Source organism: Myxocyprinus asiaticus, chromosome 22, assembly GCF_019703515.2.
Source record: "Myxocyprinus asiaticus isolate MX2 ecotype Aquarium Trade chromosome 22, UBuf_Myxa_2, whole genome shotgun sequence".
NCBI classification, from domain to species: domain Eukaryota; kingdom Metazoa; phylum Chordata; class Actinopteri; order Cypriniformes; family Catostomidae; genus Myxocyprinus; species Myxocyprinus asiaticus.
In genome coordinates this window covers 11,366,103-11,438,191 of record NC_059365.1, presented here as the reverse complement: position 1 = coordinate 11,438,191, position 72,089 = coordinate 11,366,103, and the positions used below count along the sequence as shown (strand labels likewise).

The following is a 72,089-nucleotide window of genomic DNA, read 5'->3' as shown; positions in this document are numbered from 1 at the left end:
TCTGCTGGCCTAACATGACAAATAAATAAATATTTTTCATCTTTTCATTCTCAAACACGTTTTTGCCTATTTATTTTTAATCGCTTTCCACTCTTAATTAATCTACAAACAAATAGAGAAAAATGAAATGTTTATCATGCGAAGAGCACGAGATCTTGCTGACGTGTCGGCTGTCATCACTGCCGCTATCGCCATTGAGAAAGAGATGCTTGTGGATTTAAAAACCTGAGATGTTCTGCATGACCGTGTGATTGCTTAATTTGTTAATCAGTAAAGGAGGACTGATTTTCACTTCAAATAAATTGTTAAGTGCTTTTTGCATTGTTATAGCAACATCAGGAGTTTTCTAAGTGTAAATTGGGCTGCTTGAGAATTCAGTGTCGGATCAAGTTTCGAAAAGTAGTGCTGCATTCCATTCAACTCAGAAAGTCAGATTTTACAACTTCCTACTAGGAAAAGTGCAATGGAATGCATCTTGAAGTGAGAATTACAACTTGTAGGCTTGTGCAGAAATTCTCTCAACTCCGATTTCGCCGAGATGCAGGAGCATGATGTCTCACACACACATGTCAACACTCAGGGGGATATACAAAGTAAGTGATTAACATTCACTTTATTAAGTAATATCGATAAATGAGTTCATTCATGATATTAAAGCTTGTTTAACAAATGCCTGCAGAAACAGGTGTATTAAACATTATAATCTCTTTTGATAATCGTACACCTGAAGGACAAATATTAGCTGCAGAATTGTTTAACAGTTGGGTTGCTAGGAGACATCCCTAATGATAGTCAAACCCCTGCTAAGCTAACAGGAGCATTGGAGTTCCAAATATCGGGGAATGAAATGCATTTATGGTCGGAGATATCAAGTAGGAATATCCCACATCCAACTTGAATGGAATGCAGCATAACCATGTACCCTGATGAAATGAAATTTATTTGCAAGCAACATTTAAATTGCAAGTATCATTAGATAGATTTTTCCAAGTATTATAGACCTCCTTGGTAGATTCATATGAAAAATTATGATTTTTGAATGTCTGTTCGGGAGACATTCGGAAGAAATAAAAATGTCTGTTTATTTCACAAAACAGTCATGCTGCAGTTAAAATTAGGCTTGCTTGAGCATTAATTGTCATTTCAAGTTTTGGCTTTCGTGCGTGGATGTGTTTTTAAAATGTCAATTGATATTATTAGTTAGCTGCGGCATAATGTATGATGCCCAAAGTCATAGGGTGTCTTATTCATTGTGAAACTGTGTTTTCTTAATGGTATGAATCACATTGAAGGCCTAGACTTTTAATGCACGGTCCACCACTGATTAATACCATGGTATTTTGATATGTTCCATGGTACTGAAATTCATATACTGCTATGGTATGTGTCCAAATAAAACATAGTAGCTCCATAGTGTAACGGTAGCCAGCTAGTATGTGCTGTGCAGTGTGTAAACCTCACTTCCCTGGCCTCAAGAGGCACACTAGCAAGGCTTTAGCCTCCTCGTTAGCGCGCCCACCTCCCATGCCAGAGACCCTGGTTTGAATCCTGCTCAGAGTGGGTCGAGTAGGACCAGTTACAGTGGTGCTGTGATCCAGATGGGAGTGAGGTTTGGGGGGGGGTGAGTGTAACAGTAGCCAGCTGGTATGTGCTGTGAAGTATGTGTAAACCTCACTCCCCTGGCCTCAAGAGGTGCACTAGTGATTGATGCTATAGACTTTAGCCTTCTCATCTGCACGCCTGGTCTGAATTGCTAACTAATTCAGAACTGACCAAGCCTTTCTAAAAGTCCACAACTGTAGCCTTGGTGAATCCTAATGTCAAGGAACTTTCAGACTGAGAATATATCATAAAAATCATACTTGCTAATCCTTTTCTGAAATTCTTGTCAGCTGAAGTGAAAAGTCTTTTGGAAGCTGATGCCTCATTTAAAGATAAAGTATGCAGCTATCTACAAAGAAATAGCAGCGCAGTGATACATTATATGTTATTATTGATGAGAGAAGAGCGATTTGTGCAGCTGAAAATAAATAAACAGTTTCACAAATTTCAGAGACAGTTCCAGAAGGCATCTGTTTTTTGTTATAGACAATGCAACACATACAGCAATAGCACCGTTCCGGATGGCCTTAAAAGTTCAACTGAAGCCTTCATTATTATAAAAATGCATGCAGTCAGTGTTGTTTTTCCAAAGTCAATCTTGTTAAAGAAAGCCAGCATGTTGTTCTGCAGTTGGCTGCAAAGACACCCAACCTTCAAATGGGGTGTATGCTAGGGTAGCAGGGTTATCCACCTCTTATTAGCCCCTTCATGCATTCAACTGACAAGATTCAGGACTAACTGTGACAGTCAAACTATTAGCAGTAATGAGAATCAATAGTGGTTTGAAGTGCATTGGCAGTTCATCCAAGAAGAGCCTCTCAAGGATTCCATTTTTAGCCTTTAAGCACAGTGTGTCCCTGTAGCTTGCAACTGCCAAATGGGCTGCACTGACCAATGGATCTGACTGAGGTCTGTTGCACAAATTGAATGTGGCATTTTATTTTCCCATCCCTACAACCGTCAAATGTTGTGAGTAAATTCTGACTCATAAGGCTAAAAGTAATCCTAAATCTAAAATGCATCTATAACTTATCAAATAGGTGGTAACACTTTACTTTAAAAGGGATAGTTCACCCAAAAATGAAAATTCTTTCATCACTTTCTTACCCTCATGCAATCCTAGATGAACACAAACAAAGATTTTTAGAAGAATATCTCAGCTTTGTAGGTCAATACAATGCAAGTGAATGGTGATCAGGCATTTGAAGCTCAAAAAATTAGATAAAGTCAGCATTAAAGTAATCCATACAACTCCAGTGGTTTAATCAATGTCTGAGGCGATCCATTTGGTTTTGGGTGAGAACAGACTAAAACATAACTATATTTGGGATATAATGATGAACCCAATGATGATGTGTGTAGGAAACAGTATGTGTAAGCTAGGAATTAATTTAAACTGTCCTTATTCTACATCATTATTATGTAAGGCAATTTATAACACAATTAGTTGCCTTCGACAACCATTATAAGCAAGATAAATGACAAATAACTAGATTATTTGTCTGAATAAAATTCTCCACCATTAAAATCATAATACAATGTCTCGTTGTATCCGCTCACAATTTCTATTGTAAGGGAATTATGATTAATTCACTTATTGGAGTAATACTATTCTCATGGCTTATTGAAAATAATATCACACAAATTTAGGTATAGTTTGAAGCGAAATCTTTTAAAAACAGGGATGAGATTATTTATCAAAATATACCATAGTCAAATTATCCTTGAATACAGACAAACTTTATTGCTATTCTAAACATAAAACTAATCTAACACATAAAACATGAAACAGGTTGGTAAGTAAAGTGACAGAATGTGAAATAAATGATCAATACTGAGAAAATGGACTTTATGGAGTCTGTTGACACTGCCTAAAGAACGATTTATCCTTCTTTGAGTCTAAATCGATTTGCAATCGGATTACACAAAGTATTTATCTAATACACCAGCACTTTGAGCAAAAGTCTGGAAATGTACTTGCGTGTCGTTGCATTTCCTTGCTTTGCATTTCCTTGCATTGCTTGGTTCTTTGGCTCTTTGTAGAAAGTTCATTCCGTCGATGTCTTGGACTGTAATGATTGTTGATAGTTGTTTTCTGGATGGATGATGAGGTGGTTTTGTAGCGAGGCCTTCCCCAAGGAGGACTCATGACTCCCGTTGGGTGTGTGAACTGTAGAGCAAAGAGTGAGAGGCTTCCTTGGGACTTCGAGTCCTGAGTTTTCCTTGGACTCTACATGGCACGGAGGATGCAGAGCTGAAAAGCAAGAGAGCCGAAGAAGAGAGGAGACCAAGAGACAGGACCAAGAGACGAGTTCCAAGAGGGAGTTCATGAGACAGTTCTTCCTTGGTAGGAGAGTTTTGAAATGAAATTGGCCGCACCCCAAAGGTGTCCTGAGCCAATCAGAAGTGGCTTTTCAGAGTCACATGTTCGACTGGTCTGTCCTTTTCAAAGTTGATTTACAATCCTTTGTGTGGAGAATTCTTACCACTTCCTGCTCAAAATAGTGCATGTTTAATCATGAACTTTTATATCTTGAAAATGGTGCACGAGTCATGACATTTGTTGTCATCAGCATTCTCTACGTAAACAAGCAAGCATTTACATACTAAATGTGACATACTTTCATGACTATTATACGTGTAAGTAAGAAAACATGAAAATCCCTGATTACAAATCATACTGGTTAATTCATTGGTTTTACAACATGGATAAAACATTACACGTTATGAGAAACCTGATTTTCAGGGTATATTATCAGGTTAAGCCTTGAATAGTTATCATTCTTAGTAGAATGAGATGAATAATACAAGATTATTGATTATACTTTTTGATTTGTTAGTTAGAAGTGATTACAAATCACTACACATATTTTAAAAGGTACATCAGGCTATAATCAGTAATTTATCAGTTATAAAAGTAATCACAGGTTATATAAAATATACATGATACATAAGATACAGTATATCTAAGGCAACTACTGGTGATTAATACAGCTTATTGGCAGCAATTTTGAGACCGTTGCCTATTAAAACCATGAGAGTGTGATCCATGCAGTCTCTGCTGAGCTAAGAGAGAATGTCTTTGGAATGTGCAAACGGGGAGAGGAGGTGTCCCGGGGGAGAAACTAAATGTCACTGTTTTAGGTCTGTGTTGATTTTGGACCTTGGGACTGACTTCACGAGTCTCTGTTTCCTCATATGGCCGCAGATTTATGCATTAAGGTCACAAGGTTTTACTTGGCCATTTGGTCTTACAGAGGGTTTAAGTTTGTGGAACAAAGAATGGTCGTCTTTATTGGTCAGATCTGTCATTACAAATCCTAGTTTGAGATTAAGCAGGCATGGGAGAGACGGTCTCCTTCAGTAATTTAGGTGCCATGGATTCGTTTTTATGACTCTCTAATGGTTCGGTGGGGGATCTCTCTGATCTGTGGAATGAGGTGTTCTGTTAATTTGATGGCTTCATTCATGGATAATCCTACATGTGAGTAATACACGACATGTCCATTAGCATTTAGGCAAGATTTAATAGACAAAATCCTTCTCATTTGCCTGAACTTCTCCTACTTCCATGTTGTTATGTAGAAGATGGTTTGAAACTCCTAAAAAAAAACTACCTAATGACCAACTAATGTAGGATTTCCCATCTAAAAAGTTCACCCAAAAATGAAAATTCTTTCATCACTTACTTACCCTCATGCAATTCCAGTTGTCTATGATTTTTAGAAGAATATCTCAATTTTGTAGGTCAATACAATGCAAGTGAATGGTGATCAGGCATTTGAAGCTCCAAGAAGAAGATAATGTCAGTATTAAAGTAATCCATACAACTCCAATAGCTTAATCAATGTCTTCTGAAGCGATCCAGTTGGTTTTGGGTGAGAACAGACCAAAATATAACTCCTGTTTCACTGTAAATCTTGCCATTGCAGTCTCTAGGCACCATCATTATCTCAAACTCGATTACACTTTTTAGTGCTCGACGCATGCACAGAGCGCTATAGGAAATGTAATTGAGCTTGAAATCATGATTGCCAAGTAGACTGCTGTTAAGATGTACTGTGAAAATGAGTTACATTTTGGCCTGTTCTCACCCCAAACCAACTGGATCGCTTCAGAATGAAACCACTGGAGTCTAATGGATATGTTTATGCTGACTTTATCATCTTTTTGGTGCTTCAAATGCCTGATCACCATTCACTTACAATGTATGGACCTACAGAGCAGAGATATTCTTCTAAAAATATTTAGATCCTGTTTATCATTAGTCCATGTTAGCTACTGCATTAATGAAATACAACCTTATTGTAAAGTGTTACCATATAGGCTAATGCAAGTGATTGCAATTGTCATCCAACAACTTAATTTAACAAAATTAAAACCTCTATGATTAAATATGTATATATTGATAATTTTGCTTCAAGTAATGGAGCAAACCATTCTATTATATTCACATGATAAATTTAATAAATGGATAGTTTGATCATACAAAAGAATATTTAAAATGTTTTAAACAAAGTAATAAGTTAATATAAATGATAGCAAATGTGCAAAAAAAAAAAACAACAACAACAACAACAACAAAAAAACAACAACAGAAAACAGAATGAGAAATAGAACCCAGCTCCCACTGAACCTATTTAGAAACTAGTGCTTAGCATGGTTTCTTTGAAGAACTGTCCGACAATTCCTCCTAAAGCCGTTTCTCTTTTCTTTTCCCTTGGATTTTTTCCCTTTGAGGCACATTGTGTGCAATGAACAGCCTATGTGATGTGTTCACTTGAGTGTCATTTTAGCTACTGTGGTCCACTCATGCATAGACAGAATGACTTAAGACTTCCTGTTAAAAATGGGAAAACATGACACTGAATTCAAATTCAAAGGACAGGGCTACTAAGCGTAATAGATACTTGTCTCCAAGTTCTTTTGAAGTATATTTAAGTACATTTTAATGTATTAATGTTATTAATAATTTTTATTTATTTATTTTTAACCCTTACATGCATACCTGTATATGTACCTGTGAACTCGTAAATAAATTTCACAGGATATCTTTTTTTAATTTTTTTTTTTTAATTTATTATTATTATTACAAGAGGAATGATTACTATATTCATACAAATAAATACTATATCACGTTGAATTTCTGTGTAACAGTAAATTAACACTAATGGTGATTTATCAGTATTCCATATGTGTGTACACATACTGTGCATATTATGCATGTTATTTCTTACTCAAGGCAGCTCTGATGTTTCAGTGATTGACTTGATTTACATTTGACATTGCTATTTGATGAAGAAACAACATGGAAGTAAACTAAAGCAAGTACAACTCATGAACAATATGATATGTCTATTGTCATTTGGGTGTACAACTGAAAATATGTAAGTTGTGCATCTGTTTAGACTCAATAAGTGCCTGAGAAAATACTTATGTGTGAATTATGTGTATCTTATGTGTTATGTCTAGCTCAATATATGCTTGTAAGCCAGTTAAGTCTCATAAAATTTCAGTATGAAATTAATTAATCCTGTTCTAGATATGTCCTAATTTGTTGCATTTTCTCTTTGATATATGAAAAATAAAACATCAACATATATCAAAATATATTTTATTCTATTATTTTCTAATTGTCTTGAAAATAGTTTGATAATTTAGGCATTTTGTAGATCCATTTGTGATAAATATAAGTGCAGATATTTAAGAATGTTTGGTGAAATTCCCATGCATTTAAGGGTTAAATGTTATTTTGGTTTGCATTATGATAAATTCCTTCTAGATAAATTCCCTCTTGATATCTAGAATGAATCTGATGGTTAATATGTGATTCTCAATATTTTTCAACCTATTAGTGATATGCGATATGTATCACAATATGCCCCCCACTACTCTTCTCCTTGTACACAAACGACTGTACTGCCAAGGACCCCTCTGTTAATCTCTTGACATTTGCAGATGACATTACTGTCATCAGTCTCATCTAAGACGACGATCTGGTGCAGTCAAAACAACCTGGAGCTGAACACGCTCAAAACAGTGGAGATGATAGTGGACTCTAGGAGGAACATCACAGCATTAACCCTGCTCACTATTATGAACAGCACTGTGGCTGAAGTGGAGTCATTCAGGTTCCTGGGCACTACCATCTCACAGGACCTGAAGTGGGAGACCCATAAGGACTCAGTTTTTAAAAAGGCCCTGCAGAGGTTGTACTTCCTTCGCCAGCTGAGGAAGTTCAACCTGCCACAGGTGCTGCTGATACAGTTCTACTCAGCAGTCACTGAGTCTGTCCTCTGCACTTCTATAACTGTCTGGTTTGGTTCAGCTACCAAGTCAGACATCAAAAGACTGCAAAGGATAGTTCAGACTGCTGAGAGGATTATTGGTGCTCCCCTACCCACCCTGCTAGAACTGTACACATCCAGAGTAACGAAAAGGGCTGGTAAAATCACTCTTGACCCCATTCACCCAGCACACTTCCTTTTCGAACTGTTGCCCACTGGCCAGCGCTACAGAGCACCAGAACAGCCAGGCACAGGAACAGTTTTTTCCCTCAGGCCATCCACCTCATGAACAGTTAAAACTGCCCCCAAATACTTTCCTTTTTGTCAACACAACCATATGCAATATTTAATCCATCCATTCCTACTTATATCAATATTTCATTTATAATTTTTAACATATTCTACCTCTTCTTCGATATTTTACATCACCTGCACATAACTTTATATCTGTATATAAAATATTCGAACAACATTATTGCTCTATTGTATATTTATCTTTTTATTTATCTGTTATATCTTATTTTTTAATTTTTATGTCACTAAATGAGTATATGTTTAAATGTATATGTTTGTATCTATGTATATATGGTGGAATTCTCTTTGCACTGGAAGCTTCTGTCACCTTGTGTGTGAAAGCATACTTGGCAATAAAGCTCATTCTGATTCTGAAAATGGCTTAAAAGTGTGTTTATCAATCAGAGGAACCATAACTTCAACCAAATAGCCATTGTTGCCACTTGACAAATAGAAAAACGAACACAAGAATTATTTCAAATAATATTCATTTATATGGCCTAACATAACAACATTTTTACTAAAACTTTTTTACTTTAACTTTTTTGATGTATGTGTATTGATACTAAAGGGATCATCTAATGTTCCCTATCTGTCACTCACTCGACGTAGTGTCGATGTAGTGACACTAGGGGTCACTCTTGGGAGCCCGAAACACCTCTGATCTTTTGAAAAAAGGCCAATGAGAATTGGCGATTGGAATTTGCATGCCACTCCCCAAGACATACGGGTATAAAAGGAGCTGGTATGCAACCACTCATTCAGATTTTCTCTTCGGAGCCAAGCGGTTGCATTCAGTGCATTGAATACAGTGCCTGTGCAGTGCAGAGAACACCCCTGGGTGCTTCGGCAGATCAAAAAAGAGTATATTCTGAAAAGAGTATATTTTCCATTCATAAAAGAGAGGCACACACGGAACGTCTTTTTAAAGATGCCTTTCCGTTTGTGTGTTATTCCTGGTTGTGGTCGCTATCTCTCTGCTTTCGATGGCCACGATCGCTGTCTTACGTGTCTGGGCACTGCCCACGTGGAGACATCATACATGGATGGATTATGTCCTCATTGCAAGAACATGACCATGGCAACGTTGCGGTCACGGCTTGCATTCGTAAGAAAGCAAGCCATCCCAGCGGCTCTCCGCCTCGGTCCTTCTACCTATGGGTATGAGGCCGTGCCGGTTAGTGCTGGGGGCGATTTGGAGACCTCAATGGGACCACCTCCGCTGGGTATCCCCCCACGAACCTCCCATTCCCCAGCACGCTCGCTTGCCCCGATCGCGTTCTTGGACGAGATCGGTGGCTCGTCTCAGGGCGGGTTAGACATCTTGTCCGGCGCCCCGGAAGATGATGAGTTATCGAGCGCAGCATCGAAGAACGGGCTCATCCGATCTAACGCTGAGGCTTCGGCTGGGCTTCCTCCTTCGGGAACGGTCGCCAAGTCTCAGGCCGACACGGAAATGATGGACATGCTTTCCCGGGCGGCCCCGAGCGTCGGGCTAGAGTGGAACCCTCCGCTTTCCCCTGAACCCTCGCGGCTCCGCTCTCCCCTGAACCCTCGACCCTCGTGGTTCCTGGGCTCGGGGTGCCGCTCACAGCCACGCCCCGCCCCCGTTCCTTTCTTCCCGGAAGTGCATGAGGAGCTGACAAGATCGTGGGAGGCACCTTTTACTGCCCGGTCCCAATATTTCAGCTCCCCCACTCTCGCTACCCCCGATGGTGGAGCGGCCAGGGGGTATTCGGTGATCCCCCAGGTGGACAAGGCACGCGGTGCACTTGTGTCCGCAGAGCACCACCACCTGGCGTGGGCGCCCGAAGCTCCCGTCCAAGGCCTGTAGGTTTATGTCGTCCCTGATGGCTAGACTTGTGCCGCTGGACAAGCCGCCTCCGCCCTGCACGCCATGGCTCTCCTGCAAGTACACCAAGCCAAGCCGCTAAAAGAACTGCACGAGGGTAGTTCTGACCCAGGATTGATGCAGGAACTGCGCTCGGCGACCAATCTCGCTCTCCGGGTGATGAAGGTCACAGCGTGGTCTCTCGGGCAGGCGATGTCCAATCTCGTGGTCCAGGAGTGCCACCTCTGGCTCAACTTGGTAGAAATGCGAGAGGCTGACAAGGCACGGTTCCTTGATGCTCCCATCTCCCAGGTTGGCCTGTTTGGCGACACCATCGAGAACTTTGCCCAGCAGTTCTCGACGGTGAAGAAGCAGATGGAGGCTATAAAGCACATCCTGCCCCGGCGTGGCTCCAGATCCCGCACCCCGTCTGCTCATCACCAAGGGCGTCTCCCTGCAGCAAAATCTCCGGCTCCGCCCATCGCACGGCCAGCTGCCAAGAACCCGAGGAAGGCATCGAAGCGCCCCTGGGATGGGCGACCAAGGGGCAAGGAGACCCATCTCTCTGGAGCTGGTTCACAGACCACTTCATCCCCCGGTGGAGGGCCAGGAGGAGAATCTTTTGTTTCCTTTTTCGCCGCATGCCCCAGAGGCTGTGGTACCCAAAGTTTCAGCAAAAGAGCAGTTTACTTGTTTCCTGGGTCACATGTCTGGTATGCATTGCTGTCATCACGACCGCCGTCCACCATTCCTTTTTGGCAGGGTTGGTGCTCCAGCGAATACCCCCATATGGGGTTAGTGCCAATGGACCTCGGGGACAAAACTCCTCCTCCCCCATCCTCGGCCAATCTCATGGTGGGCGGCAGGAGCCAGGTAAGTGCTTCGATGTCCCTCGACTCAGCATGGCCACAGGGCTCGAGTCCCCTCGACATGGTAACTCGAGCTTCACCCCGCCGCAAGGCCCCACCTGCCGGTACGTCCAACATGATTATCCCCTTGGTCCCCCTCGCCCGGAGTTTGGACGCGTGGCTCGCGCTTTCCAACCCGTCGCAATGGCTGACCCGGACTGTCCGACTCGGCTATGCGATTCAGTTCGCCAGGCGCCCGCCCAGGTTCACCTCGGTGAAGGCCGAGAATACCGCTACCTTGCGTGCAGCAATCGTGACCCTCCTGAGCAAGGGCGCGATAGAGCCTGTCCCTCCAGCCGAGATGAGGAAAGGGTTCTACAGCCCATTGTACCAAAGAAAGGCGGTGGGTTGCGACCAATCTTGGACCTGCGGGCCTTGCACAGGTTCCCGTTCCAGGTTCCCGAAACGCATTCTAGCGAGCGTCCAACATCTAGATTGGTTCGTGGCGGTAGACCTGAAGGACATGTACTTCCACGTCTTGGTCCTACCTCGACACAGACCCTTCCTGTGGTTTGCCTTCGAGGGCCAGGCGTACCATTACAAGGTCCTCCCCTTCGGCCTGTCCTTGTCCCCTTGCATCTTCACGAAGGTCGCGGAGGCAGACCTTGTCCCGCTAAGGGATGTGGGCATCCACATTCTCAACTATCTCGACGACTGGCTGATCTTAGCTAACTCTCGAGAGTTGCTATGCGCACACAGGGACCTCATGCTTCGACACCTCAGCTGACTGGGGCTTCGGGTCAACTGGGAAAAGAGCAAGCTCTCCCCGGTTCAGAGCATCCCTTCTCTCGGTCTGGAGTTGGACTCGGTCTCGATGACAGCGTGTCTCACGAACGAACATGCTCAGTCGGTGCTGAACTGTCTGAAGGCGTTCAGACGGAGGACAGCGGTTCCACTGAAACATTTTCAGAGGCTCCTGGGGCATATGGCATCCTCAGCGACGACCACACCGCTCGGGTTTATGCATATGAGACCACTTCAGCACTGGCTTCGGACTCAAGTCCCGAGATGGGCATGGTGCCGCGGGACACATCGCGTGGTCATCACACCAATTTGTCGCCGCCTCTTCAGCCCTTGGACCGACCTCGCATTTCTATGGGCAGGGGTTCCCCTAGAGCAGGTCTCCAGATGCATCGTGGTTACAACAGACGCCTCCAAGACGGGCTGGGGCGCTGGTTCTTGGACTGGCCCGCGGCTGCATTGGCACACTGATGCGCTGTCACGTCAGGTTACCCTCAGGGGAGAGTGGAGACTCCACCCTCAGGTGGTCCAGCTGATTTGGAGTTGATTCGGTCAAGCACAAGTAGACCTGTTTGCTTCATGGGAATCCTCCCACTGCCCGCTTTGGTACGCCCTGACCAAGGCACCCCTCGGTATAGATGCGCTGGCACACAGATGGCCCACTGGACAACGCAAGTATGCGTTTCCCCCAGTGAGCCTACTTGCACAGACCCTGTGCAAGGTCAGGGAGGACGGGGAGCAGGTCATCCTATTAGCACCCTACTGGCCCACCCAGGCATGGTTCTCGGATCTCACGCTCCTCGCGACAAAATTCCACTCTTTTTGGGGAGAAACAAAGAGAGAAAAGAGGCCTCGGCTGGGCTAGCCTGTCCCTATTTGTTGAGCAGTCAACTTGTTCCTGAAGGACCATTCGACGCTCATAGCAGTGTAGGGGGAGGTTACGTGACAGTCTGATGCGCTGGCTATGAGGCACACAAAAGTCTAGTGCTAGAAACGAGATGAAACAAATGTATGTGGGTGTGTACACATTTCCCATCTTACAGGAATGTGTGTAACCAACGACTGTAATAAGGGAAATCATTTAATATACTAATCAAATTAATGCAGAAAGTAATGATTGTTAGTTAATATAAAATATGTAACCATATGAAGTGATTACAGTGTGTTTTATGCATATAAAATGAAATAGTCATGCCATCATTGAAGCAAGTTGGGTCAGGATGACCAGCTAGAAGGGAGAAGGTGATGACGAACTGGGGGGAAATAAGATGATTTTATTGGATGAAGAGGCCATCACTCAAAGAGATGTTTGAGAACTTTGCGCCTCCGAGAAATCTTTGACTCAACTGTGCTTCGATGGCTGTTGTAGGGAATCTGCCATGACACCTGCTGATCTTATTATTGATGGCCAAGTTCTAATCTCCTACCGTGGTTATTTTTATTTTTTTAATCTTGCGTACTTTTGCCGTTTGATCTAATAATATCACTTATTTTAATCTGTACAATGATGTCAGCATCATGTAGTAAGTTTACATTTAATGGAGAGCAAAATACTGAGTCAGAAGCATGATTTTCGGAATCGACGAATCTGCGGCCGGTCATTCACATCTGGTGAAAAAAGAAAGGTCACCAGTTAACATGAAAACCAATTGACCGTAACATCGGAATCTAGTCCATATTCAGTAGTCTCAGTCAGCGTAATTCAAATTGTAGTGGGGCTGCTCTACAACCACTTTGTATAAAAATAATGTAAATGTCTCACTTTTAAAACTAGAGATTTAGGATTAAGGCTTTGTCAACATCATGCATCTGAAGAGTTGTTGTATGTACAGACAGCAGCTCAGGCATACTGGAGGTGTTGTAACATTAAACTGAGAATATATATTATTCAAAATGACATTTAGAAATAGAAAATGCATCTACTCGTTACACCCATTAGATATGCTATATTAAAGTTGGGCCTGTATGAACATTTTCAGCACACCTGTGCAAGACAAATCTCTCTGAGGACAACTATATAATCTCGAACTACAGTTCTTCATTTTGATTCCAGTTCCTTCTGAGTTTTACTAAGAGTATTATGCTTATGTTGAGGGTGGAACTACTTTTAATGAGAACTGTAATGAAGGAAGAACTATGGCTGTACAAATAACAAGTCAGATACATCTAGTTAATATGCAAGTTTTGCTTCTTGTGTTTTCATATTGTACATTCAAGTTTTCAAATTTTCAAATTTCTAAACAGCATTCTAATTGGTTTCAAATCAACAGGGTACCATGACATTACTAACTGCATCGATTTTTTTACAGATGGAATGAAACTTTTTAATTTTTGACCAAGTGAGTAAATTATGATCGAAATGTAATTTTGCAGTAAACTATCCCTTTAAGTTTGTCATTCTGTGCATGGCTTGCTGGTGTACTACAGAGTATCATTTCTATTAAAACTAATGCAGTTGCACTCACTATACCAACATACCTAAATATTTTAGCCACTGCATATTCCAAAGACCACTGGAACAGTGATCGTTCCATTGTGCAATGTTGACATCCCAGTAATAAAAAGTAGAAAATGTTGAAAATGCATTTTAAACCTATTTATTAACACAGTCTTTTACAATAAATGCTTTAATGACTCAGCATAAAATACTGTACTGAACTACTCACCCATTGACTAAAAAAAGACATCCTGATGCAACTTACCCACACAGTAACAGCCACGCAAGACGCAACACTTTCTTCATGTAAATTAGATTTCATGATGGTTAAGTTTATAATAGATTTCAATGAACCACTCTCAATAAACATCTTATAATTTATTTCCGTTATCCAAAGAAAAATTTTATGTAGTGATCCAGAAATCACATTATTTTCTGTAGAGTCACACAGTCATAAAGTACAGATGTGCTGAAAACTCAAACCATTATGTTATTTCTGTTCAGTGAACTGGAAAATTAGCAACATCCTCTGAGTAGCAGGCTAGCAGCTACAAGTTAGTTTACTCATGGTCATTCTATGTGGAGTTTCCGTGTTTGCGTGGGTTTCCTCTGGGTGCTCCGGTCTCCCCCACAGTCCAAAAACATGCAGGTTAAGTGAATTGGAAATTCTAAATTGCCCGTAGGTCAGAGTGTGAGTGTGAATGTCTGTGTGTGTTTGGCCATCTGTCCAGGGTGTTTCTCTGCCTTCGGCCCAAGACAGCTGGGATAGGCTTCAGCACTACCCGCAGCCCTACATAGGACAAGTGGCTTTAGAAGATGGATGGATCTCTGGGGATCCGGAGGCAGTGATAGCAAAGTTCTTTGATGGACATGCCCATAAAAAAACATGATTGCTGAGGGTGGTATCTATTGCAGTATATGTATTTTCTAATTTTTTGGGTCAACATTACTTTATGATGGCAATGGTCGCATTGCAGAAGGTCCACAAAAACTCTCGCCTAAACTGTCCCTAAATGGGGGTGTTTTTTGTTTTGTTTTGTAATGATGTCTTTGAATGGAGCCTCTGGCTATTGAAACCAAATTATACTAGAGTCAGCTCTGACTAAGTCTTGCATTACAATCGATTCAATAGACACTTCAAAAACACAGATGAGAGTTTTTACAAGTGAATGGCAAGGCACTGATACAGGAATAAGCCTGTCTAAAATCCTTGATGAAAAAAAAGTCCTGAGGGAAAAACAAAAGCAAAGGCTCCAGTAGCACTTATCTTTTGCAAAGCCTCGATGTCAAATGAATCCATCTCTCTCAAGCTGATTTTGGATGCAGGTTGATTCAAGTCTTCTGCTTTCGGGAGACAGTTTTCTCTATTTGTTCCGCCTGCAACTGTCTGGTTAAAAGTCAAAATATGTTGTTATGCCCTACTAATGTATACTGTTGGACATTACTCATCAATTCAAAATAAATAGAAAATTCTGAAATTCTGTTACCAGAGGAAGTCGACCTAATTTTAAAGGAATCGTCTAGTGTATCCAGCAAGTAAACAAAATATTTACTGCTCTGGTAATATGATAGTAACAATGATTTATTCAGGGCAGATATTTATGTTTAATATACAAAATTGACACAAGTAATGCTATTTAAATTGTTTCATCACAATTCATGCTTAAAATTGAGATATATTGACTTACTGCCTGTAAACAACTTCTTTAAACAAACAAGTTTTGCCTTATCTCTTCCCAAAACATAATTGTTAAACTAAGAGCATAGAAGAGGAGGTGACACCTCTCACCTCTCAGAAATGGCAGCCTACATTACATGTACAACATTGGTGAGTTGCGTCATATTTGAAAGTGCCAGTCACAACACCCACTATACTTTCTATATAACTATAATTATTATGTTCCAGCCATTGGTGTATGGTGAAATTATCAGTCACCAGTAGAAGATGCAATCACACTTTGCAGTTAATGTAATTAATTGAGATTAATAAAGTTTTGCTCTTTATTTTAAAACTAAAGGGGCAATTTTTTAAAAATATTTAAAAATATTTAAGTTCTAAAACAGCAAGGTTAGGCCTATATCATAATATAATGTGTTTGTATGGTCTAGCATCCAAATCTACAATGTAATTTAGATTTATGAGCCCCAGATGGTAACCAAATTATTGGAATGAGAACAATCGTACTGGTGCGACAAAACTGAATCATTTGTGACCGGATTCATCAAAATGTTTAGCATATGTTCCCATTTTGAAAGTGTGATTTCATTGATGTGAGCAGCATCTGGGGGCGTCTCCAAATGCTGCATCCATTCATTGTTAAATCCATTTCTATATAGAGACCTTCATAATGATGATGAAGGCTTGATTTCTCAGAATTATGTAGGATATTTAGAGGATAATCATCATTGACTGTGTGATTTAGACTAGGCACTTCATCTATGACGGGGTAACCATCCCTACACATTTAAGTAAATCAGGCCAACAGTTCTGATATGAGCTCAGTTTCACATTTAAGGAGCTTAAACTATGGGATATCCTCTCTGCACCATGGTGGTCTAATATACCTCTAGCATTCCTATTAATCTCAAAGGCAGTTACTCGGCTGGCACATGCCCCACAGAAGTACGCAATCTGTATGCTGCCCTTTTTGCTCATGGGCACTCAGTTCTGGACAAATTTTTTGAGTTCTAAGCAATGCACCAAAACAACCAGTTACGAGGTGAATCATAACATTAAAAACTTTGATTAGTAGCAAAAAAAGTATTTGAAACAACAAAGGTACAAGATAGTGGACTTAACATCTTTCATGAAGGAATTAATTACAGTCCCATGAACCTTTGCGAATGATGTAATCATACAAAAAGATTATTTAAAGTAGTCTATTATAAGTTTTGAAACAATACATTTGAAGTTTATTGCAAAATATTCAGATATATATGTAGTTTGAGAGTGTAGGAAGATTGACTCGATTATGTTATTCACAGTGTCTCATGGGAGTGGGCAGTCATTTTGGCGCTTTTTGTTTGCCTCGATAATCTGATTGGTAGATCTTTCTCAGCAGGATTATGGGTAATGTAGTTATTCACCGCAAATTCCACTATTAAACATGATTTATTATTATTTTTTTTAAGAAAGTTGAAATTAGTATTGTCAAAAGTACCGGTACTTCAAAGTCAATACTAAAATAAAAAAGATGTAATGATACCAGTGTTTCTACAGTACCGGTAGTACAGAGCACCGAAAATGCTCACAGGCTTATTTGAGCGCATGCTCTGTAACTTTTTTTACACTGAAATGGACAATTAATCAAATTAAAATCATAATATATCCTAGTGTGATTTATCAAAATGCTAAAGGCTGCAATTTTACTGTGGAAGAGCTGCGTACTTTAAATAAATCTAAGCGCTCATCCACTAGAAACTCCACAGACACTGAGAATCATTCACGTTGAATGAGATGACAGAGCAGAGCACACATCCACTTTAAACCACACAGCACATGTAAAATATGTATTTATATAATTAAAATCACAGCATCTGCACTTTAATCTCAGCTCAGCTTTATTTATATTGCATTTAAAACAACAGAGTTGACTAAAGTGCTTCACAGTAATACAATTTAAAACATAACATTTCAAATTTACCACATACACAAACACCAGTAATCTAAAATACAAACACTCTAAAACTGTGTTCTACATTACATTTGTCAGACTCTAAGGCCAGTGTAAACAGATGAGATTTCAGATGTGACTTAAAAGTCTTCAATGATCACACTAGGACTGTGTTCCATTTAAAATTTTGATCCCCTTCCCTCGCAAACTTCACTCCGTCTCATGGACTCGGATGTACGTCATTGCTTATGTTGTGCGAGTGTCTACTACTGGCGGAAGACGTACAACGGGTTTAACTGGAATACCCTTAACCCTTGATCACTTGGAGCATGTTGAAGGCTGATATCAATTTGTGGAAATATTTAATGATTTTTGCACCTGAGAAAACAATGTTTTCGGAGATTGATTTCAGAGGCTTATGTATAAATCACGTATGTTTAATTCTTTAATTCTTTTTTTTTTTTCATTATAATGAAAAAAAGGATTAATCAAGATTTACACAAATGAAAATGTTAACATAATGAACACATAGGCTATAACTGTGTGATAAACAGCTTAAGGTAGCTACAGGTATTATGCTGTTAAACCTCAATATAACTTTTCTAAACTGCTTAATTGACCTAACTTCACTTCCATCATACATTAGAGTTGTGTGGGTGTGGGGTTTATGAAGTGCAATCTGCTGTCACATCACAATCGAGTTGCACTGTGGGATATGGAGCTGCCTGAAGCGTACATCAGAGTAGACTCGCTCCCTCGGTCAAAATCGAAGGGCTGAGGGTCTGTCAACAGAAACTTCCCTCGCTCACTTAACAAGTGGAACAGACTTCCAAAATGGCGGCGGGGATTCCCCCGAGGGGAAGTGCTTAGGGGAGTTAGCGAGTGGATGTTAAAAGTGAAGTGGAACGCAGCCCAGGCTGTGTTGCGAACTGTTTCTCTGGAAAAGTGAAGCATCCGGCAAAAAACACATGTCATAATAAAAGCACGATTCAAAATAAAAGCTAGATGCCTGAAATTGAAGAAATTGAATAAAAATATATTACAACTGTATAGTAAAATGTAATATTCACTGTAATAATAATAATAATTAATCAAAATATCACAAGCAAGAAGTAGCAATAAAAGTTTTGCAAAATAATAATAATAATAATAATAATGCAATGACTTTGAACATTTTCGTTCTATTTTCACTTGTTAAAAGTTTTAAGAATTTATTGAGGAGACACCATTTTGATGATTAAATGAAATTAAACTTTAAAAAATGTTCTGGAAAGTTCTAGAAAATAATAATAATTATTAAACCATAATTATTAAAGTAATTATTAAATAACTAAAAGTAACTAAACTGGTGTGTTCAATAGCACAATATCAAATTAGCATATTTTTGCTGTGGTGTCAAATTTGGTATCAAGAATCATGAAATTTCACTATCGGTACCGACTACTGAAATTTTGGTACCGTGACAACACAAGTTGAAATAATGCAGACTGATGGCTTTAACAGGAGCGAATACCATTAATTACAGTAACAACCTCAAGCTCATATTAGGCCTGTCTTTAAAGGTTTATCGTAAAAAATCCCTCAATGAAAAATGCTCTATTCTGGAGCCCTGGGCACTACAAGCATGTGCACAGTCCCAAGGACTTCACCAGTGACTATCCTGCCGGTTCATGAGCTGTGACTTCATAGGCAGCAAGCTGGGATAAATATAATTAAAATATACTGTAAGAATAATATAAACACAGTCTAGCAACTAAGATACAAATATGGGAAGAAAGAAATTATTCCTCTTTTTAAACACTCTAATATAGCCATGAATGCTGAATTTCTTCCAAATCAAATTTACAATCCTGGCAGTTCATTTTTACTGAAAATGTAATAACTGAGGTCTCAGACTGTTTTATGGCCCCTTTTCTCTAGTAACATAAAAGAGTACAGTCATATTTAAACACACATCTGGGACAAATCCATATATTAAAACTGATATGAAGATGGCCAGTGATTTAATTTGGAAGCCTTGGCTGCAAAATAGTATCAAATAAAAATTACTGAGGCAATTGCTCCTAATTTCATATGCGTGTTGCAAAATAAAGGTTAAACAAGAGTGAGATTACAACATTGCTTATTTTCTTTGGAGAATATCAGCAAGGCAATTGCTCCCCAGCAGGGCCGGAGTTGCAATCGGGAAGATCGGGAGAATTCCCGCTGGGCCGGTCAAAAATTGGGCCGGTTAGGTCCGCATGTTGATTGACAAACTTTCATCGTATGTCGCATAACAATTGCCAACAGTCCGTAACATCCAGTATTTAAAGGATCAGAATTGTGTTCCTTATTATAGCGGATGCAGTCTGTATTTTATCAACTCACACCCAAACAAATGAGAGAGTAGCCTGTGTGAGACGAAACTGATGTTGCGCCACTTCACTTGACAGCGAGGGAAGGATCACGGAAGATCCATTGAGAACAGATAGGCTACTAATAGCTGAATGGATGAACATGCTTCAGGTAGCCTACGAGATCATCACAAGTTTAATACTGACTGCAGTCTCACAATCTCAATCAATTAATCTCTGAAATCCTCTTCCCTAGCACTGCAGAATGATAATAGCAAAATTATTTTTTGTCACAAAATAACAGAATACTTAAAGTAAACGAATACAGATGCAACAGCATGACACGGTACGAAAATAATGGGACTTTACAGCTCTCAAAAGATTAAACTCAATGAAACAAACTGCACAGAGTGCCTTCAGTGTTGTATAATGCGATATAACCCTCTTAAAGAGACAGTAATCATTTTGCCTGTGTCCTGAACATTTACATTCCAAGTAAAAGAAAAGTACAAATGTGTTATTTTTATTCCTTTGTTTCACTCATATCATTGTAAAATGGCACGTTTTTGAATGGCATGTAAAAATGTAAAAACAATCACTCAACCTTAATTGTTTCACTGGATCTGTTGCTATTTTAATGATCTAAAATACAAAGCACTAACCATCTAAAGTGTGAGCCTGTACATCTTGAAAGAGTTATAAACATTTACAGTTCTATAGTGTTATTATGTGCCTAGATAGTCTTTAAAAAAACTTAGTTTACCCAAAAATGAAATTTCTCTCATCATTTACTCACCCTCATGCCATCCCAGATGTGTATGACTTTCTGTCTTCTGCTGAACACAAATTAAGCTTTTTAGAAGAATTTCTCAGTTCTGTTGGTCATTTCAATGCAAGTGAATGGTGATCAGAACTCAGAAGGTACAAAAATCACATAAATGCAGCATAATAGTAATCCATACAACTACAGTGGTTTAATCTGTCTTCAGAAGCGATATGATAGGTGTGGGTGAGAAACAGATCAATATTTAAGTTTTTTTTTTTTTTTTTTTTTTACTATAAATTCTCCTCCCTGCCCAGTAGGGGGTGATATGCTTATGTAAATCACCAAAAACAGAAGAAGAACTCTTAAGAGAGAAGAGTGCTTATGAAAGTGAAAGTGGAGATTTATAGTAAAAAATGACTTAATTATTGATCTGTTTCTCACTGCTTCTCATTTACTTGCATTGAATGGACCAACAGTTCTTCTAAACATCTTCATTCATGTTCTGCAAAAGAAAGTCATACACATCTGGGATGGCATGAGGGTGAGGAAATGATCAAATATCCCTTTAACCTTCACTTATTTTTACAACACATACAATGATGTCTTATGACAAAATGAAAATCTTAGTGAATGCCGTATGTGGTATAATGACATGGAGAGCTTTAATAATTTTCAAGTAATTACGTATATTGCATATCTTGTTTTATTGTTATCATTTTCACCTCCAACCCCCCTTTTGGGTGTGGGCTGACTTGGACATGACATCCCGGGCTGAATATGAATCCCATTCTGGCCCTGCTCCCCAGTTGCTATGGGGAACACAAATACGGGAGGGTCGATTGCAACTAGGAATGACCCAGGAATGGCAAACATTCTAATATCCCACTCTTCCCAATCACAACTGTGTCTTTTAACAAAACTTAAGGCTGTCCCTATGATCAGTGTATTGGTGTAATGTTTATTGTGTGTTCATGTATTTCATGTCTTTTATTTTGAAAAGTTTAGTTCCTGTTTCATGTCATGTGATTCCTTGTCATGTGATGTCCTGTTTTCCTTCCATGTTCATGTGTCTTGTTTTCATTGGTTTATTGTTTAATGAAATTGTTTAGGGTTCTGTTTGTTCATTGGTTAACTTGTTTGTCTTGTTCTCCCATGTCATGTATTTAAGCCCTCATGTTACCATTGTCCTTTGTCAAGTATTGAATGTAATAGTAGATGGTTATGTCAAGCCACGTTTATGTCAAGCCATGTTTAAGTCAAGTAATGTTCATGTATATGTTTAGTTTAGTTCACGTTTATAGTTAGGGTTTTGGATTTCACGTTTATTTAATAAATTGCACTTGGGTTCTCACTTCATCGTCATTGCCTATGCCAGCAGCTACGTTACAATTGGCTTTGCTTGTGACTGAAGTATGCAGTATGCTGCTGTTGACTTGTAAAATGTAAGATTCATACTTACAAATACACCTTTTGTAAATTAAACTGGAAGAATTAAGCAGGCATTTGTGAAACCAAATGTGAAACACGCTTGATTCATATCAAAGAGCTCCAAGGAGCAAATATGTTATAACATCTGGGTAAACATATCCAAGTAGTGCATGCTGTACCTTTCTGTGCACATATTGTGTCGTGATAATTAGTGCACATCTAGGAATAAGTACAAAGCTGTGTAAATAGGTAAATAAATAATATTTATAGGATAATAGTTCACTTTTATTAATAGGAGGTGAAATCAGAGTTATGTTTTTTCTTCTTATGACAATAGTATAATCAACATGTTGAAAAATTGTGCCAAAAAGTGATAGTTCTCCCAAAAATAAAGATTTTGTCATCATATACACACACCCTAATTGTGTTCCAAAAACAGGAGATGTTAGGCAGAATGTTAGCCTCAGTCTCCATTCATGTTCATGCATGTTTTTTTCTTACTATGAAAGTGAATGGTGACTGAGGCTAAAACATCTCCTTTTGTGTGTCCCTTTAAATTATCTACCCTTATTACTAATCCTCTGTGACGTGATTAATGGCTAATCACACATGCCACAAAGCAACTGATGCTTTTTTACTTGCAACAAGCTTAATATTTGTCTCACGCTGTCTATGCTGAGAAGGTCCTGATCACCCATACCATGTTTTATCAAGTCCATCAGCCTGCTGATGAATGTCAAAGATGCTGCAGACTTAAGTTAATTTCTTCTACCAGAACACAAAGAAGTATAACCACTACATAAGAGAGGGATAATTAGAGTCTGAACATGAAGATGAGTGGAGTAAGGGTGAAGGAAAGGTCCAAATTTCCATTTGTTGTAGATTAGCAAGCAGCGAGGCCAGGCAGGTGCCACAAAATTATCAGGATATATAGAGTTGGGTGCTGTTGGCACAGCATTGGTAAAAGCAGCATTGTGATTTGTTGACAGTATCATGATCTGTTGTAGATGGGGGGGGGGGGCTGTGACACTCCAGTGGTGAGGTACTGGGGAAACGTTTAATACTGATGTGACACAATCTGTTGTACAAGTAGGACAATACTGCACACTAAATCTGAATATCTACCATTTAGTTCAGGAATCAAAAGAAGCATTATTAAATGACTTTTAACAATCACAGCATTTGTTAAAGGAATATTCCGGGTTCAATACAAGTTATGCTGTATTGAGAGCAACAGTGCCCGCCAACTTTTTCAGCCCTCTGGGTTCCGGAAGTATTTTTCCCATTAATTTCTTCCATAGGCTTTTCAAAAAATACTTCCTAAAAGAGTTGTAAGCCATGAATCAAACCAACCAGCTCTGAGGTGAATCACATCATCACAAACTTTGTTTTGAAAAAATACAAAGGTACAAAGCTGTGTACTTACTGTCTTTCATGAGGGCACAAACTACAATTCCATGAAGCATTGCGAATGATGTAATTTAATATAAAACGATGGTAATATATAAAACTATTGGTTTTAGTTTGTTGATTATAAGTATAAAAACAATATATTTTACGTTTATTGCAAAATATTCCGATATGTACAAAAATATAAATATTTTAGTTTAAGGGTGAAGAGACTCGATTACGTCCTTCATAGTGCGTCATGGGAGCGCTCGGTCGCTATGAGGCACGTTTCGTGGGTTTTGTTGGCCGCGGTTCTCTGATTGGTGGATCTTTCTCTGCTGTACCATGGGTAATGTAGTTGATTAACATGAATTCCACATGATTTTTAAACAATGAAGTTGAAATAATACAGACGGATGGGTTCAACAGAAACATACTATCGATGAACAACCTCGTAGCTCACGGCAGGTCTGCCTTTAAAGCTTTATAAGTTATTGCTGAAAATCTATTAGTCTATGGGATAAATAAATGGGATTTTTACTACCAGAACCAGACTGTTGCGCTCTATTTGTGGCACAGTGTTGATTACCACAAAAGTTTACCCTCCTTAAAATTGTTTTTAAAAAAAGCAGAAATCGAGGTTACAGTGAGGCACTTAAGAAAGTGAATGGGGCCAAATTTTGGAGGGTTTAAAGGAAATGTTAAGCTTATAATTTTATAAAAGCACTTACATTAATTCTTCTGTTAAAACTTAATATTTGAAAAAAACATAATAGGTGCTCTTTAAAGATTCTTCTTTGTGCAAATGAGTTGCCTGTTTTCTAAACATCTGCATGTATTTGTCTTTGCAAGCATTTACATTCTTGCCAAAGCCACTTATGAGAATGTGCATGTATTGTGGGGTTTTTTAAATCAAGCAGCTAAGGATTCATGTCAAGTACAGGTCAAGTATAGACCTCATCTGCCAAGAAGGATAAAGCTTAGATAAAAGAAACATCAATTTCAAGCTGTGATTATAATGTTGTAATGCTAGCTGAATTAAAGTTAGTGTGGTTTAAACTATAAGGGACAGATACAAACAGGAGTTTTTCTCTGTTTAAAAGGTTAATTCACCCCAAATTTAAAATTTTGTCATCATTTACTCACCCTCATGTCATTCCAAACCCTTCTTCCGTGGAACACAAGAGGAGAAATTTTGAAGAATGTTGATACTGCTCTTTTTTCTATACTATGAAAGTGAATGGGTACTGAGGCTGTCAGTCCCTACTATTCCACCTATATTGTGTTCCAATAGAGAAAGATAGGCATACGTAACACACATTAGTAAATAAAATTACAAAAAAAAAAATTGTACAAAGAAAGAATTGTAATTTCTGGGAGAACTATCCCTGTAATCTGGCAAGGAAGTGCATAATTTTGTTTCCTCATTTAAAAAAATACCAATTTGTATGAGAGGAACATCTATGAATTGAGAATGTGGATGACATTTACATTTACGCACTTGATAACACAGCAATATCGCATGACCTATTATGTTGTCACTGCAATTATAAAAATGGGCAACATAAAAACTCCTATGTAAAACGATGTCCTCTTACAATATAAAAATATATTTAGCACATCTACATCTAATTTCAAATTTAAAGGGACTGTCTTGTCCTTTATAAAATATTTAGAAATGGGGGACATGCTATACACCGATCAGCCACAACATTAAAACCACCTGCCTAATATTGTGTAGGTCCCCCTCGTGCCGCCAAAACAGTACCAACCCGCATCTCAGAATAGCATTCTGAGATTATATTCTTCTCACCACAATTGTACAGAGCGATTATCTGAGTTACTGTAGACTTTGTCAGTTTGAAGCAGTCTGGCCATTCTTTGATGATCTCTCTCATAAACAAGACATTTCTATCCGCAGAACTGCCGCTCCCTGGATGTTTTTTTGTTTTTGGCACCATTCGGAGTAAATTCTAGAGACTGTTGTGTGTGAAAATCCCAGGAGATCAGCAGTTACAGAAATACTCAAACCAGCCCATCTGGCACCAACAATCATCCATGCGATTATCTAATCAGCCAATCGTATGGCAGCAGTGCAGTGCATAAAATCATTCAGATACAGGTCAGAAGCTTCAGTTAATGTTCACATCAACCATCAGAATGTGGAAAAAATTTGATCTCAGTGATTTGGACCGTGGCATGATTGTTGGTGCCAGATGGGCTGGTTTGAGTATTTCTGTAACTGCTGATCTCCTAGGATTTTCACACACTGACAAAGTCTACGGTAACTCAGATAACCACTCTGTATAATTGTGGTGAGAAGAAAAGCATCTCTGAATGCTATTCTGAGATGCGGGCTGGCACTGTTTTGGCAGCACGAGGGGGACCTACACAATATTAGGCAGGTGGTTTTAATGTTGTGGCTGATCGGTGTATATGAATATAAATGTGTATATACACATGAAATTAGGCTGTCCGATGATCTATTGTGTGCTGTAGCTCATTCAAATGAAAGAAAATCACAAGATGAATGAATTCATCAAGGACTTAGGTGCTTTTAGCATTTAGTACGCTCACACATTCACATTGCGCTGAAAGAGAAAACAGACTACATGCTTCATTGATTACCTTATCTGTTGAATGTCAAAGGGGAAGATTAAGGCATTCATTTCCATACAGAGTAGAGAAGGTGAGAAGGGTAGGGGTGCATTGATGACATGTTTTCCTCTCTCTGCAAAGCAGTTATGTAAATGATCTTGAAAACAGCCACTGACGATATGCGGTGAATACTTTTGAATCTGCATTACTTGTAGATGGCAAAAAAGCCACAAAGAAAATTACCAAAGATAGGCTTGTTACAGAATTACTGCCTAGCTATTTTCTCCAAGTAAATAGGAAAATGTAAAAAAAGATTGTATTTTTTTTTTTTTTTTTTTTTGAAGAACACTAAAATGCGGCTTGTTTAAAATCCTGGCCAGGCTCATTTCTTTCTATTTTTTGCCACATCTACTCATGATAGTGGCCAAAATCACTTAGTTGGTCTTAATAGCGACTGTGCTCTGGAAATAAAATATTATGGTACAGTTTGGTTGGCGGAGAAAAGTGTATTATGATACATGAAGCAAAACATTTATCATTTTAGACAAAATTTTGAGCGCATTCTGTACCATAAAAGACTGAGAATGAGACCAATATGAACATTTCTAAAACTATAGCCCCAAGCAACTATGATGAAGACCATAGAACAGGTGGCTGTTTCACACTTCTTAATTAATTTGAGGGGAATGAAGAAGAGTCAATTTTTTGTACTCATTTATCTCAAGATTTTTAGGCCAAAAAAAACAACAAAAAAATCAAATGAAAAACAGTACTGACTTCAGGACAGTTAAATTGAATGAAAAGAAAATATTAAATAAATTAATGTCATATTAGGGGGCAATTAAGAGGAAATAGATGGACTTAAAAATGAATTGGTTCATTTCACAGCGTTCACATCATGGTGGTATAAATAATGCATTTTTTTTTTTTTAAATTCCTGTACTGGATGTGTTAAAGTGTTCAAGTGCAAATGAGATTTAAAAGCTAAAATGGAGGAAAAGATTTGCAGTGAATAACTACTTGAATTTCAGTCTGTTCCTCGCACAAAGTTATCGTATGGCTTCAGAAGGCTTGAAATATTGCACTAAGGATGGATTATAGCCCGGGCCGTAGCTGAGAGGTCTGCAGTAGCCCAACATCCTGAAGCAAGGCACTGCAAATTAATTGATAAATTGATAAATTAAATTGATAAAGATTGATGAACAGTGCTTGAATGTGTGCCAATTAGTGATTGCAGGGTGTGAATTTTTTATTCTACGATGTCGTCTGAGAACAAAGTATTGTACTGTAAGTATTGTTCTGCGCTTAGCTAGACACTAAGCGCAGAACTTCAATTGGATAACTGACAAATGTTCAACAAATAAATAGGCTTATAACCAAAACTATTAATATCCTCATGTGAGAACGGGTCCAAAATGTAGCATCGCAACACTGCTTATGTGCATATAACCTCAGAATGATGCGCTCCAGTGCAACCTGAGCACAGTGATCTTTGCTCTGCATTCAAAAGCTCAAAACTGTTAGATTACAAATATTGTTTTATATTGAATAGAATATCAAATATGCTATATTTGTCTTCTGCAATTACATATTAAAGCAACCCATGGTCTGACAGACACCACACCATAAAGACTCCAGAAAAATGTCCTCTCACCACAACACCTCAAAAAACATTGCTCACAGCAAGTTATATAAAGTCCTATAACGACTGAAATTGCAATTTACACTATTGCTGAAGTGATGTAAAAACTGTTACCACAGAGACATAGCGCGTGTGGAGGCTTCATGCTAGTCTCCACGGCATCCATGCTAAACTCACCACATGCCCCACCGAGAACCACATTATAGCGAATACGAGGAGGTTACCCCATGTGACTCTACCGTTCCTAGCAACCGGGCCAATTTGGTTGCTTAGGAGACCTGGCTGGATTCAAACTCGTGACCCCAGGGGTGGTAGTCAGCGTCTTTACTCACTGAGCTACCCAGGCTCCCCTACATTTCATGGCTTTTAACCAAAGCATCTAAGTTCTTAGGGGCCGTTCACTCCGAATGCTTTCTTTCCTCCGTCCACGCCGTTTTTTTAATTGTTTTTCAATGCAAACATTTTGAGTGAACTATCCCTTTAACACTCTAAATATTGAAATAATGTTCAAAGTGCAAAAGCAGTAAGACTAGTAGTTTCTAATACAAGACACTTGTTACTTATTTTTGTCTTGTCTTCCACAAGGATTTTTTTAAAAAAAAGCCCTGTTGATTCTTTTGAGCTTAAATTCACCAGTGATGGGCATTTATTCATGTGTTGCTAGGATACACAACTTTCAGATGAATCACAATCATTATGCAGCATCTTTTGAGCCATCCTTAAAATCAACACTCATGTTGTGACGCAGGACAGTGGATTTTGAGGACAAATACACTATGAAACTGCAACCTAGTTTTGGAAGCCACTGAAGAGATGTTGGATGTGAATCAATAGCAAAAAAGCATTTGTTGATTTGATATCGGTCACATTCTACCAGTATCATCGTGTAGCACATACATAAAGGCCTACATGCTATGAATGTGTTAACCTTTAAAAAGTTGTTATTATAGTGAATCATAAGTTTGGTCCTCTAGTGTTAAATTACACTCATGTGTTTGCTGTTTATACAGTATATGACATATGACACATGGTGACATCTATTGGACATGAAAAAAAAAAAACATCCGATCTCAAAATTAATGTTTCAGATTGTATCCTCTTCATGCGGTCATTGCAAGAAATGTAAACGTAAATTAAACATCTGAATCACAAATATTTTTTATGTTCTTTCTACTTCAAAACAAGAATATAATAATTCACAATATTTTTGGTGTATTTTGAGAGCTACACATCTGTCCATCTCACTAGAAAACAGCAGTAAACATTCAAAAGGTACTTGATGCTTCACTGTCATCAGCCTTTGAATTTTATGTCGTCATAAAAAATTAAAAAACATAACGACAAGCAACTATTTCAATTGTACCTGTAGGGAATACAATTACTAATATTTTGTATTTTAAATACGTAATCCTGTTACATGTATTCTGTTACTTACCAACCCTGGATGTTTGTAGTAAAAGCATAGTGATAATACAGGAAAACTAAATCTATGGTAATAAAAATCATAATTGTGGTTATTATAGTTTTACTATACAAATACCATAGTTTAACTATGGCTTTACTATAGTAATACTGTAGACTGTATTAACCATTGTTTTTGACGGAAATTATTTTTCTATAATAATATTGTAGTAACCATGACTGTTGTAGGCTAACCATGTTTTGTTTTTGTTTTTTTGGCAGAAACCATGGTTTTACTATAGTAATAATATTGTAGTAACTATGATAAGTAAGATAAGTAACCATGTTTTTTTGGGTGGAAACCATGGTTTTAATACAGTATACTGTATTTGTATATGTACTGTGTTTATTATAGTTTAACCATGTTAATTTATGTGGTTACTATGGATTTACAACAAATACCATGCTAGTATTTGTAGTATTTACACATATTGTGAGGGCATGCAAACTATTGCCAGGGAACGCAAAACTTCTTGCGAGGGCAGGCAAGACCATTTCAGAAAAATAATTCCCGCCCTGTCCTCTAAGGGTCTCCGCTCAGTCTCCTTTCACTTACATTGCATATTTCTTTCATACAATGAAAGTAAATGGTGGCTGAGGCTAACATTGTATTTTGTATTATCTCCTGTTGTGTTCCACAGAAAAACAAAAGTCACACAGGTTTAGAATGACATGAGGGTGAGTAAATGATGACATAATTATAATTTTATGGTTAACAAACCCTTTAACACAGATTTTAGCCTCAATATGCAATCGTCGGACTTGGTGCTCGTCGGCTCCAGTCTGCATTGTGCTTGTTACTATATGTACTGTGCTTAACAGTCTTCCCTGGATACACTTGTCTCTCAAAGCTTTCCTTATTCAACCGTATTAAGCTATCTAGCAAATATACAACACTTTACAGAAATGCAAATTTTTCTTGCATTTTAGAATTAATTTTGAATGTTTACATGTGTTGAGAATCAATTTATGTCCAAGTACTTTGCTTCAATAATTTTCGGCAGCAAGTAGTTCCTGCAAAGAAGAAAACACATCTCACTGAATGTTAGTGCAAATATGTTATTCTGCCTTGTCCCTCAAAATATGTATTAAGTCATGAATGCATCCTGTTTCCCACAGTTGCCAAAACATTGTAAACATAATAAGGACCCCTCAACCCTCGAATATAACTGATTATGCATACCTTACTGGAATGAGCATGATCATTAGTAAAGTGAAGATCATCTTCATATACGGCAGAAGGTACATCCCATACGCACAGAGTATGATCAGCTGAATGATCTGCAGGCCTGTGAAGTAGTGCACCTTCCTCTGCGGCACTCTGCTGATGTAGTGGGTGGGTGGATACAATGTTTTGGGAATAGAGAGTTGAGATTAGTATATGAATTATCATTGACAGATTCATTGTGAATTGTTTAAAAGAGTGCTTCATATTAAACCTGTAATACTACATCATGGATACATCTACTTCTGGCTTGATAATCTAAAGCCTTGTGCAGTGTGGAGCAGGACGTGGTCGTGTGTCTGTAATTGGGGAGAGAGGAAGTGGTAAGCAGGCCGGACGTTGCCGTCAGTTGTCAATGGAAGTGAATTGGGATAATCCATAAACATTAAAATAATCACTGTTTCAAAAGTATAGCCACAAGATGTAAACAATATGCATGTTAACATGATTTGTGTGTTATAAAATTGCTTGCTAACCTTTTTGTGTAAAGCTACATGCAGTTTTACAACTTCGTTGCCATGACGAAATAACATTGTAAACCCTAAAACGACCATAAAAACGACGATTTAAAATTTACTGCTCAAATAATACACAAGCTTTAACAGAATAATTAATTTAAGTGCTTTAATAAAATTATAAGCTTCACATTTCTGGCCCTATTCACTTGCATTGTAAGTGCTGCACTCTTACCTTGATTTTTGCTTTTTTTTTTTTTTTTTTAAAGAAAAGGACGGACGAGTCCAAATTAATTTGTGTGGTAATCAGCATTATGCCACAAATGCTGTTGATTGTGCTAAACTTTTATTGAACCCAGAATATTCCTTTAAACATCTATGAGTATCATGTCCTCTAACAGTGTATGTAGCTGGTTGCTCTAACGTTTCATAGAGGTGGCCCCCCTCCACTTGCTTTTCCACCCGCGCCAGCTGACGCACATGCAGCGTGGAGTGTGGGAAAGCAGCGTGCATCCATGGTAACCCCAGCACTGACATGAGGATGTTTATGAATCCACAGAGCATCAGGTCCCAGTGGTACGCTGTTCCCTTCAGTAGTCTGAAACACACGTTCGCACACACGCAAAGATCACACGGCGACTCTCACAGCCTCCCATGACTGTCTTCACTGAACTGACAGCATGAGCGATGGCTCACTGATCTTGGAAAAAAATGCAAACCGATGAAATGTTAGCAAGTCTAGAAGGTAGGACACAGCAGGCAGAAAACAAACTTCCAATCATCAAATGGATTCGAGAGATCATATGATTCTACAGCTAAAAATGTTATTAGTTTTTTAAAAGACTGTTGTGATTTTCTGTGTGTATACCTGTTCTCTGGAGCACTGGTGAGGGACACCACAATGTTCTGGTCAATGAAGATAAGCAAGGCGAGGAGAAAGCCAAGACCACATGCACTTATTATGTTCATTCCTGTGAGCTGGTTAAAAGGTGCCACCTTGAAAATAGTTACATTCTGGTAGTTGAATACGGGAACTGTGGATCAACATATTGGAAGAATTAAAAGAATAGTGATCTGTCATTTACTTTCGCTCTGCCGTAGCTCTTAAAATCATATTTGTGCTTATACACATTCAAACCTGGTGCTTTAAGATGCAACACACCAGGTTTAATATTAATGGTGTTTGGTCATGAGACACATGAGAACCAATGACATCAAACCTGGCGTGATGGGTCTTAAAGCGCCAGGTTGAATTGGGGAGTAGTTAAAGCTGAAGTATGTAATTTCTGCACCACTAGTGTCACCAAACAAAATTGCGAAAATAAACTTCGTTTTCAAACAGCTTTCTGAATCTCCAATGAGTAGCGCTGTAGCGTCACAAAGCGCTAAATTTTTCATATTGTATTGCGGACAGAAATGTAGCAGAGGGAGTCACCAAACACGTTCACTTACTCCGTCTTCTCTCTCTCGCTCATGTAGCGCTGGGAAATAGAAATCATTTAAGTGAATTGGTTCTTTCAGACAGTTCATATAAATTAACTGTTTAAAATTAATATTTCCCTTGTATTTAGCATTTGGAACTCCTTTTCATTTTAATGAGTTGGTTCTTATGGATGGTTCATGTAAATGAACTAGTTCAAATAAATGATTCACTAATTCACTTGAGGCCCATGCAGCCTTAAAGGGACATTGCCTTCTTTGTTTAAGTGAAATATTTTGTGTGTAAAATAGGTTTTCTATTTTTATTAGTGGATATTAATTATAAATTTACGCTCAGTTTATTGTTGTCAACCTATTTGTTTAACCATTGAAAATTAACCATACTATAGTAATAGTATGGTTACTATGGTTAATATGGTTACTAAGAATTTTATAGTATGGGTTTACAATAGTAATATTGCATTAAAGCTAGGGTGTGTAATCCAGAGAGGCTAGCAGTTAGCAAGCTATCTTTGAAAGCATAGAGCCCGCCCTAGCTTCAGAGGTGTCTCCAAAGCCACACCTCCTCTATCACACATACACACACAGAGCAGAGTTAATTCTGCTTTTAGCACGCTCTTGATCCAGCCGTTTTTTTGTTTTGTTTTTTTTTTTGTAGAAGTTTCTAACATGGTCTTTCTTTTCGTGTTTCCTTTTACTGGTGGTTCAGGAGGAACATAAGCCCAGCCATGCCATCCTCCTTGTCACACCATGGTTTTACTATCATAATATTGTAGTAACCATGACTGTAGTAAATATGGTTCATTTTATGGTAAATATGGTTTTACTACAAAGATCATGGTTAAAAAATGGTTATTGTAGTAAAACAATGATTAATTTTCATAAGGGAATGTCACCCTAATGTAAATATATAACTGTCAGGTGATATTTTGGAATTCTGAAATCATTGCCAAATTTAATATTATCATCTACATTATAGCTTTAATGTAGTTAGCAACTTTTTGTTAGTAGCTTGTACTGTAGCTAACAACTTTTTCAAAAGAGTAGCTTGACTTTAAGTTTTGAGTAGCTTGTAGCTTGAGAAGTTAATGTTTCAAAGTAGCTTCCCCAACACTGGTAAATGTGAATGAGATTTGCTGAGGGACAACAGGAGAAGGTTTTCAGTGAATAATGACTTTATCCTTTATACAATTTCATTCTGTACAAAGCATTTGTTTGGATTCAGGAGACTTGAAGTATAGCACACAATTAACATGAACTACTTTTATGGTGCTCATTTTTCCTCTTTTTGAGCTCAACAGACCCAGTCCTCATTCACTTTTATTGTATGGAAAAGAGCAGCCAGGACATTCTGCTACAGCTCTCCATTTGTGCTATGTAGTTTAGAATAAAAGAAAGTTATGTGGGTTTGGAACGACATGAGGGTGAGTAAATGAACTCATTTTCATTTTTGTGTGAACGATCCAACACAAAATACAAACACTATCAAATTGAAAGGTGTTTAAACCAATGGTCTTGCGCTCATGCTGAATGTCAATGAAAAGTTGGGAGCCCACAAAGGAGAAGATGACCACAGAAATGGGCAATGCACAGTTGGACACCACCTCCCTCACTCTGGCATGCAGAAATGGGCTAAAAAAAATGGAATGAACAAAATAGAAAATGTAAAACAATCACATTTACGCACAGTGGACAATATTTATTTATGTGCAATATCAAAACATTTTGAGATTGCTTCTGAGTCCAAGTATTCCTCTTTCTCCCTTACCTTGGACGATATGACAATAATACATGTTTTTTGTGAAGAAAAGGCATTCTGTATTATTTTAATCCAATTTAGAACAGTCATGAACTTCAGAAGGTAAGAACACATGACAAAGCACAGGAAACTAATAATGAAGATTACAATTATGATCCCTAAAATTACCTTCTCTTGATGTGGAAGAGGGCATAGCTCAGCCATAGTGTTCCCACCATTAGCAGTAGGCAGAGAATAGGGCGCTCCCTGGTGCACAGAATGATTATTGCAGACAGTGGCATGCCTGCATTCTCCGTCCCATTCACTGCCTGAAGCATTACACCCAGATGATGCAGCTCCTCTGTGCTTCCATTGACTAGTATAAGGCCATTATAATACTTATGAAATACTGAGAGGAAATAGAGATATAGAGGTGAAGAATGGAGAAACAGAATTGAGTAAATGATAAATTCATACAAATGCATTTTTTTTTCAGTAATTCAGATATCAAAGGGATGGTTTGCCAAAACATTAAAATTCTGCCTTCAATTACTCACCCTCATGTTGTTCCAAACCTGTATGTTTATTTGTCTTCCGTGGAACACTAAAGGAGATCACTTTGGATAAAATTATCTGCTAAATGAATAAAAAAGATGTTAAGCAGAATGTTCTTGCTATTCTTTTCCATATAATGAATGTGTACTGGGGCTGTAAAGCTCCAAATATCACAAAAAAGCACCCAAAAAATCATAAATGTAGTCTATAGACATGCGCACTATATTTCAAGTCTTTTGAAGCCACAAGACAACATGTAAGTCATATGGGCCACTTTTATGATGCTTTTTGTCATTTTCCCCATTCACTTTCATTGTATAGAAAAGAGAAGCTTGAGCATTCTGCAAAACATCTCCTTTCAAGTATGGGCTTGGAACACCATGAGGGTGAGTAAATGATTTCTTCAATTTTAATTTCTGAGTAAAATACTCAGTTTAAATCGTGCCACACATGGGAAATGTTAATGAAAATTTTAAAAATTCATTATTGATTTATTACCTAGATAAAACTGTTATACTGCTCAAATTTGAATTTCTGTTCCAGCAAAGCCTGTGGTCCTTTTCACATATCAGAGCTCTGAACTTACTGTTTATGGTGCCTTTCACTGCATCACCCACAAAGGCGATGGAGATGAACAAAGCGATCACTTCTTCTGTGGAGTTGAGGACATATAGGACACAGTGAGCAACTGATCTTCATTTTTATCAAAGCAAAAGTCAAAGTAAACAAAAACAAACTCAAAGTACGCCACGAGCAGAGATTATCACCCAAAAGACCACAGTGCACAGATTAATGATGGATGTCTATGGTACAGAGAGAGTCCACAGAACAAATGTCTGAGTTATATCATGATGTGGTGTCTGCCTGAAGGAGTTGCATACTGCAATAAAAGAAATGCATGCCTTATATAGATATTTATTGTTAAGGCTCTATAGAATACTTTATTCATTAATTGGCCAATCTGCTGTCAAATATTTTTTGTATAAGGACTGCCAATCTGTGCTAGTTTCATAGTCTCTGGTGTCCTTTCATGCTGTCTTTATTTATATAGACAAATACCTGCACATAAATGCAGGGTTGGGGAGTAACGGAATACATGTAACTGGATTACGTATTTAAAATACAAAAAATAAGCAACTGTATTCCACTACAGTTACAATTTAAATAATTCATAATTAGAATACAGTTACATTCAAAAAATATAACTTTGCATTTTATTGTCATTTGTTTCATTTAATATTTAGTCCTTTCAGATGGAAAACATTTATACATTTAAATGATGCGATCCAAAGTGCATTTGAACAGCGGTGAAACACTTTCTTATGATGTGTTACATTCATACGAGCAGACAGAGAAGTAAGTTTGAAGTAAGTTTGGAGCAGAAGAAATAGAAATAAACCTTGTGTAAATTGTCAGCTTTACGCTAAGCTAAAATGCTATTTCTAGCCAATTTACATGCACGTTACCAGGCACGATCATATTTTTTTTTCAAGAAAATTCACGTTAGATCATAATTTATTTTTTCTAGTAAGTCCTTTGATATTAGGGCAAAAATCATATTCTTGATAATAATTTTTGTATTGTTTTCCTGTAAAAATATCTAAATATCCTTAAAATAAGATCAATTTGATTTACCTTGTTTTAGAAACAACACTGCATAAGATATTTAGCTTTTTCAGAGAATGTATTTTTAACATGTGTATTTTGTCTTACTGTACTGGCAGAGTTTTTATTGTCAAAACAAGTGAACAAAAATCTACCAGTGCTGAAGAAGTAATCCAAAGTATTTAGAATACGTTACTGATCTTGAGTAATCTAACAGAATACGTTACAAATGACATTTTACAGCATGTATTCTGTAATCTGTAGTGGAATACATTTCAAAAGTAACCCACCCAATCCTACATATATGCAACCATTTCACTGACCGTTTAAAGAGCTTCATGAACAGGCTGATATTGAAGATTCCACCCAGTATGAGGAGCAAGCTGTTCCAGAGGCCAATGCAGGCATAAAATGCAGGAAAATCAAGGTCATATTCATCACAGATGCCTCTGATCACTGCAGTATACAAACAAAAGACAGAAAACTTTACAAGAACTATATAAAGCTCTGAAAGAGACAGTGAACTTAACTTTTTTGTGATAGAGGTACAGTACCACTGATGAAGATGGCAAGAGGAGCTGTGGTGAGAGGGATAACCAGAGGATACCCAGCAAACAAGGAGTGGATTACTCCTCCAATGCTCTGGCCAATGATGGTCTTCTGTACATCTGCATAGATCCAGATAAACCATCTTAGATATATCAGATGGGCCTCAGAATGCCTATCTATCACATTATAACATGAATGCCCTGCTAGAAAAAACAAGTTAAACCAGCTTAAAGAGGTCAAACTGTTTTTTGAACATGGTAGCTGGTTTGCTGTTGGTCCAAGGCTTGACCAAGATGGTCTGCCAGGTTGAACCTGGCCACACACAGTGAATTCAGCAACAGAAGAACGAAAGTTCTGCTGCTGAAATCGATCTGTGCATACCGCAATTCGAAACAATGCCCCCAATGGCCAAAGCCGGAAGTGTTGTTGAAGTGAAATGTACACAGGGTGGTGGCAAAAATGAGTATTTTTAGTTGTAAATGATGTACACTAAATGCAGTCAACAAGAATGTATATTTTATTAACACTACTCCAAACCCTAACCTAACCATCAGTGGAGCGAGAATTATATATTAGAGTGAAAATGCAACTTCCGAATCAGGCTCACCATTTTATAGGATCCAGAACGCATGTCACAAAGCTAGCTCGCACAACGCGCTATCAGTAGCACCATGGGGAAAGGAGAACACATTTGAAATGATGGAACAATGTCTGAGGGGAATGTCACTTGTAAGTAATTCGGTAGAATGGGGTCGATTTCAGGGAACATTCAGATGCAGCATGTCGATTTTCCTGTGGGATCATGTTGGGAATTTAACTATCTAGTCCAGCTTGGATCAGCAAGAAACCATGTAAAAACAGCTACCAACAGAAACTGGATTTAGCTGGATTTCCCAGCAGGGTAATGTAGCCTAAAACATTAATTTTGACACAAAACCGAGAGGCTGTGCATCGTAGTGATTTTACCATGGGAAATGTGTTGTTAGACACACTCAAAGTGCACACAAATGATAAATAATAACCATAATAAACAATTCCTATGTTATATAATATACTGTTCATTAGCTGCATGTGTATGCATATACATAGTTTGAACAGCAGACTTTACTGTTGTCAAGCAACGTAACAACCTGATGCATTAAAGGGATAGTTCACCCAAAAATTAAAATCTCTCATCATTTACTCACCCTCATGCCATCCCAGATGTGTATGACTTTCTTTTTTCTGCAGAACACAAACTAAGATATTTAGAAGAATATCTCAGCTCTGTAGGTCCATACAATGCAAGAGAATGGTGACAAAACTTTGAATCTCCAAAAAGCATATAAAGGCAGCATAAAAGTAGTCCATAAAACTCCAGTGGTTTAATCCATGTATTCTGAAGCAATTTAATCAGTTTTGGGTGAGAACAGACCAAAATCTAACTCCTTTTTTACGGTACATCTTGCCATTGCAATCCCTAGGCCCGATCATGATTTCAAGCTTGATTACACTTCCTAGTGCTTGATGCATGCGCAAAGCGCTAGATGGCACTAGGAAGTGTAATCAAACTTGAAATCATAATTGCCAAGGAGACTGCAGATGTCCAGATTTATAGTGAAAAATGGATTATATTTTGGTCTGTTCTCACTCAAAACTGATTAAAATACTTCAGAAGATATAAATGAAACCACTGGAGTCTTATAAATTACTTTTATGCTGCCTTTTTGGAGCTTAAAACCCTTTAAATTCTGGTGCATTTTTGGTCTGCCGCCCGCAATGTTTCACTCTCAAATTTAAATGCTCACCATTCAAACATACTGCGGACTAATTGCAAAAAATTTGTCTCATTCTTCAGAGAACCACCCAAATAAAAACAAATATTTATAAATAATATAATATATTCATAAATAATATTGAATGTATTTATAATCTTATGATAACAGAACATTTTTTGGGGAAAAAAAACACTTTTTTTTTGTTGTCCTAAATTTGTAAACATGTAATTCTGGTTCTGTTCACACAACCTCACTTTGAAAAGTCTCATTTTATTCCACTAGAGGGCAGAAAGCACTAGAAAAAATATTTTTTTATCTGTCACATTTTAACACAATATACAGATCTGAAATGTAGGCGGCGCTCTAATGCATTTTAGCCCTCAAACATGTGCTCGTACATTAATATTCAGTCCAATTTTCGGTTCAAGCACCACCCTTGTTGTTTCATTGAATATATTAGCCTCTGAGTGGACTAGAAGCTCAATCTAGGTGCTATTAGAAAGCTGAGATCCCCCCTTTGCAATGATCAATAGTCGAAAACATATTTTCTGATGATTTGTTTAGCATGCTTTTCCTTCTGGATGGCATATTTTGTTCTGGACATTTAAGATATAACATTGGATTATTAAGCCACGCAAGGACACAGACAAGTAAACAATGGCTAATTTTTTTATAGAACTTCCTAAGGTAAAAGCAGATATAATTTTTAGCTATTTGGGGCTGACAGCAGAAGTTATCAGAGCATAAAATAGATGTTTGTATTTGATGACTTACAGAAATCATATTTCACTTTGTGATTCTTTTGAAAATCTTTCGAACTGTCGTATTAGGGCAAAAAAATTACACATTCCTAAGAGTGAGAACTTTCATTTGATATATGACTTTTATCCATTTATATTTACTTCTACCCCATTACCTCTGGGGGTATTTTGTTATTTTAAGTAACATAAATGAAAAGGTCAGATTCTAAGCTTTCAAATGATATCTCATATGCCTGACTTATGTATATGGAGACTTTAATGTTTTAAGCGTAAACTTTTTTTGCGATTTGAGTCCATAGACTTTAAGGGATTCAAAGTTTTGGTCACCATTCACTTGTATTGTATGGACCTACAGAGCTGAGATATTATTGTAAAAATCTTTGTTTTCTGCAGAAGAAAGAAAGTCACACATCTGGGATGGCATGAGAGTGAGTAAATGATGAGAGAATTTCCATTTTTGGGTGAATAATTCCTTTAACATACAGTTCAACTAAAGTGTGTCATAGGTGTGCGCATATAAAGGGCTTCAGGCATAGCTCACCCAATCAGATTTTAGAGTTTGAACCATTTTTTTTTAATAAAAGACCTTATACTGACACAGGAAATAACCATATGTGCAGTAAAAAAAAAAAAAATGTCAAAGATACCACAGACCTATCTCTCCTCATGTGCTCTCATCATTCAAAGAGTCAAATGCAATCGCTGGCAGCAGGATAGCAATGTAGAGGAAGATGGCTGTGGTTGTGTACTTCAACAGAGATCTGTTAGTGCCCAGAATGCCTATGGAGAGACATCACACAGCAACAAACACTTCAGCCTGAGCAATGGAGAGAATTCTGTTATTTTAAGTAAAAGCCAACTCAAGCAGGGCCTTAGGGTAAACAGACACTCACCATCTGTGAAGTCGGACAGGTACAATGGAAGCCTCTAGCACAGGTCTTCATAAATGCCACAGCCAGCTCTGAGGAAATCCTTCATCTGCGTACAAAAGGAGATATAGTGTTTAAAAAAGCATATGTTGATTATTAGTGTATCCTGTTCTTTAAAATGCATAAAAACTACAGTCCTCTTAAAATTGTAACACTTCGTTAGTAACTACATGAGTAAACAATGAGTATCAATCCAATGAATCCATCCAATGATCCACTACAGGAGTGTCATTTTCTGTTGTCTTTTGAATGATAGACACTCACTCAGCACTTTATTAGGTACACCTGTTTATTCATGTGATTATTTAACCGGCCAATCATGTGGCAGCAGTGCAATGAATAAAATCATTCAGCTACAGGTCAGGAGCTTCAGTTAATGTTCACATCAACAATCAGAATGGGGAACAAATGTGATCTCAGTAATTTCGACTGTGGTGTGATTGTTGGTGCCAGACGGGCTGGTTTGAGTATTTCTGTAACTGCTGATCTCCTGGAATTTTCACGCACAACAGTCTCTAGAGCAGGGGCGGACTGGGAAGAGAAATCGGCCCAGGATTTTACATAGAAACTGGCCCAAAAGATCTGGGGGTGGATCTTGCACAAAAGTTGTTGAGCGTGGAGGGGGGGGTCGCTGTCCTTTTCTGCATATCGCTGCCCCCTTATGCATATTGTGGCACCATTTTGTGGCCCATTCTGCATAACGCGGCTGCACATTTCAGTTTATCGCGGCCCATTCGGCCCCGTTTCATGGCCAGCCCACCGGGAAAAGTCCCGGTTCTCCCGATAGCCAGTCCGCCCTTGCTCTAGAGTTTATTCAGAATGGTGCCAAAAAGAAAAAACATCCAGTGAGCAACAGTTCTGCGGACAGAAATGCCTTGTTGATGAGAGAGGTTAACAGAGAATGGCCAGACTGGTTCAAGCTGACAGAAAGGCTACGGTAACTCAGAAAACCGCTCTGTACAATTGTAGTGAGCAGAATAGCATCACAGAATGCACAGCACGATGAACCTTGAGGTGGATGGGCTACAACAGCAGAAGACCTCGTTGTGCACTCATTGGGACCATAGGGTTCCTAATAAAGTGTTCATTGAGTGTATGATAATCTTTTTTTATCTTTAACTTTATAGTGATTGTTAAAAAAAGATGAAAAGAAGTAAAGTTTGTATGTGTGGAGAAGTTCTTTATTTGAAGGAGGTGTGGGAATATAATGTGACCGATGGTGGTCTCTAGAGTGAGAAGTGCACTTCATAAGCAACAGAGAAAAACGAACATGAATTTAACAGGCAAACTGAGCTGATAATTGCTTTGTGATGCCATTAACATGCCCAAAGTCTTTTTCTGCTTCAAACCTTGAGTGGTTTGTTGCTGTGTGGGTCAGTTTCTTTCCCTGCTGAGGGCTTCTGGATGGCGGTGGAGAGCCGCTGCTTTTGAATTACCAGCTATTGCTTAAAATCCTCCTTGGTTTTAATTTCCAGGAGTTTCTGGCGAAACGAGATGACGGAGAACAAGGTGGCGAACGTGCGGCCGAGGTCTAGGGCAGTCTTTGTACTTTTCTGCAGGGGTAATGAACAAGAACATTAAAACACAGGAGGATGTTGGTCATTAGTGATTCAAACTTAAACTGCATATCATGTGAGATTGCTACATGTGAGAATCAACCCTACAGATAGTGATGCTCAAAAAGCCTCTTTCAAATCAAGTGAAGGAATTAACACTGTTTGAAACAATTGCAAATCTTGAGCCACCAACTGTGATAATGCAAATAGGGTGTTTTTTGTCACTGTAGGTGTTGATTGGAAGGTGAAATAAAGGGCTTACTGGACGCAGTGGGGCCAGGATGAGGATAACATAGCGGACTTCACAGCAGTTAACACCCCAGTTCTGTGGCCAATCCAGATGCACAATACACACACAGCGTTGCTGAAGGTTCTTCACTTTACAGCTGAATACAGAGGGACGGTGTTAGGAATTTTCAGGATTGGCCCCTAAGTATCAAGTCAGGTCTGCAGTCGCTGTCTCGATCCGGATCCTCATGAGGGGAGAAATGACACAGACACTTAAGTATGCATCAGAGATTTCTCATACTTTATTGTTCAGCACAGCATTATATACCTTTGTAGGAACAGGAAAAGCAGTACACTAACTACATTGTCCAATGAGATCAGTCATTACCTTATTTGAAAAAGACACATACAGATTCTGCATTAATTACGTAAATTAAACAAAAATATTCTAGAATAGACGAGTTCAACTAGACAGTGTTCAACTTTTGACCTGAGACACTCAGAGGAGTGAAACAGGGAACCCTTTCCACATGATTTCTGTTACTGACACACACACACACAATGAAAACAGGAACTGAGTACTAGCTCTGAAATGTCAGCTTGCTTAAATATACAGGTGCATCTCAATAAATTAGAATGTCGTGGAAAAGTTCATTTATTTCAGTAATTCAACTCAAATTGTGAAACTCGTGTATTAAATAAATTCAATGCACACAGACTGAAGTAGTTTAAGTCTTTGGTTCTTTTAATTGTGATGATTTTGGCTCACATTTAACAAAAACCCACCAATTCACTATCTCAACAAATTAGAATATGGTGACATGCCAATCAGCTAATCAACTCAAAACACCTGCAAAGGTTTCCTGAGCCTTCAAAATGGTCTCTCAGTTTGGTTCACTAGGCTACACAATCATGGGGAAGACTGCTGATCTGACAGTTGTCCAGAAGACAATCATTGACACCCTTCACAAGGAGGGTAAGCCACAAACATTCATTGCCAAAGAAGCTGGCTGTTCACAGAGTGCTGTATCCAAGCATGTTAACAGAAAGTTGAGTGGAAGGAAAAAGTGTGGAAGAAAAAGATGCACAACCAACCGAGAGAACCACAGCCTTATGAGAATTGTCAAGCAAAATCGATTCAAGAATTTGGGTGAACTTCACAAGGAATGGACTGAGGCTGGGGTCAAGGCATCAAGAGCCACCACACACAGACGTGTCAAGGAATTTGGCTACAGTTGTTGTATTCCTCTTGTTAAGCCACTCCTGAACCACAGACAACGTCAGAGGCGTCTTACCTGAGCTAAGGAGAAGAAGAACTGGACTGTTGCCCAGTGGTCCAAAGTCCTCTTTTCAGATGAGAGCAAGTTTTGTATTTCATTTGGAAACCAAGGTCCTAGAGTCTGGAGGAAGGGTGGAGAAGCTCATAGCCCAAGTTGCTTGAAGTCCAGTGTTAAGTTTCCACAGTCTGTGATGATTTGGGGTGCAATGTCATCTGCTGGTGTTGGTCCATTGTGTTTTTTGAAAACCAAAGTCACTGCACCCGTTTACCAAGAAATTTTGGAGCACTTCATGCTTCCTTCTGCTGACCAGCTTTTTAAAGATGCTGATTTCATTTTCCAGCAGGATTTGGCACCTGCCCACACTGCCAAAAGCACCAAAAGTTGGTTAAATGACCATGGTGTTGGTGTGCTTGACTGGCCAGCAAACTCACCAGACCTGAACCCCATAGAGAATCTGTGGGGTATTGTCAAGAGGAAAATGAGAAACAAGAGACCACAAAATGCAGATGAGCTGAAGGCCACTGTCAAAGAAACCTGGGCTTCCATACCACCTCAGCAGTGCCACAAACTGATCGCCTCCATGCCACGCCGAATTGAGGCAGTAATTAAAGCAAAAGGAGCCCCTACCAAGTATTGAGTACATATACAGTAAATGAACATACTTTCCAGAAGGCCAACAATTCACTAAAAATGTTTTTTTTATTGGTCTTATGATGTATTCTAATTTTTTGAGAGAGTGAATTGGTGGGTTTTTGTTAAATGTGAGCCAAAATCATCACAATTAAAGGAACCAAAGACTTAAACTACTTCAGTCTGTGTGCATTGAATTTATTTAATACACGAGTTTCACAATTTGAGTTGAATTACTGAAATAAATGAACTTTTCCACGACATTCTAATTTATTGAGATGCACCTGTATTTACTGAAAAGTCAACTTGAGAGGTCAACTTTTCTCACAATGCCCACTTTGATCCTGGAAGGATCACTCAGAATCTCAGCTGATTTAGACAGCGTGTAAGTGTACATAATGAAGCATTGCAATATTATGTAGTTTTCGTCCCTCCTCTGGCCTTCCTAATTCTCAAGTTCCCGGTTTGGCACTGATGCTGCGTGTTCAGCTCTTCCAGTACTTTCACCGTTCGCTTTCGAAATAGTTGGGCTCTCCTCAGGTGTAGGTTTCACGTGGCTTGCATGTATCCACTGTGGTTGAAGATCCGTTAGCACTCCGGTTCTGGTCACCGCCAGGACAGTAGCTGGGCCCAGATACTTTGGTTCCCCCAACTTAGTAGGTTTTAAACACCTGATCAGAACCTGTTGACAAATGGGTGAGTAGGACTATCTGCAGGCAGAGGGAGAGAGAGATCACCATTTATGCCATTTCATGTCTTAATGAGGGAATCCACATATTCTGCTATCACCACCTTGATATCACCTGTGGAAAGAAATCCATGGGGTCGGGAAAGGCCTACCCATTAGTATTTTAAATGGAAAAAGCTTAGGTAGAGTATGGTGACATTCTGAGCTCAGTCAACACAGCCGGCAATACATCAACCCATGTTCTTCCTGTTTCAGTACAGGCATTATGTAAGTATTCTTTCAGAGTGCGGTTAGTTCTCCGATGATACTATATGTTAAAATGCCAGTTTATGTTTAGTTATTTTGCTAAGAGCTGTGTTACCTTTGAAGCAACTGTTTGCCATTATAGCTTTCAATGACCGATGGGATACCGAACCTCTGTATTATTTCTTTAGCTAAAATTGTAACCAGGTCTTAGCATTTTCCCTCGCACACTGGAAGGCTTCCGTCCACTTGGAGAAGCAGTCCACAACGACTAATAATAGTTTATTGTTTCGATACGGCGGCATGTGTATAAAATCAATTTGCAGATATTGGAATGGTAATTCCGGATTCAGTAACGAGTCATGTTTTATAAACTTATGTCTGTTATTCTGTGCACACGTTAAATATGAATCAAGGATTAAATTTACCACGTTCATCATAAGTTTGATGAATCGACTGGATTACCTTTTCTTTTGACATGAAAAATACCATGATAATGTCGGCAAAGTACTACTATGGCTGTTTTTGGTAAAGCTAGGCACCCTTGTTTGTCTCATAACAAATTGTTTTGATCTGGTTTTACTTCATTAGAGGCCCAATGTTGGAGATCAGATTCAGATGGATTAGCCTGCAACAATTTGATGTCAATATCTCTAACTAAAGTTGATTGCATCATCGAAGCTTGATTTAGATCAGGGCTTACTACAACTTCCTTCGCTGCCCATTTCGCAACCTCATCAGCTAATCTGTTTCCTCTTGCCTGCTCCAACTCTCCTGTCATGTGTCCTGCTACTTTTATTACAGCCAGTTTAGCAGGCAACTGTGCTGCTCTCAGGAGCTCTGCTACTAAGTTATGATGGGATATCGGCTTGCCCTCGGCTGTCTTAAAATCTCTTTCTTCCCACATACGGGCAAAATTGTGTACCACCCATATGCGTATTTTGAGTCTGTATATATATATATATATATATATATATATATATTGATTGATTTGTCCTTGGCCAATTGGCATGCTCTAATCAATGCAAACAGCTCAGCTGCCTGTGCAGATTTGTATGGAAGCAAAAATGCTTCAATAATATGATTTGGAAGTTCAGTTATGGCATAACCGCACCAGTATACAGCATCATTCGGTTTTGAACATGACCCATCTATATACCAGTGATCCCCCTCCTCCAGGGCAGATGAGAAAAGTCTGGCCTGCAAGAGGTGGATGCATGCAGATGATCCAAGCAATCATGTGAATCATCAGAAAACTGGTCATTGGTTAACAACTTATGCAATGACAAAGTTGGACCATGCACAACAGAGGTTGGTTTAATAGTCAAATTAGCAACAGCCAAAAAAATAGCCTCATATCTTTCAAAGTAGCATGCACTACAGCAGAGAACACAGCAGGCGAGTCTCTAAATCTCTGGGGCATTCTTGTCCACATGTATTGTCGGCCTCCGTATGTGAACGCGAACAGGGGCTGCGTGACAGGTGAGACTGGCACACTTGTGACAGCAACCGTTGTATTATTGGACCAATGCCTTCTTCCTTTTCTTTTGAGAGTGGGTACTGTTTGCATTATACTGGTATGTTAGACTGAAGTTTAGCCACGTATGGCCTAACGTCAATTAGGCCAGCCTCATCTTTGTGGGCGGCCCACAATGCTGGGTTGACATTGAGTAGTTCCTGTTTCACATCAGAAGTCCTCACAGAAGTTGAGCTGAGCACTTCACCACAAGTTCCTGTACACACAGACTGAGAATATACTGAAGAAAATATAAGTTGCAAAAGGTTAGACTCAAATGATATCTTGGCACCAATTTTGTGCATCAGATCATGCCCCAATAAGCAGAATGGTGAGTCAAGTAAAATGACAAAATCATGCATTTTAAACAGAGTAGGGTTGTCTGGGGAGGTAACGGGCAATTTTGGTGTCATTTGACATTTCACAGGGACGCCGTTAATTCCCACTGAGTTTATGGTGCGTCCCGTAATCGAGCCTTCGTAACAATGCCCCACCAGGGAACTTTTAGAAGCGCCAGTGTCTACCAAGAATGTATAGGGTTTACAATCAACATACAACTCAAGAAAGGGCAGGGTAGAATCGTCAAAATGCAAAACACAAAGTAGAAAATAAAACGAGGGCTCAGTACTCTGCGGGCAAAGTAAGGTAAGCAGGCGCAGAGCGCTCTGAGGGTCGATTATGCGGAGCATTTCGGTCATTTTGGTTGTCATCACGATTTCCACAGTCGTTCTGTCAGCGATTGTGCCCGCTTTGGACTGTTGTAAATCATATTGCCTTTTCCGACATTTGCGCTTTGTTAGAGCCATAAACAACATTAAGAAATTGGTAATATTTTTTTCCTTATATTAAGAGTGAATATGTTTTTTGATAAATGTATATTTTGTGTTATTTGCATTGTATCACATGATTTTGACTAGTTTTATACGTGTTACGTATGTGTAACAATTTTGAAGAAGGATAAGGAACAAAGAAGGGTTGGGGCTAGACAGTCTTTTGAACATGGACAAAAGGTTAGAATTCATGTTTTTGGAAGGTGAATAAGTGTAAAGAAGTTTCTGAGTTTGATTTCTCTTGTAATGTAACAAGACAAAGAAAAAGTAAACCTTTACAAGACAAGTTATGGATTCACGCGTCAAATCCTTTGTGCAACACCCTTGTGGAAATGACAAAGAACGGAAAATTTATCAGATCGCCATTACACGCTTAAAGTGTCCCAGCTTGCCACAGTAATAGCAATATCTATCGTTCTTACCTTGTACGACTTGTGCCTTACTGGGGTTGGTTTAAGTTTAGTCAGGATTCCCATTGTGGATCTCCCCACCTGCCTTTTACCATCGATTTGGCCTCATTCATATATCGATCATCAAATGATCTATCTCTAGGGTACGGATCTAACTGTGTTTTTGTTTTTTGTTTTTTGACCACCCACCCAGCCAAATTGCTGATATACAGCTCAGTATTATAACCTTGATTATGATTGAATGATTAACATCATTGTTTTGGTGTTTCCTCCGGTAAAGGATGGCTTATCTCCTGTCCCATAATGTCACAAAAGTATGAGTATTCAGGTATATAGTGGTTAGTCAAGAGGAATGAAGCAAGATAGTAAAAATGCTATCCGGATGGAAAACAGGACGGCAGACCAATATCAATTTTTTCTGAGAATATAATCTCTTTCCTATTCAATCTGAATAAGGCTACCGTCCACCCAATGAGGACTCCCCCCAGAGAAATGTGACTTTATGATTAGAATCTCCTTCTTATTTATCTTTCAAAATAAGGCTACCATCAACCCTTAAAAGAGGACTCCTGACTACAGTCATGAATTTGAGGTGTAAAACCTCCTTCTTATTTATCTTTCAAAATAAGGCTACCGTCAACCCTTACAAAAAGAGGACTCCCGACTGTAGGCGTGACCGTCAAATTCTCTACCAAATTGTACGTGTAATATTTAAGCAGACAGGAGTTCTTAAAATTGTATGTGTAATTTTGTCCTATCTGTCTGGAAATATCCCACCTTCTGACACCAGGGCTGTAAGTAATTTTCAGGATTGGCCCCTAAGTATCACAGGGAACCCTTTCCACATGATTTCCGTTACTGACACACACACACAATGAAAACAGGAACTGAGTACTAGCTGTGAAATGTCAGCTTGCTTAAATATATTTACTGAAAAGTCAACTTGAGAGGTCAACTTTTCTCACAGACACAAAATCAAATCATTTAACTGTATTCACACACACACTGTATCTGTTCATCAGCCATGCAGCAAATACTGTCTAATGTTTAAAGACTACAGTATATCTCAGCTGATAAGTGTTAGATATTTTGGCTAGGCTGATAAAAATTTCACTATTTAGAGGTTATCTACAAATAAACATGCCTGCTTGACCAATTAAAGGGATAATTAACCTAAAATGAAAATTCTGTCGTCATTTTCTCTCATATTGTTCTAAACCTGTAAGACATTCCTTTTACGCAGAACACAAAAGGAGTTGTTAGACAGAATTTTAAAACTGTCACCTTTCACTTTCATTGCATCTATTTTACATACAATTAAGTAAATTGTGACTAAAGCTATTTGTGAAGCAGATGAGAAATGAGGATCTAAATGCAGCTTTAATGAAAAACAAAAGATGAACAAAGTAACTCAGAAAAAAAAACAAAACAAAAACATGGGAAACCAGGCACAGAACATGACAACACATGTAAAGACTGACAAAGAAACCAGGGGAAACAAGGGCTTAAATACACATGGGCAAACAAGGAAACGAGGAACACCTGGGGAAAACAATGAGGGGAAAACCAATCATAAAATGAAACAACAAAAGGACTACAAACTAACAAGAAACAGGAACTAAACAAGAATTTCAACATGAAAGTCAACACAAAACCAGGGAATATGTGACACTATTATTGTTATATGTTATTAGCTAAATTATGTGTTTATACATCCAAAAGAAATGTCAGAAAATGGGATCCAAAAGCTCCAAAAAGGACATAAATGCAGCATAAAAGTAATCCATATGACTCAAGTGGTTTAAATATTGACAAAATATCTTCGTATGTGTTTTGCAGAAGAAAGTCATACAAGTAAGAGATGGCATGAGGGAGAGTAAATGATGAAAGAGTTTCAATTTTGTGTGAACTATCCCTTTGAGATGGCTGTCAGTAAGTGGCCCACTTTACCCGAATTCACCCTAAACATCCACATTATATTGGCTGTACTGATATCTAATAATTGGTATCGGCATCAGCCACTGAAAAACCTACACTCACTGAGAACTTTAGTAGGAACACCTGTACACTTATTCATGTGATTATCTAATCAACCAATTGTGTGGCAGCAGTGCAATGCATAAATTCATGCAGATATGAATTGGGAGCTTCAGTTAATGTTCACATCAACCATCAGAATGGGGGAAAAAAATGTGATCTCAGTGATTTCAACCGTGGCATGTTTGTTGGTGCGAGGTGGGCTGGTTTGAGTATTTCTGTAACTTCTGATCTTCTGGGATTTTCATGCAAAAGTTTACTCAGAATGGTGCCAAAAACATCCAGTGAGCGGCAGTTCTGTGGACAGAAATGCCTTGTTGATGAGAGGTCAACAGAGAATGGTTTGAGCTGACAAAGGCTACAATAACTCAGATAACCACTCTGTACAATTGTAGTGAGCAGAATAGCATCACAGAATGCACAACACATCGAACCTTGAGGCACATGGGCTATAACAGCAGAAGACCACGTCGGGCACTTTATTAGGACCATGGTGTTCCTAATAATGCACTCAGTGAGTGTATATTGGTTGACCACCAATGATGGTTATGGGACCATAATAGGTTGAGTTATGAAATAAAATCTTTTTTAACACAAAGATTTGTTTTCTACATACACCACACAGAGCCAGGACTGCTGGTAACGCACTCCAGTGGCTGTCGCTGTCACACCTTGAATGGTCAGCAAGTGAACTTGAACAGAGACAGAGAAAAAGTGAGAGAGGAAAAACTATAAAATGCTTTCCCTGATTTTAAAGACAGTGTGGTCCTCCAATAAGCACATCCTCAGAGGGTCTGCTCTGGATTTCTGACTTGAAAGACTACATGACCTGTGGCGCTTGGGCAGGCAGGCGGCTGCTCACCATTGGCGTCCTGTTCTCCAGCATCTATGAACAGAGGGCTCATGACCTCCTCCGCATTGCAGCTGCTCTGCCCGCTCCTGGCCACATGGTCCAGCATTTTGCACTGCACTTCATCCAGGGAGGCTACCTTCTCATCCAGCAGGATGCTGGCCTGGGCCAAGAAACTATGCAGATCCCGGTGAGCTCACACCTCCTCCTGGAAATTCATCAGCTGCACATACTGAAACAAGAAGGATTCAAAATGGGTTGTTTAGTAGTGATGGCTGATTATTTTAAAATTATTTTTTTAAATGATTCAATTGAACCAGTGTACAAAGTGTTTGTATTACACTGACATTTTTGACAGGTCCAAATGTAAATGTCCTTTTATCCACAGTGCATTCAAGCTATACATTTTACCAGTGTCTGTCCCTTGGGAACTGAACCCCTGGCTTTGGTGTTGCTAGCACTAGAAAAACACCTGCACATTTGTAATATCTGTAACATATGTGATGTCACATTTACCATATAAAAGCACAGTGTAGCACTTTAAATTACTATTGTGTATGAAATGTGCATTGAACTGCATTTTGCAATGCATTATGCTGTACTGCATGTTGCAGTATGTCTTGTATATCGTATTGTATTGCACTGTATAGTATTCTATCATGGTGTATTGCACTAGTAATTCATTTTACACATTTGCACACTCATACACTGTCTTATGTTTGTTGCATTGCAGTACCTACAAAAGTTTCCACCAGCATTTCGTGTGGCAATAAAGAATCTATTCTATTCCAATATAAATACATTTGCCTTGCCTTACCAAATTTTATGGGTGTAAAATTGAAAGGTGGATACATTAACAATTGTACAATTGAAATAATCTATGTTACATACTCACAGTGATAAACAGGATTAAACAGTATTATTTGCAAAATACGTATTTCATATTATTGATAAGTGATTCTGAATCAGTGAATCTGACTAATCAGAACTCATTAGAAAGAACCGATTCACTAACATGAATTAGTGAATTTAGAGGTCTTCTAAATGTTATTGTTTGGAATATGTCTAATTTAAGAATATATGAACATAAGAACATAATCTGTTTGTTAAAGAACAGCATTGCAACATCTGTTTTACAACAATAGATATTAGTAATTATTAGGGAATATAGTTCACAATTATGCTTCAAATTAAAGTCAATGAAAAGTGGTAACCTGCAATTGTTACCATAAGGAGATATTTATACTTTACCCCATACCTCTAACCCTTAAAATGCATTTTTTTTTGGTGTAACCAAATGTATTCAGACTGATTTTATGTTAAAGGTGAAGGATGTAACTTTTTATGTCAAAATATGTTCTACTATCCCAGTTTATTGGTCATTCGTGGGTCTACCTTCCCCAAAAGTATAAACAATGAGCTTCTAGTTATGGGTCGTTCATGAATGATTCGTTCATTTTGAACGAATCTTTTATGTGACTTAGAAGAAGGAGTAGTCTCAGAGAGTGATTCGTTCATTTTGAGTTGGTCGCGCATGTGCATTGCGCAACCTCCGTTCGTTTGTTACATGAAAACCGCATAGGCGCTGTACAGGAAACAGAAAAGATCAGTTCACCTCTCGAGTCTCAGAGGTAATTCTACTCAAATGAATGAAATGAAAGAAATGACTTGAATAAAGATTCGTTCATTTTGAATGGAGGACACACACACCACTATCAATGATGAGATCGCTCTGGCAAACGGGAGTGCCAATAACAAGATCACCGCGCAAGTCGCTAGGACTCCCAGATTATGTGTTTTCCTTCATTATCCTAGAGCCCTGACTGTATTATATCTTCCCAGTTAAAATAGTCAAAGAGTCTCTGACTTTGCAGCACAGACACATCAAAAGTTTGCTGTGGTCCCTGAACCCTGACACCACAGTCACGTCTAGGTACGACCTAGCACAGTCTGTTTCCCCAGTGCAGTAAAAACAACCAAAATATGAAAACAATACTGATTGTTTCTAAGGCCGAATGGGAACACAGAATTTTTGATAGGCATTCATAGTGTGGAGGAGGAAGAGAAACTGCTGTTGGTTGTGTTGTGTAGTTGATGTACTACTGGGATTCTCAGTGTACCTCGGGCTACAATCAAAATTATTTTTGAGATTTTTGAAGTCGTCTCAAAGAGAATCTCATCTAACGCACCTCCCCCCACACACACGTACAGCACATCAGATCTGAATGGCACAACCACACAAAGGATTTTTCAGGATTTGTTCTTGCCCTGCCGACATTTATACTGGCCCCAAAATAGAAATAAACTTATACATTTTATTTTCAGCAACACATTGTTATGTATGTCAGAAAAATATGTTGCTCCAAATGCATATGATGTTAGCTTCAGTCACCATTTACTTTCATAACATCTTTTTGTCATTCTTCCTAACATTTCCTTTTGTGTTCCATGGAAAAGAGAAAGTCATACAGGTTTGGAACTACATGAGATTGAGTAAACGATCATATAGTAAAGTATTTTCTCATTTTTTAGAGAACTATCCCAAAGGTTTCCAACATTTTAAAACAATTAATTTGTTTGGGTTTTAATTTGGAAAAATAGCTTGAACTTATACAGCTATAATGTAACTCCATGACAGCTGTAAATTCATAAACACACTGTTGCTGGAATAAGATGGCACACAGTGCAAATACTGATTTGTTTATCATTTCCAACCCATTTTTTGAGACTATCAAAAATCATTCTCACAATCTCATCTGCGTTAGCCAGCTAAATAATACAAGCTTGGTGACAAATTAATACACAAAGACATCACCGAAACCAAATGTTTAAGTTCGCAAGGCATTAAAGTGATAGTTCACTCAAAAATGAAAATTCTCTCATCATTTACTCACTTTCATGCCAACCCAGATGTGTATGACTTTCTTTCTTCTTCAGAACACAAATGAAGATTTTTAGAAGAATATCTCAGTTCTGTAGGTCATTTCAATGCAAGTTAATGAAGTAATGCGAACACTTCGGGTGAGAAACAGATCAATATTTCAATCCTTTTTTACTATAAATCTGTTTCAAGTGAAAGTGGAGATTTGTAGTAAAAAAGGACTTAAACATTGTTCTGTTTCTCACCAACACCTATCATATCACTTCTGAAGACATGGATCAAACCACTGTTTACTTTTATGCTGCCTTTATGTGATTTTTGGAGCTTGAAATGTCTGGTCACCATTCACTTGCATTGTTTGGACCTACAGTTGAAATATTATTCTAAAAATCTTTGTGTTCAGCAGAAGAAAGTCATACACATCTGGGATGGCATGAGGGTGAGTAAATTATGAATTTGTATTTTTGGGTGAACTATCCCTTTAAATCATGTACATGATCAATGAACGGAAGATGTACTGACAACACAGCACTAGCCGAAACTCTCTCACACTGGCACCAGGCCATCCTTATTGATGAACCTTGATATCTAAGCATACACTATTACTCTCAAATGCATTCATACTCACTGACCTGAGATGGTAGGCTGAATTGGTGTCTCATAGTGATCGTTGTCTGTTGGGATTGTCACTGTGTCTTGTTTGCTCTCTTTCTTTTCTCTGCAGTCCTCGGCTTCACCACCTCGCAGCTTTGAGACATCAAAATGTCACAACAGAGCTGCTTATGTAGATCTGTTTCAGCTTTAAAATGATTATTATAATCTCATTTCACTGCCTAACTCAGTCTGACGTGACCTTTTATAGCACAATACATTTGTTTAGAGGCTGAGAGGTGTGCAGAGCTTTCATCAATCAAGCATGCAGTCAGTCATCTTTGGTGAATTGCGCTCTTTTCATTTAAAGTATAGAAATGTTTGCTTAACAGTATTTATTTTATGTGACAGCAGATCCACCCCACTCAAAAATATATGCACCATCTGTTAAAGCTACAGAATGCACCCTTGCCCTAATAAAATCCTGCCCAAATCCAGGCACACAGAGCAATATAATCATAGCCGCTCCAATAAATTCTTTCTTTGCATGGAAGAGTATAATCATGACATGAGGTAAACTACATGATATTCTAAGGAATAAACCGAGAGTTTGTCTGGGGCTGCAGCTGTTTGCTTTATAGTTGGGGTGATATGCTGTGAAGCTTGTTTACTCGCAGTCTTCAGTTATGATGTTATATACTCAGTGTGACAAGGTGAATTTGAGACCATAATGTATTTAAAAAAATTATGATTATGCAGTCAAGATATTTCTTCTTACAGTATTTAACAGTTTCCACCAGCCTAATGTGTCCCTTTTGTAACTTGCTAATGGGATTACTGTGATGAGGAGGAGGGCGTGGCCGGGCCGTGATGGAGCATGACCAGCGATTAATCAGCTGATCAGCGGGAGAGTGAGATAAGGGGCAGCCGGAGACACCAGTTCGAGAGAGAGACGCACGCAGCTGTGTTGCATATGTGTCTGTGTTCGTTTATGTTTTATGTTGTTTTAAGTTCATTTATATCATTAAAGTTTATGTTTACTGTTCAGCTGGTTCCCGCATACTTCTTGCCCATACTTTAATTGTTACAGTGGTGCCGAAACCCAGGAAGGAGGAGGGATGTGCTGTCGCGGAGTCCTCACCGCTTCCGTCCACCAAAGGAGCAGCCGCGGCCGTCTGCCTGGGGACAGAGGGGTCGCTGCTGGCCACGAGAACCGGAGGAGCCACGGCCGTCCACCAAAGAAGGGGAGGAGAAGTTCCATCCACCAGGGGCCGGAGGATTCGCTGCCATCCGCCAGGGGAGGAGCGAGCTGGCATCCACCAGAGGGCGGAGGAGCGTTGAGGACAGGGCGACAGCACGCCCAGGAGCCAGCGAGCAAGTTCTTCTCTCTCTCTCGCTCTCTCTCTCTGTGTGTCTCTGTTCGCCCTTTCCCTCTCCCCACGCCTCCCCTCGCCTCTCCCCCAGGTTCACAGGAGGCGGGGTGGACCACCGGCTGACAGAACGGCCGGAAGAGCAGCATCTCCCCCCAGAGATGGGGGGGGGTTAGTCAGACCGGTGGCACCCTGGCCTGAATTGAGCGGGGGAGGAGTGTGACGAGGAGGAGGGCATGGCCGGAGCATGATGGAGCACGGCTGACGCTGAATCAGCTGATCAATGGGAGAGCGAGATAAGGGGCTGCCGGAGGCACCGGTTCTAGAGAGAGAGAGAGAGACGCACGTGGCCATGTTGCATGTGTTTCTGTGTGTTTATGTTTTTTTTTTTTTTAAGTTCATTTACATCATTAAAGTTTATGTTGACCGTTCAGCCGGTTCCCGCCTTCTCCTTACCTGTCCTTATACTGTTACAATTACATTTTAAAATGTATCTAGAATAGCTTTATTAGATCCATGTAGGAACAGATTTTCAGTGAATAACAACTAATTTCAGTCTGTTCCCCACACAAAGCTACTGTATGGCTATTGAAGACTTGGAATGTAGTTGTATACACTACATTTGTGGGGGGGGGGTTGTCTTCTTTGGAGCTTGACACTTTGAAATCGTCCACCTCCAACTCCTTTTGAGTTCCATGGAAGAAAATGTTTGAGTATACTATGACGTCAATTTTTTTATTTTAGGAATATGCTTTTGCATTGTCCGCCCAAATGATGAAGATTCTGTGGGCAAAAAAATAGGCCTCAATTGATCAATTAAACACAACATCCTTCTACAAATGGCTCCTATTAAGGTATGAGTGAAATTAATGGCTGTGGTCAGAAGAAGGAAGTAGGACAACAACATCATGTTTGGAGAAAGATTATTTTTAATGTTTAGAGAACATTGTGTCATTGCATTATAGATGTGACTGGTGGATTTTTCTCTGCAAGACCATTGGTAATTTAGTTTTTCACCAGAAATTGATGCAATTAGAAGGTAATCCCACAATACTTTGTCATATACCATATTTCTCAATTATTATCAGATTGTACCATGGTATTTACATGGCACTTCAAGGTACTTCAAAGAACACCATGTTACTACTATGGTACATGTCCAAAATAACATGGTAAATATTTGTGTATTTTCTGCAACTACTCCCAAAGAAGTAAAAAAAGACCAAAGGAGAAGTTGTAAATGAGCCTTGTTATGGCACTCCAGAGTGGCAATGAAGTGAAGAGCAGATATGATCCTGTGAATCTTGACTCACCATTATAAATTCAGGATCCTGACTTTTCCCATAACCTTAGCTGCACATACTTTATTCCATGCCATCAATGCGACTGGGATTTAATGGAAATTTCTCATCTTTGAAATTCATCCAATTTACACCAGCCCTGATAGCGTCATGCATGGAAGGCTTAAGGCCACATATTTTCTTCAGGGTGGATGGGATAAAAAGGTAATTTTCTGCGAGAAAAAAAATCTTATCGTAGCTGTAGGATATTCTTTGCACATTGTTTTGCTATCTCCAATGTCCCCCAGCTCCACCATCATCCTCCCCCCATCTATAGTTTAGCAGACAACTCGCTTTGCTATAACTGTCCTCACACCAGAGGCACCCCTTAACAATGTAGCACCAGCCTCAGGGCAGATCGCTGTCTTTGCAACCTTTTGGCATGGACAAACTGATTCGTATATATCTTTGTGACAAAATACCAATTGGTGCTACTGGAATGCTGGCTAAATAATAAATAAATAATCAGGTCAACTGCAGACTTGTGGGAATCAGGGGCTTTTCTTTTGAGATGGATACTTTGAGTGTGACAATGAATTGTTTGAGAAAATCCCTCCCTGGTGGATGGATCTGTGCTACAAACTGGTCATGTGACACCTGAGATTAGAGGGCAGATTTTACAGTCCCATCTCACCTCTGAGCCTCATCAGCCCATGACAAGCGGAGTCATGGACAGGGTTGGAGAGTAACGGAATACATGTAACGGGAATACGTATTTAAAATACTGTATTCCACTACAGTTACAATTTAAAGAGCACCTATTATGTTTTTTCAAATATTACCTTTCATGTAATTAATTATTTATTTATTTTTATTTTATTTATTTATCACACATTATACATTATACATTTGCAAATACACAGTGAAATTCTTTTTTTTTTTTCTTCACATATCCCAGCTAAGCTGGGGTCAGAGTGCAGGGTCAGCCATGATACGGCACCCCTGGAGCAGATAGGGTCAAGGGCCCAACAGTGGCATCTTGGCAGTGCTGGGGCTTGAACCCCCGACCTTCTGATCAGTAACCCAGAGCCTTAACCGCTGAGCCACCAAAAAAATATGCCAAGTTTCAAAACTCAAAGTGCAAAACAAATGGAGTTATTGACTCCCAAAAGAAAGAACCGATTCTGAACACCTGAAACGAGTCGTTTGTAATTCCAGACTTACTTCCTGTACTAACCTACGTAATTTGGTAACAAAAAAACCCGCCTCTGGTCTTCATTGGCTGCTCGCGAACAGCTTTGACCCGCCCTCAAACACTACACTAAGTGGTAGACCAATCATAACAGACTGGGACATCTGACCAATCAGAGCAGAGTAGGCTCTCTGAAAGGAGGAGTTTAGAATTAATCATTTTGAACGGATCATTGAACGAGTCGTTTTTGACACTGGAAAAATAAAAGGTAATGCTGCAATTTAAATTATGAGCAAATTAAAGTGTTTTTTTGACCTTGGATGCATGCAAATCTATTGTATGAGACCTTTAAAACAAAATTAGGCACGTTTAAAAACCATAACAGGTGCTCTTTAAATCATTGGTAATTAGAATACAGTTACATTCAAAAAGTATTTTGATTACTGCAGAGGTTACTTTGCATTTTATTGTCATTTGTTTCATTTAATATTTAGTCTTTTCAGATGGAAAACATTTATACATATAAATGATGTGATCCAATTGAACAGCGGTGAAACAGTTTCTTATGATGTGTTACATTCATACGAGCAGACAGAGAAGTAAGTTTGAAGTAAGTTTGGAGCAGAAGAAATAGAAATAAACCTTGTGTAAATTGTCAGCTTTACGCTAAGCTAAAATGCTATTTCTAGCCATTTTATACGTGTTACCAGGCACGATCATATTTTTTTATCAAGAAAATTCATGTTGGATCATAATTTCTTTTTTTCTAGTAAGACCTTTGATATAAGGGAAAAAATCTTATTCTTGATCATTTTTGTATTGTTTTCCGTAAAAATATCTAAAAATCCTTAAAACAAGATCAATTTGATTTATCTTGTTTTAGAAACAACACTGCATAAGATATTTAGGTTTTTCAGAGAATGTATTTTTAACATGTGTATTTTGTCTTTCTGTACTGGCAGAATTTTTATAGTCAAAACAAGTGAAAAAATCTACCAGTGCTGAAGAAGTAATCCAAAGTATTTAGAATACGTTACTGACCTTGAGTAATCTAAAGAAATACGTTGCAAATTACATTTTACAGCATGTATTCTGTAATCTGTAGTGGAATACATTTCAAAAGTAACCCTCCCAACCCTGGTCATGGAATGGTTGAGTATACACACAGAATGTGACAAGACCATCTATGAGAAACAGTATAGAATCCTTAAAGACATGTTCTGGATTCAGGTCCATGTGGGCAAGGCATTCCAAAGGATTTAAAGCAGAAATGCTAAGTTCATATTTATGTTAAAGCACTTATAGTAGTTCTTACATTCAGCAACGTGTCATTTTAGCCATAGAGTTTAAGCTGTGGGACTAATGTTCTAGGCAAATTAACTTATGGTATGCTACTAATGTTATTCCTGTCGGTGGAATTTGCACCATATAACAGTACTTTGGATATTTGGTTGTTACGTCACGTCCATTTCTGGTATCCTTGCATGTATTGTGTGAAAGTTACCAGGTTTAGCGGCTTTATTCCTGGAAATGCTACAACCACTCTGTCCTATTGGACAGCTTGTTGTGACCTTTTCTCCTCTGGTTGCCTCAGACTTCCTGTTAGTATACTCACCGACTTCCTGTGGCTGACTTGCTGTTACTGTCTTGTGTTGACAGGAATAATAGTTCCATGAAAAGGTCTGTACCTTTTGCAAGTCACAGTATATTAGCACTCGTCCCTGATTAGTTGGTTTAGTAATCTAAGACCTATTGACACTGATAGTTTTCCAAAAAAATGTATATGTAGGCACAATTTATATTTGTCAACCAAACTAATTTCAAGCATTTGAGCAAAAACCTGTAAAAAGTTTTGAAGAGAAACATAAATGCAGTCAAGCGTGTCCAGTCTTTTGACTGGTAGAATGTATATTTGCAACTGTACGTTTTACTATGCACATATTGGCAAAGCCATTTTAAATTGCCCCATAAATCAACAGGTACAGTTATGCTTGCACCAAAGGAACCAGCATGATTTGTATTTACAGTATGTCCCAGGCTCTTAGAGGATCTCTCTTGCATTATGGTTTGATTGCAAAACAAGAGAAAAGACATAAATGAATGATTGAGATGATTATAAGCTAAAGGTTTTCCATCCCCAGTAAGATACGAGAGAATATGACATGAGCACACATACTGTATTCCAAGCATTTAAACAAATCTTTAAGGCTCCAGAGTTGACAGAATCCCTAAACACAGCTGAACTTACCGAATGGCACAAAATGATGCACTACTTTGCTGTCCATTGTCATCTTGTTCCTCTGAAGTATTTCCTGCCCAGATCAACTCATTATGGATTCAAATGAAAGTCAACTGTTTGTTTCACAACTCTACCTTCTTAACCTCCACACCACATCAAGCACTTGAGCCTGAATACAAACTTCACTCTACATGAAAGAGGGGCGGGTAGCTCTGCCTCTAGGTCCCTGTGCCTATTACTAAAGAGACCCAAAGAGATATTATTTCTCATTTATTCCATTACCGCAAACAGAAAATACTTCACTACATTGATAAATGCAAGATTGATGTTCATATTATAAAACCATAGAAAAAGGCAAGAGTTTAAAGAGTATAATGAATTAGTCTTATGAAATGTATCTTTGTCCACAAGGAGACATCACATTTGCAGTGTTTATCATACAACACAATAAACCAGACAGGTCCAGACAAATGAGGAAATTTACAAATCGACTGAAGGATATTTAAAACTTTTGACTAATAACCAAATGCATTGTACCTATTTCTTTCCACTGAGAAGAGGTACATTTCTGAGCTGATATGAATGTGAATTAATGCAAAATAAGTGGTGGCAAAGTGGAGTGATAATTAAAATTTGCAGTTGAGCTCATGCAACCAGTCCATTGAGAAATTAACCCGGCATCAAATCAGTAATAACTCTAATCTGCTCAATTTGGTAAATTTACACAAAGCACCTCTTGAATAACAAGAACATCAACTTAAAAAGTGCAGAGAGAGAATTGCAGATTTACAATTTTGTAAAGGTTTAGAGCAGGGGGTTTCAACCTTTTAAGACCTGCACCCACCTCCATTTGTCTAACATGTGCTCTTTCACACTTTTTTGCTGCAGTATATAAAACACTAACAGTGCTTCATTTATTGTAAATGAGTTAGTGTTTTAAACAAATCTTTAAGTGAACAAATCATTCAATCATTATTTTGGTTGCGAATGTGAAAGGTTGTTTTTTTAACAACTCAGTTAAATCAATAATTCATGACTCACTCTATACATTACACACAACTGTATAACTACTGGTGTAAAGCTGTAATTTGCTGAATGAATGGTTACCAAACACATCAGTGAATGATCTCTTTTGTGAGCGGATTAAAAACACTTGAGTCAGTATGAATCAGTACAATTGAGCAACATAGTCTGACAAAAACGATGATAACAGACTACCAAAGGGGACTTTTGTTTTGACTGGCCTGTTGTCATAAGATTTTTCATATTATATTTTGAGTCAAGGACAGAAAGTTCACTAGCATACTGAATAAGAGCATACTGAATTAAGATCTTAATTTCACAAACATATCACCAATTTGCTCAATGCTGCAGTGCCTATTGTAAATTATTCTACCTTTTCCTAACCAAATAAATAAATAATTGCTTAGGCAAAATCAAATGTTCTCTCCTCCCCTGGGTGTCATGGAATTCCTTTAGAATAATGTAATCATTCAAGGCATACCTGCTAATTATTTCTGTAGAATTTAGATGCCTTGTAAACCTTTACTTCTCATCTAAACTTACATCAAAGTGGTGTTCTCACAAAATAACTCATTTTTTCGAGTGAGTCCTAAGCAGACAGAATGCTGCTAAAACTATGCCAGAAAAAAAATAAAAAAATAAAAATAAAATAAAATACACGCCTTGTGGTAGTAAAAGTTCTTGGTGGGCATATTAATTATGGGACAAGCCTTTGGTATGCAGCGAGCACTCCTCCTGAACCATCACATTGAGTTATCCCTCTGGCTGCTGCCAGGGGGCAACAAAAAGCACAGGCAGAAAAATCATTGTGGACAGGATTCATTTTCACGAAAGACAACTGAGCCTCACACAATTCCTCACAACATTTCAAAATAGATGTAAAGATTTACTAAGTCCCATGATTAAAATAACAGGGTTGCAAGAATGTAGGCTCAACACTGAGTATGTTCAAATGCACATTTTCAGCCCATAACCTACATCACTCAGCAATATGCTGTAGCACTTACAATATTTTGATTATAGGGAAGACCAAGGCTAGTTGTCACACTTTTTACTTTGGCATGTTGTCACTAAGTTGTCTTGGAACTTGCAATTAAACCCCCTATTATAGACTTTGCAGAAAACTATAAACATTATGAAACAAAGCAATTAATAAAACGGTACAATTTTAAAAGCTAACATACAAAAATATGAAACCTTTGATTTGGCCAACAAATATTGTAATTGAAAGTTGCATACATTTATACAATTTAAAACACATGACAAGGTGCCACAGCAAAAACGTGATAACGTGCACTGACCTGATATTTATTAAAAAAATACTAAGAACATAGTTCAACCTTTCAGTTAAAATGTTCCTTCATTATATAGTTGACCTTTGTCTGAATGTATACCCAGTGTGGTTTTATTGTGTTCATTGTTTACCCAACAGCTGAAGCTGTTTGAAGGATATAACTGTCAAAAAAATATTCTAAAAAGGGCGATGAACTAGGTGTTTGAAATCAACATAATAAAATACTTCTCAAAAAACACATACTCTTGACTTATTGTTACTAAGATATATGGCAGCCCTTGTAACAACTTCCCTGTGTGACAACCAGGCCCGGCCAATTCTATGTATTTACAAAAAACACAACTCATACAGTATGTAATTACAGGCTTGTATTTCTGCTTCTGTGGACAAAGTCGCCCAATTGTTTTGTGTATTTAGTGAATGTCAGCAGTGCCTTCTACTGTTGGTACAGCATTCCATCATGTCTCTAACGTATAAACCACATTTTAAGACATTTAGTTATAATCTAAAAGCATGCCTGTCTCTCCAGGTTTGTGTGGGTAAAAATACTAATCTCAGATGCTATGGGAAAAAGACAGCTCGAGGACTGATAACTATAGATAGCTATTGCAGAAAAAAGTGAATGTCGTTTTAGGTAAGTTCTTGTGTTTTGCTTCTGGAGAGGAACAAATAGGGAACATATAAATTGGCTACAGTGGGACACTCCTCCTCATCAGACATGAAGGAGAATTATGTTTTGGATGTCATCCATGCTTAGGTCACACTTATACAAACACCTTGGTTAAATATTAAGAAAATGCTTGCAAATGGCTTAACAATGGCTCTTTAGAATATCCTGATGTCTAACATAAATAAATAAATCAATAAATCAAATAGAGAGCACAAGCACAAGCACAAAAAAAAAAAAAAAAAAAAAAAAAAAAAAAATTATTACTATTATTTTTTTAATTTTAAGATTTTTATTTAGCTTGAAATTAAGTTATGGTCCCATCCGTAATTATCATCAGAGCCAAATGACAATTAAGATTAATCAAATCCAGAAATAGGTGAATAAGTGGAAAGTAAGTTTTTATTTCAGTCTTGAAAAAAAAAAAAAAAAAAAAAAAAAAATATATATATATATATATATATATATATATATATATATATATAGATAGATAGATAGATAAAGTTAAATTCATAAGCTTTGCAGTCAACCATTAAAACTGAGTAGTAGAGACTTGTACAGCAAATCACTGAACTCAACCAGTTATTCTCCAGAACAATGAGGAAATTTGCAAACCATACCAATCATGATACACAGACTTTTTACAATACCGTAAATATACATAAATTATATATCAATATATCCTGTTTTTGCAGGAAATGCTAAATAATACACCATATTTTAACATCAAAGTGCAATAAAAAATAAATAAAAAAAATTTGTTTGCAAAATTCTTTTCACTTTTTTCTTTGTTGTGCCTTAGACTAGGCATTTTCACTCTTAGAAAACTATAGATATAGGACAGTGTTACACATAAAACATTATTTATTCCAGTGGGAGAGGAAATTGCGAAAACTACGATAACAACTCTAATCTCCAACTTCTGCAGTGTAAAGCCTTAACAAACAAACAAAAAAATCCTCATCCACAAGATACACAAGTTTGCACTACAGCAGTTATCTGCCTCAAGCTTTAAAAGTTTGGAGCTTTCTCCTACCTTCTGCAAAATGGTTCACAATGACTTCTGTCATCTTATCTCAAATCTCCGTCTTCTTTTTTAAATGCATCAGTCAGTTAGTCATGCATGGACTGAGGTGTGAGGGGCAGTGAACTGTCTTATACTGTAGCTGGGCAGAGTAAACCAAATAAAAATGGTTGGCTGCCAGATTCTAGTTAAATTAACAGAGGTGAAGAAATAGTATAGGATGAGAACAGTGCTGCATTTCTATTATGTAATCTAATCAATGTTAATGATATAAACATGTACAACACACATAAAGACATAAAGATAAACAACTGAGACCTTTAAATATGCAGTCATCAGAATATGCAATTGGGAAAAAAGATTTTATTCTAATAAATATATAAATAACCTAATTTTGTTGAAAAGACAGAAAAATTGATTTACATACTGTAACAGTGGCTCCAAAAAATATTTGGACACTTAAGCAACACTGAAAAACTAATCAATTTTATTGCGTTAGAAAACAAGATGGCATATGCAATCAAATATAATCCTAGACCCTTAAGTCAGAACTAATTTCACTTTTCTGAAATGGCATTTTTGAAATGAATTTTAACCAACTGCTCCCAAGGCCATTTTTAGTGGATGTCGTAGTACCACTCAAGTTCACACAGGTGTAACCACAGGTGTAGTTCATCACATTAACTATGGGCATGTTCCTACCTTTGACAAGCAGAAAGTGTCCAAAAATTTTTTTGTCAAATATATATGTACGTATGTATGTATGTACGTGTGTGTGTGTGTGTGTGTGTGTGTGTGTGTGTGTGTGTGTGTGTGTACCTTAAACATTTCTAAAACATTTCACAGCATTCTCATGCTGGTGGCCCCTTTGGCCCACAAAGGCCAGTAACTGAAGTCATGTACTGTAATCCATCAGCTGCTTTTAAGTATTTTTAGAACTGTCATCCCATACTGCCAGTTCTACACATCTAGCCCACACTGCAGTATATATACGTATAACATCCTAGCACCTCAGCAGATGAAAGAGAGAAGAGGAGATGAATGGGAGACACATAAAGCCATTTCACAACACAGATTGAAAGACACTGGGCACAAGGACCCATATTTTACTTTGGACATCAAGTAGTGACCTAATCTAGCACCAAATTTCATAATCATACAAACGTAAACAATATATAAAATCCTGAAATGTATTAATATTGTCATAAAATGCACAGGACAAACAAAATGCTAAAATGTTTACATGACATATGCTGAACAGTAAATTAACAATTTTATAAATGCATAAACAAGAGCAGAAGTGTGGTTTACCTGCGAACCAGCTGTATATTTATTGTAGTTTGTGCCATATTTTCACTTACCTTGTTTTGTTTATGGTTTTTGGGGATGAGGACATGTCATGTTCATCGGTTCATTTATTTTGCTATAATAACTATGCACATTATATGACTAGTTATGGGGCCAGTCCATAAATGTTAAAATACACACTGTTTCGGGGCCTGGGTAGCTCAGCAAGTAAAGCTGCTGACTACCACCCCTGGAGTTGCAAGTTCGAATCCAGGGCGTGCTGAGTGACTCCAGTCAGGCTACATAAGCAACCAATTGGCCCAGTTGCTAGGGTGAGTAGAGTCATGGTAGCTATAATGTGGTTCTTGGTGAGGCACATGGTGAGTTGTGCATGGATATCTCCACACGTGCTAAATCAATGTCTTCTGAAGTGATCCAGTTGGTTTTGGGTGAGAACAGACCCAAATATAACTCCTTTTTCACTGTACATCTTGCCATTGCAGTATCTAGGCATGATCATGATTTCAAGCTCAATTACACTTCCTAGTGCTTGACGCATGTGCAGAGTGCTACATGACATTATAGGTAATGTAACTGAGCTTGAAATCACAATAGCCAAAGAGACTGCTGCCAAGATGTACAGTGAAAAAGGAGTTATATTTTGTTCTGTTCTCACCCTAAACCAACTGGATCACTTCAAAAGACATTGATTAAACCAATGGAGTCTTATGGATTACTGTTATGCTGACTTTATCTCCATTTTGGAGCTTCAAAGGCCTGATCACCATTCACTTGCATTGTATGGACCTACAGAGCTGAAATATTCTTCTAGAAATCTTCGTTTGTGTTCAGCAGAAGAAAGAAAGTCATACACATCTGGGATAGCATGAGGGTGAGTAAATGATGAGTGTATTTTTACATGCACTTTAAATGTCTGATTTCAGTCAGTATAAAGAAATAATTAGTCTTTTTAAAATGTAAATGCGTTAGTCTGACCGAAATCATACCAGTCCGGTTTTTAGAAACAGAGGTGCCGCACAAAGTGTATTTAACCCGGAAAATTGGAAATTGGATTTTTTCTCTTGAACAAACAAAAATTTGTTTGAGCAAAACAAATGAATAAAGAATGTCACATCAAAACCACAGCCACGATTAATTTTAACCAATCATCGACTAGCTGAGTTCTCTTAAATCAAGAATTACAGGATGTACACAAACAGGGGAAGTATCACTAAACTAACATCTTTACAGAACAAAAACGTCTGTGCATTCTGACACATTTTTTTAGGCAAACTAAATAAAGCCTGTTCACCCATTAAGTTTAAATTAGCCTTATGTGTTTATTGGAAGTGCCATTAACTGATGCATTACAAAATTAGATTTTGGGTGTCTGAATTGTTAGTTGGAGAGCTTGAAAAGTTCATGAAAGGCCCTTAACCAAATGTGTTTTAAGATCAAGATCAAGCTTTAAGATCAAGGAATTGTTTAGTTTTGAAGCTTTACAGACTGTTCAAACTAGGCCCAAAACTGCTTTTAAGTGTGGTTGCTGTTAATAGATAATGGTTTTGTCTTTAATTTGCAGAGTACGGTGTGACAGGATATCTAGGCCTCTCTGAGAAAATTTGCTCTCCTGAGCAGGTCATTATGACTGGACGATGTGTGTGTTGTGGCTACTCTAGCATCTGCTTACAAATTTGCAGGTAATTCCAACAATATACATATACACTGATGAGCCAAATCATATGACCACTCACAGGTAAAGCAAATAATGCTGATCATCTCCTAACAAGGCCACATGTCAAGGTCTGGGTAGATTAGATGGTAAGCGAACAATCAGTTCTAGTAGTCAACGTGTTGAATGCAGGAGAAAAGACCTGAGTGACTTTGACAAGGGCCGAATTGTTATGGCCAGATGACTGGGTCAGATCAAGCAAGGCTTGTGAGGTGCCCCTCGGTCAGCAGTGGTGAGTACCTACCGACAGTGATCCAAGGAGGGACAAACCACAAACCGGCGACAGGGTGTTGGGCACCCAAGGCTCATCGGTGCACAAGGGCAATGAAGGCTGTCCCGTCTGGTCCGAACCGAAAGAAGGTCTACAGGAAATTTTATTGATGGTTATGGGAGGAATGTGTCATAACACACAGTGCATCACACAATGTTGCGTATGGGGCTGCGTAGTCGCAGACTGGTCAGAGTGCCCATGATGACCCCTGTCCACCGTCGAAAGCACCTATACATTGGGCATGCGAGCATTAGAACTGGACCTTGGAGCAGTGGAAGAAGGTTGCCTGGTCTGATGAGTCCCGTTTTCTTATACATCACATGGAGGGCCATGTACGTGTACGCCATTTACCTGGGGAAGTGATGGCACAAGGATGCACTGTGGGAAGACAACAAGCTGGTGAAGGGAGTGTGATGCTCTGGGCAATGTTCTGTGGGGAAACCCTGGGTCTGGCCATTAATGTGAACATCAATTTGACACGTGCCACCTACCTAAACATCGTTGCAGACAAGGTACACCCCTTCATGAATAATGGCAATGGTATTCCCTGATGGCAGTGGCCTCTTTCGGCAGGACAATGCGCCCTGCCACACTGCACACATTGTTCGGGAATGGTTTGAGGAACATGAGAAAGAGTTCAAGGTGTTGCCCTGGCCTCCAAATTCCCCAGATCTCAATCTGATTGAGCATCTGTGGGATGTGCTGGACCAACAAGTCCAATCCACGGTGGCTCCACCTCAAAACTTACAGGATCTGCTGCTAATGTCTTGGTGACAGATACCACAGGACACCTTCAGGTGCCTTGTTAGGTCGGCGCTGTTATGGCGGCACGCGGAGGACCATCAGCATATTAGACAGGTGGTCATAATGATTTGGTTCATCGTATATCTATACCTATATCTAATATATATATATATATATATATATATATATATATATATATATATATACATACACACACACACACACACACACACACACACACATACTGAATATAAACACAGTTCCCTATCTGTCACTCAATAAACGTTGTGTCGATGTAGTGACACTAGGGGTCACTCTTGGGAGCCCGAGACACCTCTGGTCTTTGATAAAAGGCCAATGAAAATTGGCGAGTGGTATTTGCATGCCACTCCCCCGGACATATGGGTATAAAAGGAGCTGGTATGCAACCACTCATTCAGATCTTCTCTTCGGAGCCAAACGGTCATGCTCATTGAGCTGAATACTACTGTTCATTCACCTCTGCTGGATCTGACGGTGCATTTCAGCGGTTTCTCCCTCCTCTGCACTGGTGCACTGCAGAGAACGCCCCTGGGCGCTTCGGTAGAAAAACTAGAGAGTATATTTTCTGAAAGAGCTTTTTCCCTCTAAAAGAGTATATATTTCTCTAAAAGAGCGCACACACGGAACGTCTTTTTGAAGACGCATCTTTTTAAAGATGCCTTTCCGATTGTGTGTTATTCCTGGTTGCGGTCGTTATCTCTCAACTTCGGATGGTCATGATCGCTGTCTTTCGTGTCTGGGCACGACTAACACGGAGGCAGCGTTTGTGAATGTTTCATGTTTTCTCTGCGAGAACATGACCATGGCAACGTTGCGGTCAACGTAGTTGAGCACTGGGGGCGATTTGGGGACCCCAATGGGATCGTCTCCGCCGGGTATCCCCCCGCGGACCTCCCATTCCCCAGCACGCTCGTCTGCCCCAATCGGGCTTCCGGATGAGTTTGCCGGCTCGTCTCATGGTGAGCCTGGCTTCTTGTTCGGAGCCCGCGAAGATGATGAGCTCTCGAGTGCAGCATTGGAGAGCGGGCTTGTCCAGTCGGACGCAGAGCCCTCAGCTGGGCTTCCCCCTTTGGGGACGATTGCCCAGTCACAGGCCGATGCCGAAATGACGGACATGCTTTCCCGGGCGGCCGCGAGCATTGGGTTAGAGTGGAACCCTCTGCTCTCCCCTGAACCCTCGCGGTTTGATGATTGGTTTCTGGGCTCGTGGCGCCGCTCAAAGCATCCACGCCCTGCTCCAGTGGCATTCTTCCCGGAAGTGCATGAGGAGCTGACGAAGTCGTGGGATGCACCTTTTACTGCCCGGCCCCGATTCCGCAGTTCCCCTGCTCTCACTACCCTCGATGGTGGGGCAGCCAGGGGCTATACGGCGATTCCCCCGGTGGATAAGGCGCTCGCGGTGCACCTATGCCCGCAGAGCGCCGCCACCTGGCGTGGACGCCCTAAGCTCCCGTCCAAGCCCTGTAGGCTCACAAAGTCCCTGATGGCAAAAGCCTGCAGTGCTGCTGGACAAGTCGCCTCTGTCCTACACGCCATGGCTCTCCTGCAGGTCCACCAAGCCAAGGCGCTGAAAGAACTGCATGAGGGTAGTTCCGCCCCAGATTTGATGCAGGAACTGCACTCGGCGACCGACCTCACTCTCCGAGCGACGAAGGTCACGGCGCGGTCTCTCGGGTGGACGATGGCCACACTAGTGGTCAAGGTGCGCCATCTTTGGCTCAACCTGGTCGAGATGGGCGAGGCAACGTTACTTGCTGCCCCCATTTCCCAGGCGGGCCTATTCGGCGACACCATCGAGGACTTTGCCCAGCAGTTCTCGGCGGTGAAGCAGCAGACAGAGGCAATCCGGCACATTCTGCCACTGCACGGCTCAAGATCCTGCACCCCATCTGCTCGTCGCCAAGGGCGTCCCCCTGCGGAGACTGCACCACCACAGCCCGCCCCTTCGGCCCGGCCCCGGCGTGGAGCCCACCACAGGAAGCCGATGCCACCCATCTCACAGCTGGCGCCGAAGAACCCACGAAGGTCCTCAAAGCGCCCCTGAGACGGGCGACCCAGGGACGAGGGAACCCACTCACGTGGAGCTGGTAAGAAGACCACTCCATCCCCCGTTGGAGGGCTGGGTGGAAAATGTTTTGTTGCCTTTTTGTTTGATTTCGTCGCATGCCCAAGTGGCTGCGGTACCCAACAGTTCAGTAAAAGAGCGGCTTCCTTCCTCCCTGGGTCACATACCCGGTGTGTACGGTCGTCACCACGACTACCATCCACGGGCTTTTTCTTGCAGGATTGGTGCTCCAGCGGTGGCCTTTCCATCCCTGAGCGCCCAGCTGTGGCACACAGCCGCCCCCGATGTGGCAGTCTCTACGGGTTACGAGGACAGGCCTCTTCCTCCCCCATCCCAGGCTGTTCCGGGGGTGGTCACAAGGAGCCAGGTAAGTGCTTCGATGTCCCTAGACTCAGCACGGCCACGACATGGTGTGGCACCTAGCGCTCTGCCCCGGCGTGAGGCCCCACCTGCCGGTACGTCCGATGACGTTGTCCCCTTGGTCCCCCTCGCGCGGAACTTGGACGCGTGGCTCGCGCTTTCCAATCCGTCGCAATGGCTGATCCGGACTGTCCAACTCGGCTACATGATTCAGTTCACCAGGCGCCCGCCCAGGTTCAGTGGTATTCACTTCACCTTGGTCAAGGGCGAAAACGCTGTCACCCAGCGCGTGGTGATCGCTACCCTCCTACGGAAGGATGCGATAGAACCTGTCCCTCCAGCCGAGATGAAGAAAGGGTTTTACAGCCCCTACTTCATCGTACCGAAAAAAGGCAGTGGGTTGCGGCCAATCTTGGACCTGCGAGTACTGAACCGGGCTTTACACAGACTCCCGTTCAAGATGCTGATGCAAAAACGCTTTCTGGCGAGCGTCCGGCATCAAGATTGGTTCGCAGCGGTAGACCTGAAGGATGCGTACTTCCACGTCTCGATCCTTCCTCGACACAGATACCAGTCCATACCAATACCAATTTTGATTTATTTTGGATTTTTATAGTCACAACATAATTCCCAGTTCCATTTATATTATTCCATAGTTTTGATGACTTTACTATTATTCTAAAATGTGAAGAAAAAAATATAATAAAGAATGAGTCAGTGTTTCAAAACTTTTGACCGGTAGTGTACATAAAGTAAAACAGTGATGCAAGTGTCATAAAATGCAACTCAGGTCTCTTTTATACTGTATAACACAAAATGCATTGACCATGAATTTTCAACATTACAAATCTTTAGTTCACTGACTTCAGTGCGAAAATACAATTGACCTTGGCTTTACCTTATGGTAAATGTTCCTTTTTTGGTTTCACAGATATGAAGAATTCTACTTCCTAACCAACCATGAGAACTTCAACTCTCACTTCCCTGATGAGGAGGAGTGGCAGCTTTTGGAGAGCCCTGTTCAGTTGGATGAGTTTGAGAAGAGAGTGCTGAAAACGTCTGACTTCTACAGATTAAATTTAACCATAATCTACCCATAACACTTCCTGATAGTTACAGGTAAACCTAGTTCTGTATTTCACATCTCATTTGTTTTAAAATAACAGAAAATGGGGTGAATCTCACAAAGAACGTGTCATATTTCACCCAAAATCAAAAGAAAAGAAAAATAACACAAGAAATTATATTTTCATAAATAAAATAGCCAATTTTTTAGGACCATTAAGGTTTTTGCATTTGACATTATTTTTATGCCTATTCCCCCACCCAATTTTCATGAGAAAATTACCCAGACATGCTCATAACAGGCTTTGTGAAATTCACCCCCAATAAGATAAGAATCAGACAAAAAAGA

General features: G+C 39.1%; 1 pseudogene; it reads right to left on the bottom strand.

The window, feature by feature from the left end:
• Positions 1–30,277: 30,277 nt before the first annotated feature.
• Positions 30,278–60,311, bottom strand: LOC127413174 (solute carrier family 4 member 11-like; annotated as a pseudogene).
• Positions 60,312–72,089: the final 11,778 nt, after the last annotated feature.